Raw genomic sequence first — 63,496 nt, forward strand, 5'->3', positions numbered from 1 at the left:
GCACTTGCCGAGCGCCTGTTGTAGTGTGCCAGGCGCGAGGTCTCGCCTGCGATGCGCTGGAAGACGTCCTTGGTGAAGATGCCTTTGAAGATCGTGTTCATGGGGCCCCGCGCCTCAGAAGGCACACCGACATCGGCCCGGACCCGCTGTGGCACTTCCCCGTTGTTATCGCCACTCTCCGCGGAATCTTTTGCATTTACGCCCCCACCTTGCTTCTTCGGAGTTGGAGAAACACCTTTCTTGAAACCTTTTCTAGAAGAGGTGGCGGTATTGCTTGGAGCGAGCACCGGCATCGTGAGACCTGGAAACGCAAATAGGAAGAGAGCAGGGCAGCTTCAGGAGCCGGTATTTATAGGCAAGGAGCTCAAATGGCGTCTTTTTGCATCCGCCTGTGATTGGATATTGCTGTGTATGTAAATGAGGTGGCACCTTTCAGGTTCTCTGATTGGTTAAACAGCAGGCAGCTGTGAGAGCAGTCACAAGCCACCACCAGACTATAAATAGGCAGGAGTCTCTCTTAACTGAAGTTGTTTTTAAGAGATGGGTTTTGGACCTTTGTGTGATGATTGTGTTGGTCCCCAAGGGGGGTTTACAGGCCCTTGCCAGGGCACCTCTGTTGGTGGCATGGGCATACAGGTGTGTTTTCTTGTTGCTGGATTCTCAGAGTCTGGCTTTGGCAGAGGTGTAGCTGGCAGAGGCCCTAGGACTTGTGACCCTTTCCATCCTAATCCTACTGACCACCCATGAATGATTTCTTAGGGAAACTAACAGCTCACAGAGTAAAACCCTTAACTGATAGGCACATACCTATCTTCTTCCATTAGACTAAAGGAAGTGGGATGGTGTGGAGGGGGAGGAAGGGGGGGAAGGGAAGGGTAGGGTACTAGGGAATTAAGGGAATTAAATTGGTCAAATTATATGTGTGCCTGTAGGAATAAGTGACAATCTCACCAAATTATAATGCCTCAATTAAGATATTCATTAAAAGCAAAACTGAAGGCAAAATCAATGATAACATTTGAAGTACTAAAAGCAATTCCTTAAATTTGGAGAAGAAATAAACAATTGATAAATTCGTTTATAAATAAAAGAGACACATGAACACAATTGCCTTCAAGTGCTTTCCTGAACACCACACAAACATGGCTTGCACAAAGCTACAAGATGCGTGATAATCCCACTGTGAACTAAGCTTTGAGGAAATCAGTGATGCATAATATTGCTAAAAATGGACAAAGAGGAGAATGTCAAGGAAACTAATGAGAGCCATGGAGAGACTTCCTGAGGTACTGATGTGCAATATCTGGTTTTTGATTTTTTTATTTTTGTTTCTTTTACAACAAGTGGACCTTGGGACCTTCACTTTCCCTTGGCTTTGTGGTGGCTCTCGGTCTTCTTGGGCAGCAGCTCGGCCTGGATGTTAGGCAGGACAGCACCCTGCGCGATGGTGAGTTTGCCCAGCAGCTGGTTCAGTTTCTCATCGTCGTTGCTGCGGATGGCGCGGGATGATGTGCGACTTCTTGTCGCGGGCCGCGTTGCCCGCCAGTTCCAGAATCCACAGCTGCCAGATAGACCAGCCCCGTCCGGCTCTGCATAGTTGCCCTCGAGCCTCAGGCCTGGCCACAGCGCGCCCTCTAGTGGGAGAAAAAGAACCTGAGTGTGAAAAGGGATAGGCTGGAGCCTGTTAGCTTTTAATTCAAAAGGCTTGAAAATGCCCCATCCAAGAGAAGTAGACCTGGGGACACTCTCCTGTGTTCTCTCGTGGACCAGACTTTAGTGCTACAGGTGTCAATACGTCATTTGACACGTTTCACCGGACTCCCCTGGTCGGGTACTAATGCTTGCCAAGTTCACCAGCTGCCAGCGAGCCCTGTCATCAGGACTTGAACATCAGACAAAGACGTTCTCAGAGCCGCTTTAGTTTCGAAAGCTCTACTTCTAGTCTCTGTGTCCCGGCGAGTAAGTCCTTGGTGGTGGTGACGATGCAGTGCCTGCCAACCACCTAATCAGCTATTGACACTGAGGGGCGAGAGGTAAACCCCCACCCCCAGCTTTGCCATAGTTGTCTTGTGAATGAAAAGTGTTTTTTTTTTTTTTTGTTTGTTTTTTTTTTTTTCTTTAGTGTTTCAGTTTTAAGGCTGCATAACGCTGTGTTCTTCAAGGTCTCCCTTATGATCCAAGAACCCCCATTTCTTTAATTTTTTACTCATATTTTATACAATGTGTGAAAGTTTCTTTTGTGTTTAAATACTCTCTTCATAATATTCTTAAGCTTTTGGGGTACTTTAACATTACCTAAGTTGTCTCTATTGGGGGAAATTTGAGATGAATCTTCATTCTCTACTTACACCAGTTGGTGAGACTTGAGCTTTTCTGCTGTTTCTGGTAAAGCCTGCTTAAGCCACACGCTTCTGCAGCTGAGAAGCACTTAAGTTTTTAAGGCAAAGCTACGCCTTCTAATCTTGCGACAGGCCTCAGGAGTTTGAATTCTCGTCTCCCAAATTGGATGAATACACTCCACAATCCACAAGTAACGAGTTTAACAAAATATGTTGAAGAAAAGAACAGAGCTCCTCTACTTTAAAAACTAACTGACACCAATTTTTTTCCAGCTGGGCTTGCTGCTCAAGAGGTTTACATAGCACTTGGCTCACTTCCGTTGGTCCAGACTTATGCTAATTAGGGTTTGAAAGAAGTACCAATACTATTGGTCCAAATTTATGTTAATCGCGGTTTGGAAATATATTAACACTATTGGTCAACTTTCAAGTCCCTACTTCCATTCAGTCCTAGCCCACTTCCGTTTTCTCATGGCGGGTAAAGAACCAGGAGGTTGAGGTCCTTGAGGAAGGACCCTGGTGCTGGTTCACAGTGCCTCAGGCCCACAGCGCCTGCATGTTCCACGCGGCCGTGTCCCACCTGGGACCCCACTCCACCGCCCCGTTGCCGCTTCTTGGTAGGGACCAGTTGGCTGGCTGCAGGGATTGGCAACTGGGAGTCATATCACCATCTTCATGTTCTCGACTTCTTGGGGTTCTTTGGTTTAATATTACCTAAGTCCTTTTTTTTTTTTTTTTTTTTTTAATTTTTCCACCTTACTGGGGGTCTCATTGAGTCCAGTAGTCATAGATGACACTATTTTCCAGGATCGCTTTTCTCCCCCAGGTCAAATAATTCCTTCTTCAGTCAGGATTGGCTCCAACAACAGGTGAGCAGAGTGGGTGTGTATATGGCCACGACTTGACCGGAGTCATTAATCAGGGTCTCAGCTTAAGGAGGTCAGTCTGGCAAGCAACTGAAGATGAAATCTAAAACTTTTAAGTGCCACGGGCAGAATCTTTACAAAATGCTCTTGGTACAAGAGGCACTGGGTAGTAGGCTGTCTGGTTGTCTTTTGCTTTCTGAGTGGTTGAACACCATCCAATCAGATTAGAGTTTCACCAACTCGTTTGCATCTATTCTTTCTTCTGGTTTCATCCAATCAGATTGGATTGCCTCATACCTCAAGCGCTGTTAGCAAGTGTAGGTTGATCCCACTTGGTATAATCTCCCCTTCTCTTTATCTTCAAATAGTGGGTGGGTAGATATATGATGCCCAACTTCTTTTTTAAGTAATTTGCTAGCTCCATCAGTAAGAAATTTACCTCAGAAAATTATCTTTTAAAACTCAGGCTAGCAGGAGAGAGGCCCTAGAGATGCCCTAAGCTATATGTCATCAAGGTCTTGTAATAGTGTGCAGAGAACTGTTTTCTCAGGGACATCTATAAATACATGGTAGGAGAACCTTCCCAACTGGCTCCTCTAGGGAGATCCAATTGTCTGCCATCTGCTCCTACTCCAGGGAATTAACTGTCACATATCTGAGGACAAGGGTGCATCATCAAGTTCAATGAGTTTCCAAATATGCTGCTGTGGAAAGGATTCAAACAGTATAAGATAAAGGCTCTTCTCAGAACTCCCAACTTCTTCAGCTAATAGTTACCACTTATTGTGTTCATTTCTCATGAAAATTGCTTTGTGTTACCCTTTTGTGAATTGTCTGAAGTCCTATAAAGTTGTCATGCTCAGTAAAACTTCCACTTTCTAGGGACTGGTGTTGTGGCTCAGTGGTGGAGTGCTTGCCTAGAACATGTGAGGCAATGGGTTCAATTCTCAGCACTGCATATATAAATGAATAAAGTAAAGGTCTATCAACATCTTTAAAAATAATTAAATAATACTTCCACTTTCTACTAACAATTTTAAAATATAGAACTACTTTGTTTCTGGTTACCCTACAGTGTAGCCTCGAGTGGTTTCAGTCCACTACGTGATAAAGTGAAGGCCCTGTTATGTTTAATGTGAACAGTCTAAATTAATTTAGCTATTGAGATTACATACATGTTTTATAATTATTGAATTTAGTTTGTTTCTGGTAAAATGATCATCGTTCTGTGGGTTAGTTTTAATGTATTTTTGGCCATAATAGGTCAAATAGGTCAAATAGGTCAAATAGGAGAACTCTCATTTGAGGCTGACCTCAAACTTGCTGTTGTCCTGTGTCAGCATTCTGAATCTGGGATCACAAGCACGTACCACCACACCCAGCAGAGCAGCTCGACGTTCTGAAGGTCTTGAAATGTCTTTGCTTCTAACTGAACACACATTTTATTCTTAAAGTTCTGAGGAAAGTCCTATCAGAACGGCTTTAAATGTATGGATCAATATAGATGATAACACATTTGAATAAAGATGTGATATTTTTCCATTTAAGAAAACTGGTATTTTTAGGTTTTCAAAGACTTTATGTATTTCTGTACAGGTTCTTCATGGAACTTTGTTTTCATGGAGGTTATTTCATTTATTTTCATGGAGGTTATCTAAAGGCATTTTTTCTTATTTATTAACTTATCTAGGTATAAGTATAAGTCATCTTTTGTTTCCATTTCTTCTGCTTTTCTATGTAGGAACATCACTAATGTTTGTGTCATAATATTGCATCTGACTGCTTTGCTGAATTCTATCATTTCAGTTTTCCTCTAGAATTTTTCAGGTAAACAGCAAGCTATGGAGCAGTTAAACAGTTCCTCAGCAGCAACACAATGGAAGATATGACTGGCTGGGAGTAGTTTCATATAATTGATCTGAAAAGAGACACTGAACCCAAATGGATTTGGATAGTTTGCCTTAGTCAGTATGGGCTGCTAAAACCAACCATCCTAGCTTGAATGGCTTACCTAACAGAAACGTACTCCTCACAGCTCCAGTGAGGAGCTTGGCTGAGAAAGCCAAGAACAAGGTGCCATCAGATCTGGGTCAGGTGACCAGTTCCTGATTTATAGGTTACAGTTTTCTCCGATCTTCACATAAGGGAGAACAGAGAGAAAGCAAGCTCTTCTTTTTACAAGGTCATTATTCCCATTCATGGGGACATTGCTCTTATGTCATAATTACCTATTCGAGACGCCACCTCCTATTCCTGTCACATGGCAGGTTAGATTTAATACATGAACTTGACAAGTCACAAACTGTCCATAGCACAGATTACTGCTTATACAGAGGGCAACACAAGATCAATGTGGTATTACATTCCTGTTTCCCTAGTTACATGGCAAGGCACAGAACTGGAAAAGCTAGATGACATATGACACAGAGGTAGGTTGGCCTGCTACTGAGAAGCCAGCTCTAAACCACAGTCAAGCAATGTCATGGCGCCATCAGATATAGAAAGTCCTTCACCTCACCAGGACCAGACAGGTGGTGAGTAAGAAACTGACTCAGAGGAGCTCCTAGGAGACTGAAAACGTCCGCTTGGATGGGGAGACTGACCATAGAGGGCACTGAGACGGATCTCTGGACTGCCTCCTCCCCTGCTCCAGGGAGGATCACAGGGCACTGCTAGAATGGATCAGAGGGCAGTCACGCCTGGTGTGTGGTCCACGTGCAGACCCGCAGCCTTGCCAGGGTGCCTTGCAGAAGCACTCCCTACACAAACACTAGGGTTGTTTTGCTCTGTTTTTTCCAATGGTAAATCTCTTCTCTACATGCATTATATGACAATCTGAGACAATTTTAAAAATCATAAAGGTAATAGGAGATTTTAATTTCTCAAGTATAGTATACAGTTTTATTTGACGTATATTACCCCTATGTTATTATTGGGATTTCTTTAAAAATCAACAAAAAACAATAGCACCTATCCATTTAGCAACTCCTGAGATTCTCATGATCCTTTCTCCTTTAACTTGTATCATGAATTACATATATGATTTTTTTTCATTAGCAATAACAGAAGTCAGAACAATTGATAGCTGCCTAAAAGTGCTAAGGCAGAACAACACATTTCAGTCTGGAATTCTCTGTAGCAATTTATACCAGTTTAAGGGTTAGAGTGAAAATAAGTCATGTTTAGACAAAGACTAAAATATTTTACAATTCACAAAGATGTTTAACTTAATGTACAGAAGAGAAAATAACAATTTTATTTTTACCACTGAGATATCAGAAATCCAAAATTTTATACTACAATGTTGATAAGAATGTAGTGAAGTAAGCAATGAAATAAATTATTGACCCATGCTCTCTGTGGAGAGCAATGTGGAATTGCTACTGACATTTAGATCACAGATACTTTAGGTCCTGAAATCAACTACTTATATTTTTACCTGCAGTTACACTTGCACAGGCGTGTGCTGAAATATACACCAGCATAGTTATTGCTGCATCATTGATAGCAAAGAATGAAATGAATACCACAGCATTTAATATGGTGGCAGTGTTGTTCGAAGTGCTTTAAATACAAAAGTCATTGGTTAACTCTCCTAATAACCTCATGTGAGGCCAGAGCAACCAGCATCCCACATGATAGATGCAGAAACTGGGGGATAGAGCTGTTAGGTAACCTGCAGGCACTGCTCTGTGTCATCCATAGTGGAAAAGCAGTCTTATAGGTCCACTAACATGCTGTCCTCTTAGATCCTGGTTATTTGTCTCCCAGTCTCCTTTCAAGTCACTTTGTCTCCACTGAACAACCTGCAATGGATGGTGATATCAGGAAGAAAGGAACCTTGACTTCCTTAACCAGTGAGATTTTGTAGCCTATTTGTTAACACCGTATAGTCTACCTTACTCTGTCTAGTTCAGAAATTGACACCAGGAGTGGGTGTTACCATAACAAAAACAAAAATAATTCTGCTCTCATTGCTTTATGGAAAATCAGAGGCCATGAAAGTGCTGTAGTCTGAAATGAACTGTCTGTGGACAGTATAAGTAGGTCAGTTTGCAAGTTCCTCATTTGTATTGGCTCTGCCAAACTATTTTAAAGTCACTACTTCTTCAGTTGCTTTTATTTACTTTTCGCAAAGCCTCTAAGCACTAAAACTCAGTTTTCAAGCCTGCTTTGCAACTAATGGAAACATGATGCATGTTTCTGTCCAAGGACATGTAAGTAAGAGTGGATGTGAGGCCTGAATTTGCATCTGGGGACTATGAGACAAAAGAAAGAAGAGGTGAGATAGGTATGTCAGTCTGGAGGTGCCCATGAAATGAACATCTCGATGGTTTACAAAAATAAAGGCCTATATTTTGTTGCACTGCAAGTCCATTGAGACTGGCCGTAGCCCTGCTCCCTAGGGTACCCCCTCAGGACCACGGCAGGCAGGGTAAACTATGTGGAATGTACATGGTGCCAATGGAGAGAAAATAAATGCAGTGAGCCAGGAGTTCACAAGTTTATTGTGGACGTGACTCGTGGCCTCTACTCATACTTCCTTGGCCAAGGCAGGCCACAGGCACAACCCAATGCCAGGTGGGTAGAAGAGCCAGCATCACAGAGGAAAGGGCAGAGATGTTTCTAAACAAAAGTACAAATTGTCACAGTCCAAACTTCAGATGTTTGGATCGAGCTCTTTTTCATCCACGGAATATATTCAGTGGGTGACTTTCCCTTGCCTCAAGGAAGAAAAACCCAAAGTCCCACCCAGTAACACCACTGGGACTGAGGTGCAGGGTCTCATGATAATCTCGGTATCAGTGTGGATGCGGGTCTTCTTGTTCTGAAAATCTAGTAAATAAAATGAACAGTATGCCCCACTCTCCCCACCTCATTAGCCAACGTCCAACAGTGGAAACCTGAGCAGAACTATGGAACAGAAAGAAGAGAAGAGTCACTTGTCCAAGGAGGTTCTGAAATTACCCTGTGGCAAAGATACCCTTCTCTGGAACATGCCTTGACTGGGCTGTGGTTCTGCGCCCTTTCGACAGTTCTGGAGTTCACGATTTCGGCTCCACTCTCTAGGAAGTCTTTCTTTTCCATTATTGTCGCGAGAGGCAGAGAGGCGAGTGACCAGAATTTGGTTCCAAACAAATTGGCTTTATTTGATACACTCAGGATAACACAAACCTTCATCTTTCTAATATCACACATCAATCAAATCGAATGGCAAATAAACACACCTCAATCAAATAGTCCAAAGTCCTCTCTGCCTTGTTGGTTCAGATGACCCCAAATGCGACGTTATCTTAGCCGGAGAGCAGAGGACGGCTGGCTGCGGAACTCTCTCCAGCCGATGGTCTGGGAATGGAGGACCCGCAGGTCTCCGCTGATCATGAAGCCGTCAGAGTAGCGGAGTCTCGGCAGTCTGGGCGGGTGGATGGTCCATGGGGCTCGCGAACCTGGCTGTCGTGGATTCGTCAGGAGATCTGGGCTGAGCCGAGGAGCTGTCTGAGAAGGGAGTTTATATACCCCTTTTCTTGGCTTGTTTCCAGTTCTGGTCCAGATGGTGTCTTATGTCCTTTATGCAGCGCTCTCGTGACACTTACTTTTTTTTTTTTTTTTCTTTTTTTTCTCTTTTTTAATTTTTTGCCGTCCACTAAGGCTTTATCATTTATTCCTTAGACATCCAAGTCTGCTCCTTTCAGTTATCTTCTTGGTCATGTGTACAAGACACCGTAGAATATACCCCTCTCTGGGAACCCAGCAACTGCCACAGTCCATCTCTCCAAAAGGGATTGTGTCCCAAGGCAGTATTTGAAATCCAACTCACAACCAACCTCACAAGATAACCCCACCTCACCCCTCCCCAGTTCATGTGAAGATTTATTCCTCCCTCTCCATCTTTTTCTCTAAGTGTTTAGGCACTTTGAGTCTATCTGGCTTTGGTGGGAAAGTCACAAATTCTATTTTTATTTTCCTGAACTATTTTGATAAGTCAAAAGTCTTTACTTTTATATATATATATATATATATATATATGTATATATATATATATATATTTTTTTTTTTTTTAGTTGTCAATGGACCTTTATTTTATTTATTTATGTGTTGCTGAGGATTGAACCCAGTGCCTCCCACATGGGAGGCAAGCGCTCTACCACTGAGCCCCATTCCAGATTCTAGACACTATTTTAATTCAGAGGTTTGAACAAGTCCCTCAATGCATTGGTTCTTATCACAAAAATGAGTTTTAATATTTTCATTGTTCCTTAAGTCATTTCTCAGTTTGGGAAGGTGTTTCTTCTCACAATCCTCCAAGCATGAATATTCTGGAACAGGCTGATTACTTTCTGGCCTCAGGTGTTTTTGAAGACCTTTGTTAAATGCAGCCAATAGTAATAGAGACACACTGCTAACATTCAATGTCCCAGCCATGTTACTGACTAGGGGGTCTTTGGTTCCTTGTGTCTGCTCAGCAAAGAATTGAAGAACAAGACACAAACATAGCAAGCAATATGCAGGTTTATTGCAAGAGCAAAAGTGAGTTGGGGGAGTACTGGCTTGTTCTTTCCACAGGTTTTGGGCCTTCCTCCCTTTTCTTCTCCTCCCCTCTCCATACTTTCCTTATTATCACTTATTGTTACCCCCTGTCCATGCATCTATGTTAGTCTTTCTGTGGGATCCCTCACGTCCCAAGCATGTTCATCAGCGAGGAAATCGACCTTATTGGGGGACCCTCTTTGTACTCATACTGCCTGGCCTGCCCCTGACCTCCTCATTTACCTTCTTGCTCTGTCTTCCCATACTTCTAAGTCTCCCTCAGTTGTTTCACTGAAGTCAGGAAGCTCATGAGGGACCTATCTACCTTCCAAGTGCTGTAGGAAAAGGTTTTTCTAAATTTGTCACTAAAGTGTATCAAAAATTATCCTCTAGCTTCTAAAAAGTCTCTCTCTCTCTCTCTCTCTCTCTCTCTCTCTCTCTCTCTCTCTCTGTGTTTGTGTGTGTGTGTGTGTGTGTGCATCTTTCTTTTATGGTAGCACCTGACTTTTGAGTTTAACGTTTGTATTACTAAGAACAGGCTAGGTTATGCTGCAGTAACAAATAACCTCCAGCTTCCAATGGTTTCTAATGACCTGCCTCATTCTACTTGATTTTCATTCTGCTGCTCTGTTCTACCTCATCTTCACACTGGTACAGGAAGAGGGAACAGCTTACAGTCAGGACATAACAAGTCTCATGACAGAGGAAAAGGGAGAGCATGAAAAATATTCCTGACTCAAAATGAAACATGTCATATTGGCTCAAATTTCATTGCTCAAAGTAAGCCATATGAACAGTCTTGATATCAGTGAGGCAGAGAAGTATAGTTCTTCTGAGAGACAGAAAGCAAATGTTTATGTGCACATGACTCATGGAATGGAACAGGGGGAAGGGCCTGGATCCTTGAGGACACCATTGGGTCACTGTTCAGCCTCTGCACGGGTTAAGCCTGTATTTGTGGTTAATGAATTTAGCTCTATGATCTGACACTTAATGCACATACCAGAACCTCTAATTTTCCCCAAGCTCCTCTAATTATCTGGCTTCTATTTGTTTCTTATACAAAACCATCAGGTCTGCTGCTATTTATTTTGTTTCTAGTAGTATATTCATTCCAGTATTTACTCTTAATTTCTTTTCTGAAAAGACTGGGAAGGTTGAAATTGTGCCACCTAAATTCTCACTCCTGGTGGATTGTTTCCACAGAGGCTTTGCAATTAGAGGTGCTGAGAACACCATGGAAGGGAATTCATTTGGGGGAATTGTAAGTGGCCAGGGATTAAGAAACTATCTCTTCTGGAAAGAATTTCTTTTAGCTTCTGCTGACTATTGCCAAACTAAGACCACTCTTCTGTTCATCTTATGGCTTATTAGGCCATATATGAATTGCACCTTTGAATTCTAAACCACAGCAAGTGCAAACTGTCATTTTTTAGTCCTCAACTCATGTCAATGGATGGCTCTGACTAGCTTTCATTATAAGGATGGAATTTTCCAAAGCCTTAATCTTGACTATGAAAAAATTTGGATAGCTATGACCAGTTCTGAAACATGAGATGTAATAAGATAGAGCAGGCCCAGCTCAATAAAATTTAAGATCTCAGTATGTATTGTGGGATAAAGGTAACTGTTTTATGAATACCTTTAAGAGTTGTTTGTTTATGAGTGTACCCTGAGTAGAAATATTTTTGTGTGCTATATTAAAAATGTGTAAAACAATGGTCTCTGCTATACATATTTTATGTTAAGTCTTACATTTAACACAATTTATTCTTTATAGCAGATCATCTTTCTTTTCCTTAGTTTCTCAAAAAGCTGTTTTCAAGCAATTGCTTATGTAATCTCTCTGCTTCTATAATATGCTTGACTAAATGAATAAATATACTAGTTTCTCCACCCACTACAATTTAAACCTCACTTTCCTTTCATTCCGTTTTCAGTTGGTTTGTCTACGTCCACTTCTACTTTCTTTGTTCTACCATCTACCGCAACACTGATAAAATGATATTGATAATAAGTTTTCTAATAGCTCCCATCTGTTCTCTGAGAAACTGCTTGAAGAACTTCAGTTTGCCATGGCTGCCGGCATAGTGTTGAGGCCAAATCCTGTCCAGAGGCCCTGGGGCTGCGGACCAGGTGGCTGGAGCCCCAGCAGCGACGGGGACCTTGGCCAGGCAGGCCCGCTATACCCGCACTGCCTGAGGTGCTGTGAGCCGGGCACAAGGACCCGCGGCGCCTGACAGCCTGTCCAGGCCTGGTTTGGGGCCCGCTCCACCCAGCAGGCACACAGGTCACCTAACCCTCCCTCTGCCCCAGCAGCAGGAGAAAGAAAGGGCGGACGGAAACGGAGACTCAGGACTAACCAGCAGCAGATTCCTTCCAATAGCGTTGGTGATGTTTCAAACCCTATTTAGTGTAAATTTGAACCAATAGCAGTTGGTAGTTTTCCAAAAGCTGATAAGTCTTGCGTAAGTTTTGACCAATAGCGTTGATCTAAGAGTATATAAAGCCCTATATTGGCCAACTCTAGGGATTAATTTTGTGTGTTAACTAAGAACTCTCAAGTTCTCTTTTTAAAGTTTTTTTCCCCCTGTGGGTTTTGTTTGTTTGTTCTTGTGTGTGTGTGTGTGTGTGTATGTTTCCTCTTTGTGAGTTGTGAGGTGAGAATCCATGAAGAAAAGTTGGTAGGTGAGACAGAAGAAACAGGAAGTGAGTTTGGGGGTCTGTAGCAAGACTGGAGAGCATCCCTGCAAAAGCTGAAAGATCTGCATCTTCCCGGGTGGGTGTCCAAGGTATGGGCTCCAAATCTCAGCGGGAGGCAGCAGGCATCACCTTGTGTTGGTAAGCTAACACTTTAATGTGCCTTCTTGGTTGCAGAGGTCTACAGCCTTCCTATAACTTGCTTGCCATCAAAAGCAGACACTCTTTCAAACTCCAGTTTTAGTCGGCTAAGTCACAAAAATGCATGAAATTGTACTTGAGTTAAAAAGCATGCCTTAAAATGCCAGTGTTTAATGAGTTCTAAATTGACTGTAATCCTGTTCTTTTATTTCTGAGTGACACAGGTAGATTTGGCATAGTCCTAATCTGGCCATCTGTTCTTGGCCAGATACCTATAATGCCTGAAAGCAAGTGTCAAGGACAAGGAAATCTCTAGGTTGTAGTGGTGGCATTTGGAACTCAGTAAATGAATGGGAGGTGTGGAGACCAAGGTGTCCATCCAGCAGTACTGCCGGAGAACAGGCTGATCTCTCCAGAGCTGTGAGGCAGGCAGGTCTGTTCTTCATGTATCACCCAGTCTCAGGTTTTCCGCCACATCAGCACAAATGGACGGAGGAAGAATGACTCCTGTCAGTACAATTATATGAGGTTTCTGAATTCCTTTTTCTTGGGAAAAATCCAGTGTGAAATCATTTTCAACTGCCATGTCTTGGTTGTTAATGTATCACACCCTCTAGAACTTTCTCAGTGCAGTCATCTGTATCTCCACACACTTGAGGACTGTGCTTCCCAGTCTCCACCTCTGCACTTGGAGATGTCAGTGCAAGTGGATGAAGGAGAGTTGAAGTGTCTTACCATCTTTTTCACTGTGTGTGTGTGCTGGGGGTAAGTTTTTTGGGTTTTTTTTTTTTTTTTTTTTTTTTGAGACAGGGCCTTGCCAGGTTGCTGAGACTGAATTTGTGATCTTGTCTCAGCCTCTGAAGTTGCTGGGATTACAGGTGTGCACCACCACCTCCAGTGGGAAACTCTTAATCTACAGAGGGGAGGGTCTTAAGGACATAGACTTGGGAGTGCCAAGGGATACAGTGCCACCTGGAAAAGGAGCAGTAGTCTGGGCAAAAACTCCACCTCTAGAGGATGGAGGAAGGAGGAACACAAATACATGCTTACGGTGCACTCCTGAGACAGAGGTGCCAGTGCACTCCAAAGACTGAGACTCAATCAAAATAATAGAGAATGCCCTTTGTTCACCATACCCTACTACCAGCAAGCCTCTGGTGATGGGTAACCATGGAGTATGTGTGAAGAGCTGCCAGAGGCAAGGTATCTCTGAGGAGCAGCACACACTAGAGACACAGAGCCCGTAGGAGAATGAAAACGAGCACCTGGTGCGTTCATCTACATCCAACTCCAAATACAGCTGAACTCCCCACCAGAGAAACATCAATTTCACATTATCAGACTATTTACTTCAGTATCTACTGCTTCATACAACATATCTGACTCAACAAAAAAATTACAAAGTCATGAAAAAAGTCTGAGGAGACAAAATGGTCCTCACAACACATTCAGATACAACATAGATGTTAGAATTATCAGACAGAAAACATATAATGATAATTAATATATTAAAGACTCTAATGGAAACGGTATACTGCATGAAAGATCAGATATTTGACAGGACATCAGCAAGGTGGCAGAGTAGAAAATCCCAATCTTTTTCCTCCCAGAAAAACAATTAAGCAGTTATTTATGAATGAAATAACTCCAGAGAGCTCGGGAGGGCAGATACAAAGCTACAGAAATATAGTGGAGCAAAGGCAAACAAGCAATAGGAAACAACAAAAACTCTCCCAGAACAACTCCACAAACAAGCTGATCGCTTTGTCTACCTGCATAGTACTCTTCCCAAGCATGGCACAGCCAAGAGGGATCTCCTCTGCCCATAATTTCCCAGCACAGAGGGGACCAGAGTGAGTTATCAGCAACCCCAGCCTTTCATGGCCTGCTCATAGGACTCACCTTGGTTTCCCCATCTAGATCTGGGTGCACCTGTGTAATCTAGATATCTAGATGGCTGAGAACAAAACAGGGTGGTGGCTATCTCTGTCAGTCACATGGTGGGGCCCACTATGGTCCCCAGAGTCCTGCTGTGCCAAGAACCCCAAAAGCTATTGCCAGTAAGTACCCCACAGTCATTGCTGCTGGCACAGACCCCACACTCTGCTCACATCCTCCATTGCTGAGGATGCCACAGTGCTCCCAGTCGTAGACCCCAGTGGTTTGTTCCACAGAGGACCCAAGCAGCTCTCGCCTTCATGAAAGTCAACCCACAAATCAAGGGGGATCTAAGTAAACAGTATTCCATGATCATGGATTAGCAGATTCAACATTGTGGAAGAGTCAGTTCTCCCCCACCTGATTGCTATCAACAAAATAATTCCAAGATTTATATAAAGAAATTGGATTAGCCAAAATGATTCTGAAAAAGAACAAGGTTGAAAGACTCATATTATCTGATTTCAGGACTCCAATAGGGTTCTCCAGAGAAACAGAACCACTAGATTTATTATGAGGAATTGGTTCATGTACTTCGGGAGGTTGAAGGGTCCCAAGATCTACCGTCTACGAGCTGGAGACACAGAAACCTGGTGGTGTAATTCAGTCCAATCTGAAGGCTGAAAATCAGAGGAACTAATAGAGTAAATCCCAGTCCAAGGGCAGGAGAAGATCAGATGTCCCGGCTCAAGCAGTAAAGCAGAAAGAAGAAAAAAACTGGGGCAACCCACTTGCTCTGCCTTTCCTTCTGCTTTTATGCAACCCCTCACCACTGAGGGGCTGAATGAAGCCCACTCACATTGAGGACGACAATCTGCTTTATCAAAACCATCTATTCAAATGCTAATCTCATCCACAAACCTCCTCACAGACACAGCTAGAATTAACATTTTACCAGATACCTGGCCATCCTGTCTTGGAGTCAGGTTGACACACAGAGTTAACTACCACAGAGGCTTGCTGTACTCAACACAGTGCATCACTGGCAGGAGGAAGCACACCTGAGTCAATGGCAGCACAGACTAGACATAGACCCACACAGACATTGTCTACTGACTTTGGACAAAGGGCAAAGGTCATTAAGAAAAGAAAGGCAAGTCAATGAGGAAAAGGTATTCTTACCAGTAATCAATGCAGGAACAATTGAGTGTGCACAGACCAGTCAGTGTGTGTGTAGACACCCCTCAGGCTTTACACGAAACAACCCCAAACCAGACATGGAGCTAAATCTAATTGTAAAAATATCATTCTTTTAGAATGAAATATAGGAGAACATTTACGTGACCTGATTATGGTCAATGAAGCTTTGGCTGAAGCACCAAAAACAGAACAGAATAATACTGATAAGTTAAGGCAGACGAGCCTGAGTGTGTCTTCAAAGAATAGAGAAAAGAAAAAAAAAAATAATAAATTGATAATGGAGAAGCCTAGCAGGCATATCTTCTTAACCAGATGATAAAGGTTAATGCCAGTGATGTCACGTGGATATCACATACACCTGATGGGACGTGACAGAAGATCCTTCGCCTTTGTGATTTTACTTCCCCAAATCTGTAACCGCAGTATAGTCATGAGAAAAGCGAACCAGCTCACATGGGAACTCTGAAGGCATCTGGCCAGCACGCTTCAGGACTTAGGGTCATCAAAACCTCAACAGAAGCAGTCACGGAACAGGGAAGACTGGAGACATAGGACAACTACACACAGCCTGGTAAACAAGGTTGGATTCCGGGACCAAAAACAGAAAAGATGGAAAAATCTAAATGAAGTCTGGATTTCAGTTCATTGCCCATTTCTTATTTCTGACAAGTGAACATAATGATGTAAAATGCTAAAAATGGGAGAGACATTTATGGGAATTCTTATACTACCTGCATAATTTTCCTGGAAGTTAAAATTATTCAAATAAAAATGTTTATGCTACTAGAATTCAGGATAGAGGTTACATTGGGGCACTGAAGAAATGGAAAGGACTATGAAGGGGCTTATTAAATGATAATAGTGGTGACCTGTTAATGCTGGGAGCTAATTATATGCCTGTATTACTTTGTAAAAAATTGGCTTGCTGACATATGTAATTTTCTGTGTATGTTTTATAATTCAATGAAAATCAAATAACTATTAAATAAATATCATTAATAGTTAATGATAATGTCACTAACTTTCCAGTAAGTCCTTTTCAGCTCTACAGTTCAAAATTCTTTGGTAGCAAATATTACCTATTTTGAAACAGAAGTTCTGTTTTGAACATATGATGCATCGGTGTGATTTCAACCTATGAAAGCAATGGTAGAAAGCAAATAGACAAACAGAAACAGAGCAGAGCCCCCCAGCCATGCTCTCCTGACCCTCTTTCCCTCCTAAAGAAACCAGAGAAATTTTTCCCAGGCATCCTCATAGAAACAATTTAAATTTAATTTTTTTTCTTTTTAACAGAAGGGATTTCAAAAAATTAATATGCATATGCTTTTTTGGTATTACTATTTAAAATGAATGTTGGGAAACAAAATCTGTCCATCGTCCACCCTTCTAGCACACCAAAAAATTTCAATTACATGTATTTCCCATGTCAGTGTTTTAACCTCACTTTTTAAAATTTGAAATCACAGTGCAAATAAAATTTAAGGCAAATCTTTAAGGTTTTTTTTTTTTTTTCTATCACATCCTGAAGCTTTGAGAGTACCAGAAAACCTTGAGATATTCATTTAGTCATTCACTGTTAAGAATATTGTGATCACATGCCCTTTTCTTGTCAAGCTACTTTTAAAGAATCAAACTAAAGGAAAAGATGGTGACTTCTCTTTAGAAGATTTCCTTCAAGGTGAACACATGAAGGTGCAGAACTTTACTTAAAATAAGACAGGACACTGCAGGGCCCCCGATTCTGCCTGGAATGTGCCAAAGGCCATTTAGAGGACAGAGTTTGCATATATTTCCCTCGGGACTGAGGGTATGTGCCATGGAACATGGATGTGCAAGACTAGCAGCTTGGGAACTGGGATTATCTACAGCAGCTGGAGGAGAGAACCCTAGGGATCAATGCCTGCAGAAAATTAGGATTTGCAGTTGCCTCTGGACGCAGGCAGTAATGACAATAAGGAAGAAGCAAGTCCACAGGAAGGAGGAGGAGTGGGGAGGAGAGAAAGCTGCCAGGTCCCAGGGGAGAAGCGGCGATGGTGACATCAGAGTAGAAAGCAAGGCAGGATGGGAAATGCCATGACTACCCGTCCCTGGGGCCACAGGGCAGTGACCGTGCGGCTGCTGAGTCAGCAGCAGTGCCAGGTGCAGTGCCAAAACGCGCAGCCAAGGGAGCCAGATGGAGGTGGAGAACAGGTCCCGTGAAGAGCTGGGAGCCATAAAGCAGCCAGCAGAACCCACTCAGCTTCCCAAGGCGTGCAGGCTGCCCTTCCAGGTACCAGGCACACGGCCCCAAAACCAAGGATAACGGACCAGGTAGGGAGCCTGTTCACCCCACGGTGTCAGGCAATGCGGGTGGAGAGTGACCCTTCCAGTGCTGCAGCTGTGTTTAGTCAGGACTCGTGATAAGAGGGCCAGCTGGCTTCTGATTTCAGGACAGAAATGGGGCAGCCTGCAAGGGAAGCAGGAGTTAACTCATGCCGCCAACTCCGCACGCCTCTCCTGCACAGCCAGAACGCCCAGCAACTCTGCTGGAGAAAAACTCAGTGCAAACACCCCCGCTACGCAGCTCTGAAGGAATGTGTGAACAATGACGCTCTCTGCTTGAGAGGAAAGAGTCCCTCAACCTTCCTGGCCCTCATGGTAAATAATATTCCGGGCCACACTCTGAGCCTGCTGATGCGTTCTGGTTCCTCCCCGTATCTACCTGTATGAGGACAAGGACACATTTACATCCAGCTGCTGCATGCCAACAGTCATCTGTGCCACTCTCTGCATGGCAGGCCTTCCCAGGAGTGGTCTTGAGAACAGCAACGGAAAGTAGAGCTCCAGTGCCAGACTGGCCTGAATTTTCAAGCAAAGTTGTGAAGGATTCTGTCCAGGATCTCCAAGCGTTTGGCCTCTCTGTGTCAGGTTCTCAGCTTGCGTGGTACTTGGGGCAGCCAGGGGGAGCCCCTGGAAGAAAGCGTCTTCCCTCTACTTTGGCAAATATCTGGCTTAGGTGGAACTGGTCCTATTCCACACTTTCAAAGGGAAAAAAATGGACTTTACATACTCCTATCCCTAACATTTCATCATGGAAAGCTCTCTTGCCCACTGGGTGTGACCTGTCACAGCACTGAATCCTGTGTCCTGACCACCTCTGGAAGCTGAAAGGTCCACTGGAGCTCTGCCCAGCAGCACTCCACGCCCGGCTTGTGAAAACCAGGGAGCGAGCTTCATCTAAGTATCACTCACACATTCCCCCTGGAGGCCCTAAGTACTGAGCAGAGACAGGAGAGCAGAGACCGCTGGTTCAGCAAGGAGCCACTGTGGCTAAGACGTGGCAGCATCTGTCCGGTTCCCACTCAGTGCCTTTGAGTAGTCTCCCCAGGATCACCCATGCCAGGCTGGATTTTATAACTAAACACAAAAATCCTCAATGATACAAATAAAAACAAAACAAAACAAAACAAAACAAAAACACTTTTTTTCAGTGCTGGGATTGAAACAAGGCAAGCACGCTACCAACTGAGCTATATCACCAGCCCAAAAAACATTTTTTCTCAGTGTGAAAAAAGGAAATCTGCATCATTGGTTATGAATGATTGTCATATTTTTTAGAAATATTTTTTCAAGTGAGTGAATTTCTAAAATTTTGTTAAAGAATTCAAACATAATTCTACAAATCAAGTTAAAAAAAAATCAAAATATGGCCATGGGCAAAGAAAGGGAAATGGATGGTAGTGGAGAAAGATAAAAGTGCCAGCGGCCAGCTGGGCTGTGCAGAACGGGGAGTGCCGGTGCAGGCGCTTGCTCCTGCTTGTGCGTGAGCCCGGGAGAGTGCACCTCAGGCTCTGCTCTCTGGGCCCCTCCTCTGCTTCGCTCTGGTTCCAGCCTTTGAATGACACCACATATCAGCAGAGGGTAAATGCGAGGATTCTTCGTGGTGAGCACTCAGCTGCAAAAGGCTAGCGCAGAATTTCCAGAAAACAGTAGTGAACCCCTGGGCTGTGCCAGGGTGCACAGGAGGAGGCACCGGTGGCTGCTTTACTCTTGACAAAGTATCGAGGAGACAGTGAACAGAGCACTCACAGTGAAACGTGATCTGCCCACAAGTGTGAGTGGAGGAGAACTGCCCCCTGAGCCTTAAGCTCTTTCATAATGAAGTAGAAGTGAATGAAAATAAACTAAGTACTCAAACGAAACTTGTAAATAAAATAAAGGGAAATAGGAAATAAGATTGGTAAAAGATAAAGTTAATAAACTGTAAAATAAAAAGACAAGCTATCTTTAAAGTAAGTAAATTAGTTGGGCATGGTGGCACACACCTATAATCTCAGTTGCTCGGGAGGCTGAGGCAGGAGGATTGTGAATTCAAAGCCTCAGCCTCAGCAACTTAGCGAGGCCCTAAGCAACTTAGTGAGATCCTGTCTCTTAATAATATTAGAAAGGGCTAGTGATGTGGCTCAGTGATTATGCACCCCTGAGTTCAGTCCCCCATACCAAAAATATAAAATATAAAATAAAAATAAAATAAGTAAATTACTAAGTGGCCCAAAGAAGCAGAAAGAAGGATATACACATCATGTCAAAAGTAAAAAAGAAGCTAAAACTTCAGATATGGATAAAATGAATATATTATGAATTGGTAATTTGACAAAACATTTGAATATTTTGCAAATGGATTTTATATTATGTATAAAATGGATCATAACAAAAATAGTCAATATCAACTAAGGAAAATGTAGAAGCCCTTAAAAGAACAATACAATGAAGGAAAATGAGAAAGTTATCAAAGAACTCTCCTCAAAATGGCTTTAAGCCTACATAGATTTTTAAACCAACATCTTCAAGTCTTTATATAAAAAATAGCCATTTTAAAAATTGTAGTTCATCATTTTCAGGGTGGAGTCGAGTAAGGAGAGTTTCTCTTTCTTTTTGTGAAATGGGCAAAGCCTCATATCCAAACATGATAAACACACAAACCACATGCATACAGAGCCAATCCACATACTAATACAGGAGAACAAGTCCTGAAGAAACTCTTTAGAAATCAAAGCCAAGGGAAACATTGCTCGACATAAGAAATGTTAATGTAATTCATAATATTTTAACAACTGAAAAGATCATCTCCTGATTAAGTAGAGGACAATAAGATATTTGAGAAAAGTGGATTAATTGTGTGAATACTCATGTTAGAACAATTCATAGGGACAGAGGGAGGTGACAGATCTTTCTGCAGCTCACAGTTGCATCTGTTCTGAAGCCATTAGGAAACGTGAGTGGTGATTCTTCCTCAAACTGTCAGGGAACCATGCCCTGAGAGTCTCTGACGCGGATGCCATCTGTCAGGCGTCAACCAGAAAACCCAGACAACTGAGATGCGCTGGCCGCCGTGGCTCTTACCTCTCATGGCAAATGGTGCTTCCAGGCTCATGGCTTCTTAGAGGCCTGAGCTCATTCATTTTGCTGTTGGGAGTTTGGCCTTTGGTCCAAGAGCTGACAGCTTGGATTGCCCGCTGCTTCCCTCCTGCTCTGATGCTGGAGGATCCAGCAGGGGTGGAGAGAGGGGACCAGGAGGAACATGAAAGGAGAGGACCAAGACCCTTCCCAAGTGCTCCACGGGTCACACCTAAGCCAAAGAGAGAAGAGAAACTTTGAAATGGGTGAAATATTGGATATATTTCAAGTAAATGTTTTACCTTTCACCTTCGTGAAAGTGCACACACCACAGATGAACACTTGTCACAAAGCACAACACACAAGTGTCAAGAGCTAAGATGGTACCAGCCTGTCCAGGCAGGACTACCACCCCACTGGAGGGGAGCCACTAATTTGATTTCTAACAGGATATGTTCATTTGGTCTGTTTTGAAAAATGTACTTTTTGTTTTCTTCGCTCACTGGAGTTTGTGAGGAGCATTGGTGGTGGTGTCATCAGCTCTGTTCACTCTTGTAGCTGCGGGAGTGGCCCGGGGTTTACGCACTCATCCTTCCCTTCGCAGGCACGTGGTTCTTTCCTCTTTGGCCCACTCTAGGTAGTGCTCCTATGAACACAGTTGTCATGTTTTCGCATGTATCTGAAATCCTAAGTGAAATGTCTGAGTGGTGTAAACTGCCCACTTAGCTTTTGGAGACCTTGCTAAGTGTCTGTCCAAAGTTCTAACTCACACTCACATTCCTAGTGTACAATGTTCCAGCTGCCCCATACCTGTGCCAGCATCTGCTGTTTTATTTTATCTATCCTGCTAAGTGTGTCAGACTATCTCATTTGGGCTTTGATCTTCATTTTTCCAGTGACTAATGAAGTTGACTGCATTTTTATATGCACAGGCATCTTAGAATTTCTTCTTTTTGAAGTCCCTGTTTGAGTCATTTGCCCATTTTTCTATTTGGTTGCTTCCCCCGACCTGTTTAAAACTTGTCCTGTATATAATTTTCCTGTTCATTTTACTATCTCTCCCTTGTTTTTCTTTTTCAGTTTTTAAGAAAGCCCCTTCTCAGTATACTGTAAATATCCAGATGTATTCCCATGTTAGCGTCACCTCCGGGCCTCACACTCCATTTTCCTTAAAACATCTACACAGAATTGCCTGTCGATTTGCACTGGGAGATGCTCTTCACCTGCTGGATCAGTCCAAGCTCCCAGTGCTGGTGGTTCTAACAGGGTTCAACAGATGGTGGGAACTTCTCTAAAAACGTTGAGGCAAACCAGACTATGCTATGTGTGGAGATGACCTAGAGGACGTGCTTCACATGTCGGGAGCCAGGATCAGTTCCTGTTGGGAGAGTCTTGGGAGACTGAGGAAAACTTGGAGAAGGTAGAATGATTTCTCTAGGTTCCCAGGAGCCTGCCTTGAAGCCGCTGCCTCTCTGGGCCTCGCTGCAGCCTCTTACACCTTTAGCAGTTCCCTCCCCCATGTAAATGGCCATTTCCCTTGAAAACGCCTCTCTGGTCCTCCTCTGATTTTCACTACCTGGTCTAAATGTCTCACTGTGCCCAGCACATCATGGAACAAGCTTTCCAATTCTGTCATCTCTCCCAGAATTCTAGCTAACCTTAATCACTTAATATTTTCCTGATCATTTTCTGGTTTTAATCTCCTGGAGTTTAGCTAGGCTAAACAAATATCTGCTTTGCCTGATGGAAATAATCCTAATCTAAATAGATTTAAAATGCCCTACTTAACTTTAGCATGTGAATTTTAGTAGAATTAAACCACATAAATAAGCATCCATGTTTCACAGCATATAAAAACAATAAATGTTAATTCTCTGGATTACAGTTTTAAAATTAGGTTCTGCGCTGAGTTGTGTAGCATATGGCTATCATTCCCAGCAGATCTCTGTGCTCAAAACCATGCCCATGAAGGTATTTATCAGTGATTATTTTCACACAGATTTTTATTTATCTAGTACTTTCCAAAGAGGAAAATTCAAAAGCAACAGGAAAGAACTTCTCAGACTTGTTCAACAATTGTCAACATGGCTACGACTTGTAGAAATTCCTGGGAATCTAAAAATTGGTGGCATCTGGGCTCCACCCCAGGCCGATTCACTGGGAATCTCTGGAGGGGGCCCAGGCACCTGCGTGTGATTGAGGCTCCCTAGGAGGGCGGAACCCACAGCCAGAGTTGAGAACCTCCGTGTCTGTGGTCAGGAATATGAAGGAAGCATGGCGACAAGAAAAGAACGTCAAGAAGCCAAGAGTCAGTACTACAGTTAAGTGTGCAGCTCCACTTCCTCAGAGGCGGGTGAGAGTTCTCTCTTTGGCCCAGTCCTGGATTTCAGCTCGTCCAAATGTGAGGTAAAAGACCAGACCAAACATGTTGACCGCAGCAGACAAGAAAAATACATTCCTCCATCCAGACTCAGAATCCTGGACACAAGAACACAGCAATTATCAACCTCACAAGTTCCTCCTCCTGCAGCTACAGAAATCCTCCCTATTGTGCACTTTGGTACTGACCACCAAGAATATACAGGACAATGTGCAAGAGTCACATAATGTCCTCAGTCACCAGAGGGTTCATGAAACAAAGTCACTCTAAATGCACACAGCTTCTGAGTTGGGATGGCCATTTCTTTAACAAAAATAAATGACACTAACATTTCCCTAGAAATTTGGATTTTGACATTCATGGTATTACAATTGTGCCTAAAATGGCATCATAAAGACCTCATTTTTATGTCCTTGCTTTGGGCTGTTGACATCAAGCACAACCATCCCTCAGGTGGACGTCTCAGTGAGACACTTTTGGTCTGCCTAAGTGACCCACCTTGCCCAGTCCTAGAATATCACAAGTCATTTCCAGCATTGTGGTCCCAGCAGGTTCCCAGACATTTGGTCAAAATTTAACCTGATGTACTAAAAGCAAAACTTTGCTTTGCAGGTTGGTCCTCCTCAGCCTCCATCCCAGCCTGGCTCCGCCTTCTCCCTTCCTCACCTGCCCACCCTTCCCAGCATGGAGTGAGCCTCATGGGGCTCCTCACCATGCTCACAGTGCGCTCTCTCCTAGAGCTGAGTCTCTTCAACCTGTCCTTGGACGCTTTGCTTTTCCTTTGGCGGTTTTAGCCAGGAGAGATTCTTGGTGACACTCCTCCTTTTCCCCTGCCTTCCTGTCTGACTGCTCTTGGACACCTGGCATTCAGTGTGCTCAGAACTCAGAACTTCCTGCTTCTCAGCACAGGAAGTCATACCCACTGTCTGCTTCACCCAAAGGGCTCATTCCTATGAAATGAACAACTGTTCACTTCGAGAAATCCAGCTTTTGTTTCCTTGCCCCTGGAAACCTGACTCTGCGTCTGATGACAGGTGCATGATCAGGAAATCACATGTCATACGTGCCTGCTCCCCCATCTGACTGCACCATCTTTGAGAGCACGGTGTGGGTGTCCAATGCCTCAAACGATACCTGCCACTTGCAGATGTTCAATAACAATCCCAACCTGACTGATAAGGAATCCGGTGGCCGTGGAGGAGATGATTCCTGCAATAAGCCCGAATCCCCTTGAAATTCCCATGAGGAAGCTTGCATATCTGTGGAGAAGATGATTTTAGGGGTGGATTTATGTAGAAAGCCACCTGTGCTTTCTGCAGCAACTCATCTTCAGTGAACTCATGTCTAAAGGCAAATCATTGTACCTAGTGTGGCTTTTCACTTGCCTAAGGATAATCAGGGTGAGATGTATTTGCCAACCGTGAAATCACCTGTCCTCTGAGTCAAAATCCACAATACCAGAGCTCTATTCTCTGTGGGGCTGAGTGTCTCCACCCCACCACTCAGTTTAGCAGGCAGTTCACACAATGGGCAGGACACAGACCCGGAAACCAAGCTGAATGAGTCCCAGTCCAGGCTCTTCCGTTTTGCAACTTCAGTCAGGCTATGTGACCCCCTCTTGCCCCAGTCTTCTCCCCGCCTTGGGGACCACAGCAGGATCTCCCTAGCATGGCTATAAGAATTAGGTGTGCTGATTAATAAGAAGCACAGGAGTTGGTGCTCATAAGTATATCCATGTATAGTAGCTAATATGATCAGCACCCCAGAAACTTCCAAAATACATGTCTGGGCCCTTTCCCAAAGCACACAGTCTAATCTCTGGTCGGGAGCTTGAGAAGCTATTTATCTAAATGATTACTGGGAGTTTGTTCAAAAATGCCACATTAGGTCATGGCCATGAACTGCATTTCCAGTTATTTCCTTTCTGTCTTCATCTAGTCTGTGTCAGTAGCACGAAGGTTTTGCAGGGAGATGGCTGAGGTCTAACATCTGGAGTGACCCGAGCGGGGAAGGCAGACAGGCAGAGCTTGTACCTGGGAGCAACATCCAGGGTGTTGATGATGAACCCCGAGTCACACAGGTTGCTGGTCCCAGGAATGAGAATCAGCAAAGCGATGGTCGTGGTGTAACTGGAGGCCACGAAGGGCAGGGCCACAGCACACAGTGATGGAAGGAGGAGCCCTGGGCAGCGAGGACACATGTCAGCCCTCTCAGACCTGCCGAAAAGGGCCTGGTGACCCAAACACCCTCCTGCCTATGCTCACCTAGGGATGAGAAGAGCTTTCGCACGGCGATTAGGCTGAGGAGTTTCTTGGACAGAAGGAAATCTGCCAACTGACCTCCTAAAATCGTACAGCTTGAGGCTGCAATGAAGGGCAGGGAGGACAGAACCCCACTCTGCAGGAAGGAAATTCATACAGAGTCTTACACACATGCATTTAGCCTCACGTGTTGTCACACAGACCAGCCACTAGCCTGCCCTGTCCTTGGGAGTCATTTGAGGAAAGCAGGCATCCTGTGCAACACAGGAAGGACATGTCTCTGATGAGAGAAACAGCACCCCATCCAGCTGGTCTCCAGGAAGAGCGTTACTAATTTGCAAGAGAAGCTTTAGATGCAGATGGCATGGCCATGAAGCAGAGTGGTTAGGGCAAAGAGGCTGCAGAGCTCTGATAGCCCTGAGACCTCAGGCAAGTCACCCCGCCTGTGTGCCATCTCCACATCTGTGACATGGGGATCACTGAAGTGCCTCTTTAGAAGGTTAAGTGAATGGTTAGAAGCAAAGTCAGAATGCAACAGGTGGCACCAGACTCCCCTCATTGTCATGAATTCTATACACTTAAAGGAAGTATACTCACATCTCTGATGTTAACATGGAGCACGGTGCTGATGTACGTCGGTAGGTATGTTAGGATTATGGTGCACAACCAGAAATGGCTGAAGAACCCCGTGAAAATGGCCCAGAGCGGTAGGCATCTGACCATAGCCTTTATGGGCACAGATCGTCTGGGAGAACTGGGCTGAAAGGAAATACCTAATCAGCATGGGGATCAGACAGGCTAGAGGGCACCTCCATCTGGAGGCCCACATCTGCCTGGGACCTCCGCATGGCCCACAGGTAGATGAGGGTGCGCACGTACCTGCTGGGCCAGTGAGGACACGATGTGCTCCTTTTCCCTGGCACTTATGCACGGGTGATGCATGGGGTCATCATAAATGACCGTGAACCACAGAAGACAGCAGACACAGCCAATGCTACCTGGGAAGGAGGGACACATGAGCTTCCAGGTAGGTGTGTGTACCTGTGAAGCATCCCGCCTTTCCCCACCACACCATGGCAGTTTTTAGCATGCTACCGCGAGGGCTTAAGTTTCCTCATTTCTTCCTGCCCATCCTACCAAGCTCCTTCTTCCACAGAAGCTTTTCCACCCACCAAGTGCAGAGCTGCCTTTTGTCACTTCATTGTTAGAGCCCTCTACAGACGACGGGGCATGAGCCAACCACTGCACAGCCGACTGTTACTCTTAGACTCTCACATTTATAGCACCACGTGTTTTGGCAGCAACTTTGCAACACACACATTACTGTCTGGTTTTAGAAGATCAGAATAGTCAGGACCAAAGACAGAAAGTACTTATACATACATGAATCAACCTGCCAGGAGGTCAGTGTGGCCAGAAAAATTTCCAGCACATTTGCAAGAGTGTTATTTGTATTCAAACCACATCCATTATGGATTCCCAGAGGAAATACTTCTTGACAATACCTGGTTAATGTGTGACACAAAACATCTGGGGTTAGCCTCGCTAATTGGAAAGTGAACCAAGCTAGAGCCATATTTAGTGACACCATGTGGCTATGATAAAGAGAACAGTGATAGAAACCCATCTCAGTACTGGGCTTTGTCACTGGAATAATATTCTATGGTAAAACATTTTGGGAACTAATGCTCTTGATTTGTTCTATTAGTATTCACATCCATTTTTTACTTTGAAGATAAAATTCAGATACTCTGATGCCACCAAAGTGAAAAACAAAATATATTACATAATGATTCCTTGTCTCAGGCATTACCCAGTCTAGAGGGGAGGTGAGAAGGGGAGAGAACTTCACATCCTCACAACCTGGAGAGGAAACACCAGTCAGGATCATAAAGGAGAGAATGACTGAATCTGGTGGCATACGTCCTGGTAGTTCCCATGGAGAAAGAGAGGTTCGAATTGAGCTTTGCAATATTCAGCAGGTAGAGAATAGGTTAAAGGCATCATGGGCAGAATAATTACATCTAAATTGAAGACATATGGAAGATGTCCTCAACCAGCCGTGACATCTCCATCGCACAGCTCAGGTGTTTCAGATGTGCGGATTCTGAGCAGATGCTGGGGCAGAGGGGAGGGCTTCATACTGACTGATAAGAAGCTGGCACCTGCCAGGTGGAGTGGCTGGGGAGGCTGAGGCAGGAGGATTTTGAGTTCAAAGCCAGCCTCAGCAAAAGCGAGGCACTGAGCAACTCAGTAAGACCCTGTTTCTAAATAAAATACAAAATAGGGCTGGCAATGTGGCTCAGTGGCCCAGTGCCCCTGAGTTTAATCTCCAGTACCTACCCCTAAAATAGAAGTTGGCATCCGTGAAGAGTTATCTCCTCCGTCCTGTGCATGTGCTTTCCCCAGACCACCACCAGGGCATTAGGTCAAGATTTAAAAAGTTACCAAACCCCAAAGTTCTTCTTCATTTTCGACTTAACGAGGACAGTTTCTCTTAACATGGGAAGAATGTGGGTGGTGTTAGAAGGTGTTAGATTTCAGAGATAAAGACTCACCAAAGATGTAGAAGATAAAAGGCCAGCCCAGTGCCTGGGAGATTAGTCCCCCGACACAGAGGATGAAGAAGGACCCAAACGCTGCCCCTGAAGAGAACAGGAGAAAACAGTAGAGGTGAGACTGTGGCGCCCTCTGAACCTTGTCCCTGCGGTGAGGCGACAGACCAGCATTACCAAGTGGCGGGAGTATCGTCCCTGCTCACAATCTCCCTCATCAGCACTGTGAGGCACCTGGCACCAATAAATAATAGTGATATGTCCCTGGTCTTCACTGGCTCCCCAACACCTAGGTGACCAGTGCGAAGCCCCCTAGTTTGTCTTAGAAACTCTTCGATCACAGCTCACCCGTATGTCCCATGGCACCATATGAGGTTGGGCACAGAAACTGATAAGCCACAGTCCCTGCCCTCAAGGATCTTGTGGTCCAGTTGGAGAGGAAAAAAGCAAAAACAAAATCAAAAAAACAACCCACTATCACAAGAATCATACAGTGTAGACATTAAAGCAACAACAACAACACATCCCACAGACTCACAGCAGGAAAACACTTCACAAAGCAACACAACACGTGCCAAACAGGCACAGACACTTGTCACACAATTACACACACACACACTCTTCCAATCAGTTTCATGAGCCAATACTCACCTCTGCCATTGCTGAGCACCCAGCAGCATCTATTCTATTCGTTTTCATTTTTAAGTGATTTTTTTTACCCACTAACTTGACTTTATGACCCCATTACTGGTCATAATCCATTAATGGGTCATAAAATTCAATCTCCAAACTCAAAAAATTGTATAGGATAGAAATATGAAAATAAAGCTATAATGTGATATGGAAGTACCCATGAGGATAGGTTACTAGTGATTATAAGATTAAAGAATTGTTTATACAAGCTAAGCAGGAAGATGGGTGGAATTTGGGGCAAGAAGAGGGGCAGGGGACTCTTCAGGGACTTGAGCCCATGGAGGAGAGTGGAGGGAAGCAGAGGCAGTGTGGGAATTGTGGGGACTGAAGTAGGCAGAGCCCTGCTGCAGAGGGAGCAGGCCCGGGCCAGAGGGCAGCGCATCCTTATGACCTTAGGAAGAGGCTGTTCTTCACTCCATGACCCTAGAGGAACACGCTGAAGATTCTCAGGAAAGTGAGCAAAGATGCTCATCTGAACTTTAAGAATATAACTTGACTGATGGGAAGAGAAGCCTGGAAGAAACCCATCTAGAGGACAGGACCTGCTGGGAGCATTTGGAAATGGAGGAAGTGGGGACAGCAGTGACTGACAGGAGAGTGGCAGTGAGAGACTCCCTCAGACTCGGTGCGTGTGGGAGCTCGGGATGAGGAGCTGGAAGGGACTGTGGGGCCAGGCTCTAGGCTGGGGACAAAGCAATGAGGAAGCCACAGAGGGCTCAGCAGGACCAGGCGCCCTGGAGGGCGGTCCCCCACCAGGACCCAGAGTGTGTGCTGGGACCACACTGCCAGGCCCAAGTCTCGGCTCCACCTCCTACTGGCTATGTGCATTGATTGGGCTCTTCATTTCATCTCTTCCTCCCTTCCCTGCCCTGTGGACAAGGAGACTTCCTCACACCAGAGGGCAGCGGTCAGGGCTCCTAGGCAGGACCACAGTAAAGCGCTCCGAACTCTGCTTTCCTGCCCGGTGGCTCTCCTCACCACCCTGAACTCTGGTGGCCTTAGTTCTCACTTCAGCGTCTTTGCTAAAATGGTGTTCAGATGGTTCACTTGACCTTCTTCCATTATGAATCCCTAAAGGTCTTTCTCCTACAAGGCTGCTGGACTCTGGCTCCCAGGGGCTTTTCTGCCTCTCAGCCTTGGTGTCTCTGCAGCAGAGTATCCTCCTCCTGCTATGTAAATGGCTTAGGTTCTTGAATTTTTCAGTAGCACTTCACCCTCTCCCCCCAGTCCTCTGATTCCCAGAGGGAAGGCCGGGGAAGGCTGGCACAAGTGACCTGCCGGAGGCGCATGCGCAACCTTACCTGACCCCGCAATGCTGGTAAGCTTGCTTCGTTCCAGTGGAGGAGCCCATTTTGCCCAGATTGTAAACTGACCTGTCCACGCCATTCCCTGCAATAAAAAGCATGAAGACTTTTGCTGTTTCTCAGAACTGGGAATCTGTATCCCACTCAGAATGAGCAAGGATTTGGATACCTGGGCCATGCCCTGGACTGTCCGGATCACGATGACCAGGATCACTCCGACGTCAGCCGCCAGTGGAGTGAAGAGAGTGAGAAGGGAAGAGATGAGCAACCCAGCGCCAAGCATCTGCTTCGCTCCAAAGATCCCCGCTAAGTATCCACTTGGGATCAGAGTCAGTATTATCCCGTAGCTGATGGAGCTGAAGATGATGCCCTGCGTCTCTGGGCTCCACTGATACACAGAAGCCTAGAGAAAAAGATGGAAGAAAAAAAAAAAAGGAAAAACTCTTTACTATGGAACCCTTCCCTGAAAGTCTATTTACAGCTAGAGCTTCCTGGGATAGGTAGATCCTACAATAAAATATCTGTGTTTTTCTCTGTTTTTAAAAATCTAATTCATGTGTCTTACCTTTTCCAAACAAACCCAGATTACACTTCTAGTCATTTTCTCTTAGAAAGGGAGAAAATCAGAGGAAATGAAAAAAGAGACCATGGTCAATGGTCACCCAGACGGAAGGTAGGAAGAAGTAAATGGAAAGAGCTCCTGAGAGCTAATTCATCTAACTTAGAGCTTCCCTTAACTAGTCTGTAAAAGCTGGGTGACACTGACTCTCATTGAAAGAATATTAGAAACACAACTCTAATAAACTCTTACAAAACATCAATCTTCTATTTAAAAAGAATTATCAAGTTCTGCCCTAGAAGAACCAAACTCCCAAAACACATATTAGGAATGTATAAGATCACATTTTTCTTCTGATAAAACTCAATGAACAATTTTTGGTAGTATACATGGATAGCATCATAAGTTAAATAGGCAAAGAATATAAAATAGGAAACATTGACCAGACATGGTGGTGTACTCCTGGAATCCCAGCTGCTTGGGAGACTGAGGAGGATCGCAAGTTTAAACCTGACCTCAGCAACTTAGCAAGACCCTGTCTTGAAGAAAAAAACAAAAGAAAAAGAATTGGCAATGTGGCTCCGTGGTTAAGTGCCCCTAGGTTCAATCCCTGGCATCAAAAAAAAAAAAAAAAAAAAAAAAAAAAAAGAAAAGAAAAAAAAGAAATATTAGAAATATTGTATTTATTTAAAATAATCATAAATAGCACAAAGTATATGATTCATGTTAGAATTAATATTTGAGAATGAAAATAAATAAAACAGGATCTTTGAGAAAAGGGAAGAATTATTTTGGAAGGTCCCAGGAAGGAAGCAGTCTTTGAACTATTCTGATTAAAGACAATATTTTGTATGAAAAGAAAAAGGGAAGTTGATTCTTATTGGATAAAACAGCAAAAATGGACTTGCAGGAATGTTGCCAGGAGATCCGAAACTGAGGGTCTGTGGCAGACTCAGCAGACTTTCCCTGGGCCCCTGGTAGCAGAACGGGGTGCCCTGAGGAGGAGGACCAGGTTCTGGAGAGGCCTGGTGGGTCCAGAGGACACAGGTGTTTGTTCTCTTGAAAGTCCAGGGCCCCGAGCACAGGAACGGGCAGAATGGAAGAAGGAAGGACTGGGGCTGGGAAGTAATTACAGGCAAGCTGGGTCCAGTGTGATAAAATCACAAGTTATGAATTGCAGGGATGACATTAGGAAATGTACAGAAAACGAGAGCTTGAAGAATAGTTTTTAAAATAGGGCATAATGGTGATTCTCACACAAATATAAAATGTGCTTGTGACGCAGATTATATTTAACTCATTGATAAATGGGGATTTCAGTGAGATGTTACAGCTAGTTCAAAGAGAGAGTCAAAGAACCACACGTTAAACTAGACAGCAGTTCTGAAATGGATCTTAAATAGATGGTAACACTGGTTTATCCAACTGGGATGGGGGAATTGCAGAGAGGAAGAGTGTACAAGTTGTCCCTCGACAGGACAGAATTCATTTGCAAAACTATAGTGGAGAAGCATTTGCATTTTTATTCACTATATATAACTACAGAGTTGCAAAATAGCTTAAAAATAGCAAAAGGTGCAGACATCAAAATCCAATTGGGTAGCCCAGAAGAATGCATGTAGACAGTCACTTGTAGTCTATTTGTCCCATTTTTTACATATCTTCCTACGTTTCCTCCACCTTATCATAAAAATAATCTTAATGAAAAATCATTATTATCACAGAAGCAATCAATGTCTCAAAAATAATTTCAGTTCTTTTTAGTTTGTCATTGAAAATTCATATTTCCATACTCTGCAGCATCAAGACCCAAGTCTTCCTTTCAAATATTTCCCCTCAACAAAGAGTCTTGTTCTCCATCACACTTACCCTGGTATTAAGTTCCCTGGTGGATCTGCTTGGGTTGGTGAGGGTATCTGTCAGGGGCCCCTGGGTGGAGGCATTGGATGGACCGTGCTGCTGGGTGCTGTTCACCATGGCAATGATGGCGATGCTCAGACTCACACGCTGGGTTATCATGGTGAAGTTTGAGAAATGCATGATGAGAGCCAGTCCGTAGCGCAGCGAACAGAAATCTGGCCCTAGATGGTAGAGGTATGCAATTAGCATCCCGACCAAGACCCCTCTCCCCTGGCTAAGTCAGAGGGAACTTCAGGTGATATCAGACAATCCCACTGTTCTTTCCACAAAGACAGCAGTTTCTGCAGTCTTCCTTTGTCATATCCTTTGACTGGCTTCATGACAATGAATCCGGGAACTTGTGATGAGGTAGAACAAATGCGGCCTTCTTTCAGAGGTGTGGGAAGCAGATGACAAACACACAAACCCTCAGTGCAGGCATTCGCAGTGCTCCAGAATAAAGCGAATGGGGAAGAGGGAGGCAGAGCCAAGCATGAAACCCAGGTTCCTGGGTCGCAAGCCCGTGGTCGGTCTCATCTGTTGTGCGCATTTATGTCTCATGGACCTTGCAGGTTCACATATGGAGAGCCACCTTTGAATTAAGCTAGTTGCCCATTCAAGGATTCTCTTTTCACATATGCGAGAGAGGACTGGAGATGGTCCTTCCACTAGCTCCATTCGCTGTACATTTTTGCTGTGTATCATTAGGCCCTGACTTCACAAGCGTTAGCTTTTTAAAAAAATAATTAATGTGTAGAATCATTTTTATGATGCAGAAGCAACATTAAAAATATTCCCATGGAGTGGATCAATGGTCCAATATTGGGAGGATTCCCATGTGAATGTAGATTAGATTTTATATAATATATATATATATATTTTTTTTTTTTGAAGAACTGGGAGTAAGGAAAACAGAATCTATAAAGAAACAATAAAAAAATAAGGGAAGAAATAAATTTTAATGGCCAAATAGGCTTAGGGGTAGGATTAATTGCCTGCAAATGAATCATTCCCATATTAGTGTAGGCTGGCTCTGGGAAACAGTCACTCGGCAAGGCTATTCTAGGGGGGATGCCTACAGAGGTTGGGAATCAGCTTAAAAATGAGTTTTCCAAGATGCATTCCATCCTTGAGCTCCTGTAACGTATCCATTGTGTAATGCAGTTTCTGGCAACTAATCAGAGGGGCTCCCTAAGGAAGAGCAACAGGAACCAGATCAGGGCTGCAGCTGGGTCTATGCAGGGAGTCCTGACCAGGGCGACAGGAAAGGAGGGAAGAGGAGGGAGAGTAGGGAGTGAGGAGCACTCTGGAAAGCTTCCTGCCTCCTGCAACGCTGAGAGGCTGAGAGCAGGAGCCTGGCTCACCCTTCCTGGTGGTAGACTTCTGGTCCATTTAGCTCCTCTGGGCAATAGTGCCTCACGCAGTGGTGGGGTTTCCCTCTTCCCTGAATCTCCGTGACCACGACCAGCTTCTCTCTGTGGGGAGAACAGGAGCCAAGACATGACACACAAATAATTTCCCCTTAGCATCATCAGAAGTGCTCTCCCCATCCAGCTCTGTGATTCCAGTTTGAGGACTAAAGTCTTCATTTGGTCACTCAAATCCTCTACCCATCCATTTCCTCATCTGCTCAGTAATGATGAGACTCCTCTCTGAGTGGTACTGCAGGAAAAAAAGGAGAAAATTGCAAAGGATTTCCCGAACCCCAGAGAACCAGGCAAAGGTGGGAGGTACAGCTTGCAGTAGCTCACAAGTCAGGAAAGTTAAATCAAACCAGGGAGCTGAGGAGGAAGCTCCAGAGCAGGCTTTTCTTCCATGCAGACTGTGCTTCTGTTCTCTCTGGATGACAGAATGGCATTCTGTGGTCTTCTCTTTGAACATGAGCACAGAGCTGCATGGCACTTCCATGTCATGCAAACTAAAGGTTCAAAATGCTGTATACCACACAATTTGGACACTTTACTGGGCCAACAAGGTCCTCAATCACTCATATGACTATACTGAAGGGTAGTTTTCTACTACATTATTAAAAAAATCCAGTCATTTTGACAGGCAAAGAAAATTCACGAGTTCAAATATGGACCTGTTTAATTTGATGTTTGTGTACCAAACTCTCTTTGGGGATACACACACTTTCTTCTTCTAGGAAAAACCCGCATCCTGAGGGTATTGTCAGTTTTGCATTCTTTCTAGAACGACCTTTGCCATGACTTTTTAAACGCCAGTATCATATTTATGTTTCATGAGTTGAGGTTTGCTCTCTTCTTGCTTTAAAAGATTTATCCACATCCTTACAGATGTTCATAACCTATGACCTTAGGATGCAGAAAATTAAGAAAAGATGCAGGTTAAGAATTGTGTACAAAAATATCCTTTGCAGTGTTAGTTGTGACAGCAGAATATTGGAGACAAATTAACCTAAAAATAAGGATTGGCAGGTCACATATACAGAAACAGGTTCACACAGCCCCAGCAGGCTGTTATTGAGGAACAGAACAAGATGGTCACTTTATTGCTTCTGATGTTTCCTATGTACCAAGTTTTCTAATAATTAGTAGATATTCAATACCCAGAAGAAACTAAATGTATTTTTAAAACGATTTAGTCTTCATGGGCCTGAACAGGAGAGTATTCTGCTAGAGAAATCTCTCTGTAAGTCTGAGAAGCATGACTCCTCCTCTAAGTTTTAAGATTTTCTTGTTTGCTTAGAATGGAGGTTCAACTGCTGGCAGGAGATCAGCCCTGGACAGGTGGTCACTGCTCTGACCTGAAAGGCTTCCAGTGTTTGCTAAAGTGTGGGTGATATCAGCACTACAGCCCACTGCCTGCACAGAGATGCTGCCTGGAGCTGTCTGGGTACAAAGTTGGAATTTGGACATTTTCTCCTGGACTTGTCTTGTTATGTAAGATTCCAGGACCTGCTGAAGGCAGATTTAATTGCATACACAGGTACAGGTGCTTAGAGTCCAGTCGACTTCCCCAGTCTCCTCAGTGAGCTTATAAACTCAGAGCTGTGGAGCCAAAAGGGACTCAGAGATTTTCTGTCACTAGCGTTCATTTTATTGATGAGAAAACAGTACATGAAAATTCCTGGAGCCACAGAGTTCAGAGCCTGTTGGGTTGGGTCTTTAAACGTCCAGCTGCTGATTCTACCTGTGAATACTATTTCTCCTTATTGTCTTAATATTTTAAGCTTAAGCTTAAAACACAGTAGGATGACTTCATCTTGAGGTACCCTAAATGGAAATCTATAAACTTTAAATCAACTTTCAATTATTTATTTCAGAAGGAAATTTGATGATGAAAAATCCCTTAGGAGACGCTTATGGCTTTCAGTTGTCAAACTTTGTTTCCTTTGCATGAGAAAAGTACTGAAATCAGGCAAACAGCCCAAGTCATCCTCGAATAGAATCTTTTTGTGAATTGCAACAAAAACCATCTTTCTAAAGTAACCCCAGCAGCTTGTGAAATTGTGGGGTCTGAGCACCAGACTGACTGATAGGCCCTGAAAGACAGTGAAATAATGCTTTGTCTAACCACAAATGAGTGAGAACAGGTGATCTGGTCGGGGACCTTCCCATTCAGGAGTGATACTTTTGAAAAAAGAATGAATTCTAGTGTCAAAGTTGTGAGTACCAAGAGAAAAACTGAAGGGAAATTAAAGGAAAATTTTATATATAAAAAGCAATACCATGACACAGCCCAGGTTGGATACAGAGATAAAACTGGTAGCGTAGACCTTACAGTTTTGCATAAGCTAAAGGATACTTTTTCCTATTCTTGTTAGCCTCGAGGGCGTTATTTGTTCTACTGCCATCTCTCCCACTCTTAGATGTCCCCTGACATCCAGCCTGTGTTGCTTCATCTCTGTTGGTTGAGTCTCCTGGTTTACTCAGAGTAAATGCAACTTGTAGTTCAAAGAGCATCAACCTGCAGTTCAGGGTATCCAGGACTGCCTCCTGCTCCGCATTCCCAGTCTGCAAAACCGGCGAATTTCAAAGCTCTGAGAGCTCTGACAGCTTCATAGGAAAAATAGGGAGGAATATGACCTCACAGGGCTGCTCAGCGTTAAAACCAAGCTAGGGGATGTGCCCCGTACGCGCGCAGCCTCACGCCCTGTGGGGGCTCCTGATGTTGATCTCAGCGGCCACAAACAGCCACATCAGCACCGGTCAGCCTCATGGACAATAACACACTCATAAAAAAGCATGTTTGATTGGTTGCTGAATTGGTTTTAAACTTGTTCTTTTAAAAGTGGGTTCCCCTGGCCTGGAGTCCAGAAGACGGGTGAGGAGGGGGTCATCAGAGGACCCGGGAAGAGTCAAATCCTTCCCTATCACCTGCCAATCCTGCTGAGGGACTGGCAGTTCTGAAAAACACGTTTCAGTTCCAGCGTGTCATTGTCACACTCTTGTTCATTTATGAATTTTATCAAAAGAAAAGAAAAAGTGTGCTGAGCACCCACCGGGAGCCACTCTAGAGGTGACTTGGGCCCCTGGCAGGGGCGCTGGAGGAGCTCTCTGCTCAGGGGCTCAGGAGCCAGGGGCCTGCTTTAGAGTCAGCATTTTCTCGGGTAGGTCGGGAGAGGGCACCGCACTGCCTTTCCCCGCGTCCCACTGCTGACAGGCGCTAACCACCACCTCTCTGGGCACCTTTCCTCAGCTGCATGGGGGCAACACACCAGTGACTTCCAGAAGCATCCACCTGTTCTCTTGCCTTCAAGTCTGTTCATAACTTCACTCATTTCCTCCTTCTCCTGAGAGGCAATTTCAAATAGAAATCTGACAAAACTCGTTAGCCACAGTCCCAAACCCAAACCTCGCTGGTTCAGATTCACCATTTCTCTTACCTTCAACTCCGCACGACTCATCAGGGTGCCGAGGTCAAGACTCATGTAGTCCTCAGGGAAGTGACCACTGTCCGCTGTCCATCGGCACCAGTGTTCCCTCAAGCCTTGCTCTGGGGTCTTGACCGACTCATTACCCCTCTCAGAAGGTCCCTTCCTCATTTTGGAACCAGACACTATTCTCACAGGCAGATTCTTAGGCTGCTATGGATGTGTTTCCTCTGATGGAAATGGTCCCCTCAAATGGTCCCCTCTCCCTAATGGATCTCTGATAGATTAGAAAGCAGCATCCTACCCAAATAGAAGACAGGCACTTACCTTCACCATTAACCCAGTATTTTAAGCCCCGGACTTTAAGGCTCTCTTGAAAAACAAGGGTGTTCCCATGCCCTCTTCCCTTTGAGACACTCGTGTGCTTCACAGGGATAAATAGTGAGTCATGTGGCAGACAGCACCAGGTTTGACCCTGGGATCTTGGGACGGAGAGGCTGGATTTGGCTTTGCCTCTTAATCTTTAACTTTGTTTTCAGGTTGTCACTCAAAAGACGTCACCATGTTGTTCAGGTCTGGACTGAGCATACAACCATGCAGTCATCAGGCCTGTTCCTGGAAGGCCGAAGGCTGCTGTGGAAGCCAGACCTGGGTTCTGAGACTGGGCAGAGGAGCCAGCTCCACCTTCCCTTCTAGTGTTTCCTGGGACTCTGCACAACTCGTGTGACCTTGAATGCGTGCTTGAATTAGTAAGGCCAGGGTTGAAATATGCAGTACCAGGGTTTCCTGGACAAATGAGCCGCTAACTGGTGAAGACCCTCCACAATCCCATTGTGGTTCAGTCAGCTAGACTTTCCTGAAGGTTTTGGTGCCCGTGGGCTGGCAGCTGTGAACTAGGCCGCTCTGAAAACTCCCCATGGAGCTGCCCCTTGCTGCCTTTCCAGCTTCTTGCCTGTCCCTCCTCAGGCAGTGTCCGCTGGACTCCTGATGCTTGGGTCTGTGTCTTTTTTGTGCTTCTTAATTTTTGGATTGTGTTTGCTACTGGATCTTCCTGGTTGGACTCCTGACCTTTACAAAATGGGGTGGGGACCTGTCCTCTGTGCCTTTATTGGTTTCAAACTCATGTAGAAATCTGGAAAAGCTCATTAGCCACAGGTATCAGAAGTTAGGTCCTCGGTCACGAGCAGAACCCTCAGGGATTCCCCTTCCACAGCGAGTCTCTCCACACTCCCCCAAAGAGCCCACCAGTCCACATTAGCTGCGCTACTTGGTCCCTGTAGAAATTTTAAATTTTTTTCTATCACCCCTTTAATAAATTACTACAAACTTGATGGTTTAAAGCAACACCTACTTATTCTTGCAATTCCAGAGTCAGAAGTCCAAACTGGGTTTCAAACAAACCAAACTCAAGGTGTCTGTAGGACCATGCTTCTCCTAGAGGCTCGAAGGGAAAAGCCATCTCCATCTTTTCCAGATCATTGTCATCACCCACATCCCTTGACTCTTAGCCCCTGCCTCCATCTTCAAAGCTAGCAGCAAAACATCTTCAAATCTTTCTGACTCTGTCTCTCCTGCCTCTCTCTTATAAGGATACTGGTAATTACATGGAGTCATTTATAAAATCCAATGTAATCTCCCCAACTCAAAATTCTTAATAAATCATACACATAAAGCTCCTTTTGTCACACAGGTAATACTTTGACAGTTTCCAGGGATTAACACGTGGACATCTTTGGGAGCATTATTTAGCCTGCCACAGATAGAGTGGTTTACAGTGTCCAGTGCCATGAGGAAGATTCTTTAAGCTGTATGTTTTGTTTAGGTGGTGTAATCCTGCTGCTGAATTCTGCAAGCTGTCTGAAGGCGTGCTGTGTGTTCTTAGAATTACTATCCACAGCTCCTGGCACAGCATCTGGCCTACAGTATGTCCTATGGCTGTTTGTGTCCCGCAAAGCTCATATGCTGAAGTCCTGATGCACAAGGTAAAGGTATCAGAAGGTAAGTCCTCAGTAATGAGCAGAACCTTCAGAATGGGATTAGTGTCCTGAAACAGAGCGTCCAGGGAACTCCTTCCACCTTTCTGCCAGGTGGGGAGAGACCTAAGCAGGCCTCACCAGATGCTGATCTGCAAGGACCTTCCTTCTTAGAGAACTTACGTCATATGTGTTACAATATAAACCTTGAAAATAACAGAGAAGAGCTCTGTGTGGTGGGCACATGCCAGTAATCCTAGTGACTTGGGGGGCTGAGACAGGAGGATCACAAATTCAAAACCAGCCTTAGCAACTTAGTGAGGGAGGCTGTAAGCAACTTTGCAAGACCCTGCCTCTAAACAAAAAATAAAAAGGGCTGGGGTTGCATCTCCATGGTTAAGCACCCCTGGGTTCAATCCCTGGTACAAAAAAAAAAAAGTAACAAAGCAGTAAACTTCAGAGATCCTTAAAAATTTAGGTTTTTCTCAACTGACATTCATGGCTATATCTCATCAGGATGGGTCAAACCCACACTTTTTTTTTTTTTTTTAAATTTGCTCTGTTCCAGACATGGCACTTTCTTTGGAAAATATCAATGTCAATTTGTTTAATACCTGGCCCACGGCTCCAGAGAGTCCAAAGGCTGCAGGGTGAGACTATACCCCAGACACAACCAGGGTAGAGGGGAATCAACAGGGGCGGCAGTGGTGCTAGGAAGAGGAGGAAGGACCCAGGCCCCTGGGTTCTGGTTCCTGGGAGGTGAATGAGTCGGTGAGGTAGGGAAGGACTTTCCAGAAAGAGCAAAGCCCGTCAAGGCTTGGCGTGGGGAATTAGAGTTGTTCAACACAACTGGGGATTAAAGTGCAAAGGTACAAGTGGAATTTGGTGAACTGACTGGAAACATGATAAATATTTTTTTAAAAAATCAATTGCCTTAACCTGTAGAAATAACATCCAGAATAAAAATAGAAAGAAATTATAATGTCCCTTGAGAACAGAAACTATATTTTTTTTGGCATTATTTGAACAAGAAAAATGTGACTTACATAAAAAAAGGAACAATAAAATTTTATTATAGGACACAAAGCAATATTTGGAATTACATATTATATTCTGAGACAGAAAATATCATTAAAAAATCAATAAACAGCATTCAGAGGAAATTGAAAGGGAAGAAGGAAAAAATGGAAGAACAAACTGGAAATAGCCAGGAGGCAGAGAGAGAGAGAGAGAGAGAGAGAGAGAGAGAGAGAGAGAGAGCGCGAGGAAGGGGCCAGGGCTAGATATAATGTCCAGCACTTGCTACTGACCTACTTCCTCCAACCATGCCTCATTTGCCTCCAGTTTCTACCACCTCAAAATAGTTCACTCAAATTATTAATCCAAGATCTCAGATTCAAAGTTGTCAGAACTGCTCTAAAGGAATTGATGAAGATCTCAGAAAGAGGACTGATACTCGAGGGACTTCTGGAACATCAGGCAGAAAGAACCACTTGAATAATAAATACCTCGATAAACAGGAGATTCATCTTGTCTTTAGTTCCCTAAATTACATTTCCATTGAAGGCAAAACATACAGCATTATCTTCTTAATGTGTTTTTGAATGAGGTTTGCCAAAACTTTGGGAAGAATTTTTGCATCTATATTCATCAAGGATGTTGGTTTGTATATTTCTTTGATAGGCAGAATTAATATTGTCAAAACGGGAGCTGGGCATGGTGGCTCACACCTATAAGTAATCCCAGCTGCTTGGGAGGCTGAGGCAGGAGGATCACAAGTTCAAAGTCAGCCTCAGCAAAAGTGAGATGCTAAGCAACTCAGTGAGCCCCTGCCTCTAAATAAAATACAAAATAGGGTGGGGATGTGGTTCAGTGTTTGAGTGCCCTTGAGTTCAATCTCTGGTAGCCACCAAATAAATAAAAATAAATGGATAAAAAACTAAACAGACATTTCTCATAAAAAGAAATACAAATGACCAACAAATACATGAAAAAATTCAACATCCCCAACAAGCAGGGAAAGAGAAATCAAAACTACAATAAGATTTCATCTCACTCCAGTTAGAATGGCAATCATCAGGAATACAAATAATAATAAAGGTTGGTGAAGATGTGGGGACAAAGGTGCACTCATATATTATTGGTGGAACTGCAAATTAGTGCAACCACTCTGGAAAGCAATATGGGGATTCTTCAAAAAAGTAGGAATGGAACCACCATATGACCCAGCTACTCCACTCCTCCATATTTATCCAAAAGAAAATCAGCATACTGTAGTGATGTACCTGCTACAATGTTTGTAGCAACACAATTCACAATAGCCAAGATATGGAACCATCCCATATGCCCTTCAACAGATGAATAGATAAGGAAATGTGGCATATATACACAATGGAGTTTTACTCAACCATAAATAAGAATGAATTATGGCACTTTTTGGTAAATAGATGGAGATGGAGAACATCCCGCTCAATGGAATAACCCAGACTCAGAAAGGCAAGGGTTGAATATTGTCTTTCATATGTGGAAGTAAAAGGTAGGGGTTCCCATGAAGTTAGAAGGGAGGTCAGTGGAGTGGAAGAAGGGGACTGAGGGGGAGGGAGGAGGACAGGGAAAGGGAGGAAGAGTGGGATGGAACTGACCAGATTATGCTAGGTACGCATATGAATAAACCACGGAGAATTCCCCTCTTCTGTATGTCTATACAGCACCAGTTTTTAAAACTATAAATAAATGGAAAATCAGCAGAGAAGAGGAAGGGGAGCTGGGGAGGGAGGAGGGTATGAAAAGAGGAAGCACCGGAGACTGAAATGGAGCAAATTATACTGCATGTGTGCATGATCATGTCAAAATAAACTCCGCTGTTATGTACAACTATCATGAACTAATAAAACACAATAAAGAAAAATACGAGAGCGCCATCTATTGGCAAATGTGTTAGCAGACAGAAGGCAATCAAATGTAACCTGACACCCTTTGGATAGGGTGGCCCTGAGAAAGGCTATGTGAAATGTGGAAGAAGCATGGGAAAAAATTGAGAAATACACTTACGGTATTTTCTAGGAGTATTGGAAAATATGTTTTCCTAATAAACCATGTGAAGTGTAATGATATTTTTTAAATACATAAAAAATGGTAAAATAAGAAACAATAAATAATTGAAAGCTTTTCCCATCCCTGTCCCTTCTCTCCAGAGTAGGAACGAAGCAAGGATGCCAATTATTGCCCTTTATGTTCAGTGTAGTAGGAGAGATGCTAGCCAGTGGACGATGGGAAGAAAGATAAATGCTGATGTTAAACGTTAGTAAGGTAAATATTCTTTAAAAAGGCAAAGATTGTTAGAATGAATTTTAAAATGCAAGAATTGAATATCTGTTCTCTAAAAGACAAATACTAAATAAAAGACACAAATAAGTTAAAAATAAACATACAGAAATCTACACTATTCAAATAGCAGGAAAACACGGAAGTGACTACAATAATAACAACAAAAAAGTTGAGTTTAAGACACAGAGTTTTACCAGAGATAGTGACATCACAGTCACATTAATGTTTATAGCAGCACCACTGGCAATAGTCAGATTGTGGAACCAGCCCAGATGCCCATCAATGGATGAATGGATTAAGAAACTGTGGTACATGTACATAATGAATTCTTACTCAGCCAGAAAGAAGAATGAAATTGTGGCATTTGCTGGTAAATGGATGGAAATGGAGAACCTCAAGCTAAGTGAAATAAGTCAGACCCATAAAGTCAAGGGTCGACTATTTTCTCTCAGCTGTATAAGCTAGAACAAAATAAGGGGGTAGATAAGATGGGATATCACAGAAATAAAGGGAAGATCAATGGAATAGAAGAAGGCGGTAAAGAGGGAGCGAGGGGGCTGGGAAAGGGGAGGAAACGTGGGAAGGAGTGGAACCACACCACACTGTATGCACGCCACATTCATACACCACATATGTGAATACACCACGGTGACTGTCACCTTTCCATGCAGGTAGAAAGCACTGATTAAAAACCAATAAGCAAGCTAAAGGAAGAGCAGTGGAGTGGAGAGAGGAGAATGGAGGAGGAGGGAGTAGACTACGGGAAAGAGGAGTAACAGGGATTGAAATCAAATTCCATGCATGCATGGTTTTGTCAGAAAGGACCCCAACTACTACATGGAACTATGACCACCATGAATTCTGGCCCTTTCTGATCCCGTCTGCCCTGCTTACACTGACATGCGCACACACACAGAGCACATTGCCACTCAGCCCACACGCACCACGTGGCACACAGTAGTCACAGCTGTGCACGCCTTCCTAACTGAAACTTCAGGGGCCATTTTGCCTTAGATGCCATGTGTCCTCCAAATGCTCCTGTGCTGAAGGATTAGTGCCCTGACAGCAGTGTCCAGAGGTGGGGCTTTGGGAAGCACCTGGATCATGAGGCCTCTCACCTCATCAGTGCGTCAATTCATCAGAAGCTGAATTTACTACTGGGAGTGGTTGGAAACTGTAGGTTATGTGGTCTTATTGAAGAAACTTGGTCCCTGGGGTGTGCCCTTGGGATCTGCATCTTGTCCCTGGCCCATTCCTCTCTCCCTGCCTCCTTGGCCAACAGGAGCTGAACAGCCTTCCTGGGCCCCATCCAGCCACCACGGTGTTCTGTCTCATCTCAGGCCCAGAGCAATGGAGTCAGGCCCTGGACCGAAACCTCTGAAACCACACAACAAAACCAACCTTTCCCCCCCAGGTTGCTCGTGTCAGGTATTTTGGTCATAGCAATGCAAAGTTGACTAACATAGTGCAAGTCAGAAAGCTGCTCATTCATTTAGCACACATCACTGTGCCTGAAGTTTCTAGTTCAGGATTCATCTGTGAACAATAAGGATAACAATCCCTGCTCTTCTGGAAATGTGTTTTCACACGGAGGCAAGCAATGAGCAAGATCCATAAGTAAAATATTCAGTGAAAACTGCCTTGGGGAAAAAAAAAAAAAAACAGAGTGAGAGGGTCGGGGAGTGAAGGAGGCACAGTGATTGGCAGGTGATGGCAGCAGTGTGCGGTGAGTCACTTGATTTGGAAGACAGTCATTCCTGGATCTTCTGGTGCCATCCCTGAAGTCTGAATTACTTGCTTCCTGTGGTGGGTGTGTGCTCAAAGACAGAGAATTCTACCCAGGATGGGAAAAGGTAATTCTGTCCCCGCTCCCAGGTTAGAGAGGGGGAGAGGTAGGAGAGGAAAATAAAAACAGGTCATTTTAAAATAAGCCTCAGCGGCAGAGCAGCAGGGCTACCTTCAAAACATGAGGCAGACCATTGTTACGGGATGACTCCTCCTGTCGGCAGAAACTCAGTTCAGGGTCTTAAAGGAGCCTCTGGGTCCCCTCCCCAGGCTGGGTCTCTGTCCTGCATCTCAGGCTGTCAGGATCAAGCCCAGCCTCACTTACCCCAGACAGATGACGTGCCACCTCGTTGGTGTCTTCCTAGGCCTGCCTTCGGGGACATGCATCCCTGCAGGCCCATCGGCACCCTGTGCCCTGAGTCCATCCTCCTTCGTGCCACAGAATACAGGTGCAAGGGGGGACAGCTGTCACAAGACAGACTCTGCCTTGCTGCTGTTGGTGGCAGTATTTTCTTTTTGTCATTCACAGCATTTTTTTTTTTTTCTTTTGAGAGGACAAATTTGGGATGTAGAGTAACTGAATCCAGAGTCAGATCAACAATGGTAAAAGTCACAGGTATCTGCAAGGAGCCATCCAGGACCCAGGGACTCAGGACGCATTCTCTCATCTCTCTGTGTGCCAGTGGCCTGGGAGTTGATACTCCCTGTGATGTGCCTGGGTTCTGCTCCACAGGACGCACAGGGGCAGGATGAATCATGGCATGGCAAAACCCAGACAGGCTTAGAGTCAAAACAATTCTCCTGTCTGGGGTGAAAGAGAAGAACCTATTTCACTCTTGCGTCTAGCCTGAGTTGCTAGACCAGGGCTGTGACCACACTGAATTCCTTACTTCCTCTGCAGTTTGTTGTCCCAGCACTGACCTCTGGGTGGCCATCAGGGTTGGCCCGGAGGAGCCAGGCTAAGGGCCCAGAGTTGGCCCCCAGTGGCTCCCTGAATCCCAGTTTAATTCCTCCCTCCAGTGTCCTCAGTCCCTCACCAGCACCTGTGATCCACTGCATGCATTTTTTTCTTAAGCAAGCATTTATTGAGCACTTATAAATGCCTCGTACACCTGAGGCCATAAATGCAACAAGGTCTTATTTCAATGTAGTAACCCTCCTTATTTCAGTGTTTATTGTATCTTGGGTGACTACAGTACTTCTACTCTGATTTTGAAGTGGAAAGGCTGGAGTCGAATGGCTCAGGACTTGACCCCCACACGCAGCCTCTACTCCACAGTGCGCAGAGCAGAGTCACAGGACAGGCAGATGACAAGAACACGCACTGCGGGGCCTTTTCCCTAAGTGGCTCCTGCTGCCCCTCCTGGTGGCTGGCTGTGGCTATTGGAAAGCATCTGAGTCCAGCAGAGGGGCTGTTGAGTATGAAAAGGAGACACAACCAAGGGCAGAAGGGGATGGAGGCGCACTTGGGAGAATATGGCATGCTCACGGGGCCCCATGGCTGCTGCCAGCCCTTTCTCACGACCCCCCGGGGAGGGCCGTTGTAAAACAGTAGGTGACCCAGAGTTAACAAAGCGGCACACCGAGGGGCTGGCAGCGAGCGTGGAAAGACCTGTCCAGTCTGCGAGCTAACCCTCCGCGGGCTTCTCGCTGCCCAGCACTGTGTGCCGGGTCACGAGGGACTTTACTGGGTCATCAGTTTGTCCTTTACTGCTTTAACAGAAGCAATTTTTTTTCATTTCCTCCCCGCCCTTGCGGGACCAGCAGAAGGTAGGCCGACCCCGTTAGCCCCGCCCCACTTCAGTTTCGCTTCTGCAGTGACTCCGGCGGGGCGTCGAGGCCGGAGCTCCGGGAAGCGCGCTCCCAGGGACGAGCCGCGGTCCCCGACGGTCTCTGCGCAAGGTCTGGGCCAGCGTCCTCTGGATGGGGGACATGTCCGTGCGGGGGTTATGTGGGCGAGTGGCAGGGCGGGGGAGTGTGTTTCCTGACAGCGGAGCCCCCTCGAAAAGCTCAGGACTTTGCTCTACAGCTCGCACCCTGTGTCTTGCTCTTTCTCTTTCTTTCCCTCTTTTCTCCCTCCCTCCCTCACTCCCTTCTTTGCTTCCTTCTTCCCTCCCTCCCTTTCTTCCTTCTTTCCTCTTCACACCAAAGCTCAGAAGATTCCGAATTTAAGGGGAAGTGAGGCCCAGGGTACTTAACCCGGGTAACCTGGGCCTTGGAAGCGGGGGTCCCTTCTCCGCCGAGCACAGCGCCTCTAGCGGAGGGGGATGTAACTTGCCAAAGGATGGCGACCCTGGGAAGAAATCCTGCAGCTCCTGCAGACAGGTCCTGGTTCTGCGGAGGACCGCCGAGCTGGCACTCCGGTTGACTTCCCGTTCTTCATTCTAGCTACTGCAATTGCAGGGGAAAGTCACTATCCAAACTTCCTGCCTGCAGCCATCCAGGGACACTCCCTGGGAGGTGGGGTGCAGAGGACAAGGAGGGTCCCCAGGGGGCTGAGCTGCTTCTGGTCCCTCCCCCTCCTCTGGTCATAAGATGCTCAACACCCCAGGTCCCACTGCGGCCTGGCCTTGCCCACCTCCTTCCCTGTATCCTGGACTCTGCTTTTCCTGGAGTCAGGCCTTGGCCTGGAAGAGAGTCTTCTCCTGTGTTCTTGGGGAGTTCTGCCCCCGGGAGTTCCTGGGCATAGGACCAAACCTCCCCTGCTTGGCCCTCATTCCAGCTCTTGCCCTCAGTGTGAGGTGGGGGTGGGGCAACAAGAGGAACCCATTCTTCGCGTGGCCTTGCTTCCTTTGTCACCTGGGGACTTATTCACCTGCTGGCCAGGGGTCTCTGTGGGGTGGGAGCCAGGCTCACAGTGCAGTCAGATTTGATGATCTCAGTGAAACAAATCCTTGCAGACCCCCCAGTTACCTGAGTGTCACTACCAGTTAAAAGGTGATTCTGAGCTGATTCTTGGCGCCCATTAGCATAGGAGTGTCCCCACAGCCTCTCTGAGTTCCTGTTCTTCCTGCAGATCCTGTGAGGGAGCCTGCCTGTGTCTCCACCTGGCTCAGTCCTTGGTCCAGGAGAACTGTGTTCCGTGATGAAGTGTTCTATGTGTGGTTTGTCAGGCAGCCACCCGCTTCATGCAGCCGTTAGGGGATCGAAATGTGGCCAGGAAGACTGAGAAATGGGGTTTAAATTGGATTAAATTTCCAAGAAGTTAAATTTAAATGGCCACACGTAATCGTGGCTACTGTATTAGGCAACACCGCTAGGTCTTTATGCGCCTTCTAGTTCCCAGTCTGTTTCTTCTTTTTAGAGAGAAGCCTGTGAAGACCAGTAGCAGCCAGTGCATTGCACCTGGGCTCAGGTGTGGGGTGTTTCCATCACTGGAAAATTCTGGCTGCTTCATATCTACCACTGGAGCTTCTGGACAAAAGCCATGGCCCTCTCCTCATTCACAAAGAAGATGAAAGAAATCGCCACCTGCTCCATCTGCATGAGCCTGATGACGCATCCCGTGACCATCAGCTGTGGGCACAGCTACTGCAACTCGTGCCTGCAGTACTCCTACAACGGCCAGGCCCCATCAGGGCGGCGGAGGTTCTGCTGCCCTCTCTGCCGGTCCTCATTTCCTCTGACGAACCACGGGTACAACAAGGTTCTGGAAAACCTCATCGAGGTCATCGGGGAGATGGACCTGGAGTTGCTGTGCGGGGAACACGGGGAGCAGCTGCACCTCTTCTGCGAGGACGAGGGCCAGCTCATCTGCTGGCGCTGTGAGCGGTCACCGCGGCATGCAGGGCACACCACGGCTCTTGTGGAAGACGCCTGCCAGGGCTACAAGGTGAGAGGTGCTGGGTCCCTCGGCGAGAGCCGGCTCCACGCTGCTCCCAGGCCCAGCCAGCCGTTAGCGCCGGAGTGGCGCCTCCACCTGGATTTTCTCCATCACTCTGGCACCCCTAAAATAAAAGGCATACCCAGGAGTGGAATTCAAATGATCCCTGCAAGAAAGGGAGCGAATGGGCAGATTCCAGCTGGGTTGTAGAAGAATCCTGGGCTGTGGGTTGACTGTGGGAAAAGGCTTTGGGTGACCCCCAGTGTTCTTGCTCAGAGTGGAGGGAGGCAGCCCTGGCTGTGGCCCCCGGCTGCTGCCTTACCCCCTCCGTCCTGCCAGACTGGAGGAAGGCTTGTGCTGGGTGTGGGGATCCTATTCTCTCCTCCAGTGAAGACGGTGGGTCTTGTGCAAAGGTTCCAGGCCCTTCCACAGCACATGTTGATCCTGACCATACAGAACACCCATGGCCCTTCCTTTGACACCACTCAGCAGGCAGAAACTAATGGGGACGTTCATGTTTGAATCATTTCCCCACCAAGTGAGAAGAAAAGCAGCAGCACGTAGTGACAGTCAATGGCCCCAGAGCCAGACTCCTTAGGTTGAAGTCCTAGCTCCGGCACTCACTAGATGGGCAATTTAGGGTAAAGATATTGAATGTCTTCATGCCTTCGTTTTCCCATCTGAAATCAGATAATAGCAGACCCCTCCCTCCATAACACACAGGTGTTAGGGGCTTTACGTTAGAGGAGCTTACCTTTGGCATACGGCAAGGGCAATCAGTTACACAGAGGCCTTTCCCGAGAACACTTGAGGATGAATGATCGTCCTTGTTGGACAGGACGGGAGCCAATTCTTTTAGTGTCAACACACTGAGCAATTTGGGTCAGCTTCAAACTGCTTTCAATGGAAATATGAGAAACCATTTTGAAAAATAACCTAAAAGTTGGACACAGACACGAAGTACTTGTAAGTTGGTTTCCTGATGTTGTTCTTCAGGCATCAGAATTTCCCTTCTGCTTTAGCCATTTCTAGTACCTTCAACTGGCATCCGATCAGTCTGTCCTTTCTGACTCACTCATAATGCCTGCAAAGTTCCCCATGTGCCAGGCACCCTGGTCCTACCTGTGTTTGTTCAGCTTATTGTTTATGAAGGCTCTTAGATGGTCCATGTCCTGTGTGCAACTTTTCCTGGTAAGACTAGTGGATATAGTGCAGGCCTGGGTCACCACAGGAGGCTGGACTCCCAGCTCCACTGTCCATCAGTTATACTTGGGCTAGTTACTTAACCCCTTCCTAACCAGTTGTTCAGGGAGGCTAAGTGGATCAGTCCATTGCCACACATCCAGCCCTGGCATGCTCTCTAGCAAAGTATAACATTCAATAAGTAGCACTGTGACTCTCACTCATCTTAGAGTGAGAAGCTGTGATTCTGAGTAAGTGTCTAATGAGGAATCAAACTGAATAGATTTCACTCACCCGATTTTCCCCTCAGGAACAACTCCAGAATGTTATAACAAAATTGAGTCAACTCCATGAGGAATGTACAAATCAGAAGGCATTCGTGACAAAGCAAATAACTGAATGGAAGGTAAGAACCAATCTCAAGTTGTTTTCCATTCTAGAGTTTAGGCAGGCATGGAGGATGACTAGGGCAAAGCACAGTGATGGTTTATTCTCACTAAACCACACCAGTAGATGAAACCCAAAAAAGAAATCATTGTTTTCCTGTCCTACTTGTTTATTCCCATGAGATTTTACCACCAAACCCTTTGGTCGTCCAGTGGTAACTGGAAGAAACCAAACTTGTGCCTGTGTTGCCTGCAGCTGGTCTTGACTGGTTTTCACACTTGGACACTTTCCAGACATGCCGGCATCAGTACTATCCTATTTATTACCTTGTTGTATTCACCACAGCACAGGGTCTGGCTCCCAGACTACAGATACAGAAACCAGCTTTCAAGAGCACTCAGACTGTGGGATCCTCCACATTGAGATTGATGAGGCCAGTGAAGGATACCTGCTTGCTTTACTTGCTGCACTGTGTCCACTGCAGGGTCCTACACACTCCAGTTTCAGACTATAGGGTTTCAGACTGCCTGGCTCACTGGCTTCCACATTCTCAGACACACATTCCTTTGTGTGAATACCTGTGTAATCTATTCGCTTGCAGCCAGATTCCACTGGCCAGCCAGCCGTTCTGTCTCTTTCAGGGGTTGATTTTAACCTTTGCGCTTTTGTGTGTGGATGCTGAATTTGAGCTTCTAGAGGATGCTCTGACTTCCCTTATTTCTGGGATCTTGGGCAGTGGGGAAGACCTTGATTGTAACTAACATGTGTAGAAAGCTCATCAATCAAGGGCTAAATCTATACTTATCTCCACAAAAATTCCACCTCATTCTAAACCAATGACCCTCCCAAGACCACGTCACAGTTATTGGAACACTGAAAGAATTTGGGACACACCCATGGAAATTGCCGTTTTCTGTCTCCTCAAATGAAGACTGAGTTCAGTGAGACTTATATTTGGTTCTGGTTATCTTATACAGAGGGTGATTAAATGACCCTGGAGCTGGTCGTGGTGGTACACCAGCGTCTTGGGAGACTAAGCAGGAGGATGGCAAGTTCAAAGCCAGCATCAGCAACTTAGTGAGGCCCTAAGCAACTCAGCAAGACCCTTTCTCAAAATAAAATATTCAAAAAGGGTTGGAGATGTGGCTTAGTGCTTAAGAGGCCCTGGGTTCAATCCCCCATACCAAAAAAAAAAAAAAAAACAAAAAAAACAAAAAACAAAAAACCCTGGGCCAGTGGATGAATATTTTTCTGTTAACCATAACAGACTGCTGTCATATCCAGAACCCGTCTGCCAAGAAAAAAGGCCCCTTCTACCAGCATGGTGGTCTTAAAATCTACTCTTGGTGATGGTTTTTACTTGACTTTGCTTTAAGAAATTTCCTCAGACTCAGAAGTACCTTCTCACAGTCCAGATAAAAATTCCATGTTATCCTTGTGACTGATAAAGCATTGGAATCCTGCCCTAGTTCCCTGCTTATCTAGTGCCCCTGTCCCTCCTTCCCCCGTATCTTGGCTGAAAAAGGACATTAATCAGGTGACTAGAATATCAGGGTCTGTCTCTCCCACATTCTCTCAAATGACTCCCAAGAAAATTATGTCCCAGTAGCTGCTCCAGTTGTGTGTGTGTGTGTGTGTGTGTGTGTGTGTGTAAAATACTGACACCACAGGGTTTGCCACCTCGACCACTCACAGGCGTGCAGCTCACGACCTGGGTGCTATCGTGATGTGCAGCTGTCTCTGCCTCCATCCCCAGAACACCCTTTGTCTTCCAGTTTGAAACTTGGTCCCCAATGAACACCAGGTCCCCGTATTCCCCCTATCCCAGTGCCCAGTGGCCACTGTTCTGCTTTCCCTCTGCATTTAACCATTGCAAGACCTTCGTCACCTTGCTTCTGGATCGTTTCACCCAGCAGAGCGTCTTCAAGGCTCATCCTGGTAGCACGGTCAGGCTCTCTTCCTTTTTCCCATTATCTCTTTAGGTCACATTTTGTCATTCATCCATGGACCTTTGCTTTGGTTTGTCACCTGCCCTCCTACCTTTTTTTTTTTTTTTTTTTTGGTACTAGGGATTGAACCCAGGTGCACTTAACCATGGAACCACATCCCCAGCCCTTTTAAAAATATTTTATTTTGAGACAGGGTCTCACTAAGTGGCTGAGTCTGGCTTTGAACTTGTCATCCTCCTGCCTCAGCCTCCTGAGCCACGGGATTACAGGCATACACATGCCCAGATTCTCACCCCCTTTTGACCATTCTTTCTTGATTCTAGGAGAAGATAGAGATTCAGAGACAAAACATCAAGTCTGACTTTAAGAATCTCCAGATTTTCCTGTGTCTGGAGGAGAAGTCATATCTTTGGAGGCTGGAGAGGGAAGAGGAGGAGATGCTGTGGAGGCTGAGGGCGAGCGAGGCCAGACTGAAGCAGAAGAGCGATGAACTCAGGAGCCATATTCTGGAGTTGGAGGCAAAATGTCAGAGCTCATCCCAGAAGTTGCTGCAGGTGAGGCTGCGGACTTGAAGCAGGGAGGGGAGGTGTCTGAAGAGGGGAGTGGGAAGGAGGCTGGAAGGTGGGAAGGCCTGCTTTCACCTGACAGTGGTGCCTTAGTGTGTGGGGAATTTAAGGTCACGCCTCTTTGGGATAGTAATTCAGTGTCCTCCAGGTCGCTCCCAGTGGTTCATGGGCACCTGTATGATAAATAGAAAAACACCTCTGGGTGGACACGGTGTGGCCCAGTGGCACCATGGGTCACTTCTGCCATCATCTCCCCATGGCCCATGTCCACAGATCCCCAACTGTCAAACTCTGTCCTGAGACACTCTTCCCAATGACAGATGGTGACAGGGAGGCAGCCGAGTGCCAGGCTTTTCCTGGATCTGCCCGCGGAGTCCCTGCTGCTGCAGAACTTGTATGGGGCCTTCTTACAGCCGCATGGAGGGTGTGTCCCTGAGCGACAGCAGGACTTGTTACTTCTGGCTCCTGCTCACAGGGAGGTGGTCATGCTGTAGGGTTGAGTGTGGCACATCTGCCCCCCAGCACATGACACCACTGCCGACTCCTCTGTGGCCCAGTCTCCTGACAGGTGCACAGATTCCCCACTAAGCACCTTTGTGACGAGGGACCACCAACATGGGCTTACTCTAAAGGAAATTAGGACTGAAAACGAGTCTAACCAGAGCGAGCGTGAGCAAAGCCCCTGGCTGCTCCCCAGGCAGCCCAGAGGCAATGCCACTGCAACCGGGGCAGTTCCCACAGCCTGCCGCAAGAGTGACGGGCTCAGGCCAAGTCTGCCAGAGGTGGGGGCGCTGTTCCCTCCCAGTGTCCATCAGTTCTGACGCTGGGGTCACTCTCTGTCCTCCTTTGGGAGGAATGTTTGTAGGGAACTGCTCCACATGCCAAATCCCAGGGAATACTCACCTCTGTCCCTGTTTCTTTGTAGGATGTGAAAGACACCTTGAGCAGGTAGGTCCTGTGAGTACAGGGGGGGAGGGGGGAGGGCACGGGCTGAGTGCAGCAGGGCACTGAGGAGCCGCTGCCTCTGCTTCTTCCAGGAGCCGGGTGGAGAGGCTGGAGACACCAGAGGCCTTTTCCATGGAGATTCATACCACCTGCAATGTTTCTGAGCTCTACTTTGATGTGAAGAAAATACTAAGACGTTGTCAAGGTGTGTGAACTCAAGAATTCCTAAGTGCAGTGGCTGAGTTCCCCGGTCCCCTGAGCAGCCACCAGAGGCTGGACAGTCACTTGCAGTGGAGCACACACTCTCCTTCGGTGCACTGTGAGGGTTGGCATGCCATCCGGGCTGGTCGTCTGTGGGGACCCTCCAAGTTCCTGCTCCCCACGGATGACCCGCACCACTCCAGGCACCTCCAGGCACTCAGATTTCCCACCTGAAATGAATACTCCAGCAGCTCCCACTTCCGTGAGCTGTCATAAAAATCAACTTCATTAATACGTGTGAACTCCAGCAGAGTGTCTGACATGACGAGGCCCCCTCATGGTATCAGGTCTGATTAGGGTGTTTATCGTGAGCACTTTCAAGTCTTAGAGCAAGGCAAGAAAGGTAAATGAGCATCAGAGATGATGGTTCAGATCATGCAGGTAAATCCTAGAACCCTGTCAAGAAAACAAGTTCTGCCGATTCCAAAGCCTAAGCTTCCTGCTCTTTATTCTCTTAAAAGTGCTTACTGTAGTTGCTCAATTTCTTGTCCACAATTATGAATTTCAAAAAACTGAAAATGGAAAGTCTTATGATGCATTTGGTGGCAAAGTTAGACCTAACCTGGAATGATTTGGTGTATGCTAATTATATGTTGCTACCAACAATTGCCAAAATACTTAGTGTCTGAAAATGACACAAATATATCATGCTGTAATTTTTGTGAGTCAGGAACCTGGGCACAGTGAGGATGGACGCCCACTTGGGCTTTTCACACCTTTCAGTTAGGGTGTGGTCCCGAGTTCTGGTCTGGAGGCTAGGCGGGGAAGAATCCACGTCCTAGATCACTCAGGTTGCTGGCAGAACGTGTGCCCTGCAGGTGACAGGCGGAGGCCGGGTTTCTTCTTGGCTGTTGGGTGGAAGTTGCCCTCCACTGCTAGGCCTCCACTCATATCTTGGCACATGAGCGCCTCCATTTTTTCTTCCAAGTGTGTGTGTGTGTGTGGGAGACAGAGAGAGAGAGAGAGAGAGAGAGAGAGAGAGAGAGAGAGAGAGAGAGAGAGAGAGGAGAGAGACTGAGACTGACTGCCTCTAGTAAATCTGCTAGTAAGATGGAGTCTTAATGAATGCTGTCATGTAAGTTCCATTCTGTCACCTTGGCCATATTCTGTCAGCCAGAAACAATTCTAGGGTGCTGCCCACATTTGAAGGGCAGGATGTGATACTAAGAGCCAGGGGCCACAGAAGGTCACCCTTGAGTATTCCTGCCCTCATGGCCACATCTGAACTACATTGATACAAGACTATTAAAAGTCTGTTTATTCCACTTATTCTGAATATATGCTTTCCTGCATGCACATCCTAATTTTATTAGAGTCTACAGATCTTGAAATAGCAAAGACTTATATATCCCACCAGCCACAGAAGTCCCCCTATTCTACATCTCGAGTCTTTGTTTTAAAAAAAAAATTAAAATGTCTGATAGAGTTGAAATGTACTTAATTGTGGATTTATTTGTTTCTCCAGTTCACTAGTGAGCTTGAGAATTTTTTAAAAATATCCATTAGCCTAATTTACCCATGATTTACTGTAGTTTAAGAATTTTTTACTGGGTTCTTTACTTATTGATATCTGGGAATTTTTTTTATAGCCAGTATCATCTCCTGGTATTTGAATGGCACTTTACACTTACATTCTGTTTTCCATTAAATACTTTAGATTTAGAGTATATAAATTTTCCTGTTTTGTTCAGTGACTTTTGTTTCAAAAGAACTGTCATAATGAAGCATTGGAATTACTCAGTCAGTGAGTTGTATTCCTTGATAGCATCTTGCGGTTTCTTTCCCATAACTTGGTATTGTGGTGGTAGTTGTAATAATTTAGTTTCTAATGTTAAACTGCAGTTTGCTTTCAGAATAAACTGCATTCTCTCTCTCTCTCTCTCTCTCTCTCTCTCTCTCTCTCTCACACATACAGACTTATATATATGTTATATATAATGTACAGATTTGACACCCAAGCTTCAAGTTACCCTGCAAGTCATCATGGTGCTGCAATCCTGTTCCTGGTCAGGCTGGCTGCATAGCGTGGTCAGCATGTAATAACCCAATGGGCAAGCGGGGAACCTGACATTACAAGAACAGGGAAGGAAGAGCCAGCTGCCACCTGTAGGCCGAGAGCCTTAGGGTCATCGTCGTAGTGGTGGTGGAGATGGCTGCTGGTGGGGGCTTGCGTGTGAAGTGAGTTCAGACACTCTCCTGCTGTTCAGAAGAGATGCTTCTCCCCTGAGGATACCACCCCCCCAGCCTTCCATCTGCTCTGTGGGTCACCTCGTGCCCTTGCTCCACACCTGAACTCTGTGCAGTGGTAAAACTTCCCTCTGGTCTGTTCACATGCATAAATGAGAGAGAGAATAGGATACCTCTAATAATACGGAACTAATGGATATCCACGGAATGCTAGAGATTGCATGCTTCTAATGTAATATGCCATATGCTATGTGTGTATATGTGTATGTGTATGACTATGGGAAACTTTAATATATAAAAGTACTATTTACAAGATTGACTATACAAGATATAGACATATATAATATGTATAACGTATTATAAACATGCATGTTAAACATATATGAAGTTATAAATATATATTATATACATATAACACTATTATATATGCATTTATTATATGTGTTCTACATATATAATATATAGTCAATATATAACATAACATGGATATATATTTGATTTATTACTCTATTTATACCATCTAGTACAGATATTTGCTATTGTACAGTGCTCATGAAAGGGAGGTGGGAGGGCTTCTTTTGTCTGCACTATTTCATGGTTCATAGAAGCCCCACATGGGAGAGGGGCCTTGGATAGGGCGGGAGCCACTCTACACCCTTGGCGTCTCTGAAGGATAAGACGAAGGAGGTGAGGGCGATGGTGTGGATGTTCCATGATTGTAATCACTAATTTTGCATTCACCATGTCCAGGGTGTCCTCTAAATGCAGGCAGACTGTCCCCATTCCATTCTCCCCACCAGTGTCGGCAACAGATATGGCTTCCAGTGCTCTGCTCATAGAGCTCCTAAGAATTCTGCCTGTACTTGAACACAGACTGACTTTATTTAAATCAATTTGCTGGCACAAGAAAACTCATCGTCCCCTGGTGCTGTCTGCTGTTGTCTTTTTGCAGTTGGTGTGACCCTGGATCCGGACACAGCTCACCCGAACCTAACTCTGTCAGAGGACGGAAGACAGGTGACTCACGGGGGTTGCCAGGAGGATCTCGACTTTTCTCCCAGGAGATTCAGTGCCTTCCCCTGTGTCCTGGGCTGTGAGGGCTTCACCTCAGGGAGACACTACTTTGAAGTGGATGTTGGAGAAGGGACTGGTTGGGATTTGGGGGTCTGTATGGAAAATGTGCCTAGGGATGCTGATGTGAAGCAGGAGCCTGAGTTTGGCTTCTGGACCATCAGGCTGTGCAAAGGGGACTACCTAGCACTTACCAATCCCCCAACTCCTCTGAGTCTGCGTGAGCAGCCCCTGGTTGTGGGAATTTTTCTGGACTATGAGATTGGAATTGTGTCCTTCTACAACACGACTGCTGGCTCCCACATCTTCACGTTCCCCAACGCCTCCTTCTTGTACACTCTCAAGCCCTACTTCCGTGTTTATCAGCATTCTCCTTTGTTCCTGCCTCCCCCAGAGTAGTGAAGAAAGGAGAGCCTCCTTAGTTTAACCAGCATAGACGGTTGTAAATCCCCTCAAGGCAGAACATGGGCAGTTCCTCCAGGTCCTAGAACAGTGCTGGGCTTCCAGTGGCTATTTAGTAAATCCTCATGGAAATAACAGATGTAAAGACAGTAAGCATGCCACCCACCATCAGCTGAGCATGGAAAGCAGGTGATAGGTCCCCCTCATCAGAAGTTCCCCCAGGCAGGCTGACAGAGCTGGCTTGTCACTAACTGGCCAAGGGTAGCATATTCTGCTACCCTAAAATATAGCACTTTAGCATATGGATTATTTTGAGTTGAAGACAATTGAGAAAAAACAGATTTGAGAAAAACTCTTTGCCTAAATGAAGGACACACATTTGTAAAGGTGTCCCCCTTCCTGTCCAGGGAGGACAGGAGTTAGTCACAAGAGACAGCATGGAGAGAATACCAAAGGGAACTTCTTTAACTTTATTAAAAATCCTTGTAAAACTCGCCTTTGTCCACAACTTCATGTGTGCCTTCCCACAGTTTGCAACCCTAGAAAGCCAAAGTCCTTTTCCTTTGCCTTTCATTTCTCTAAAAATATACTGTTCTTTTGTTAAAATGCTCTCTAAGCCCACGTTCTAACCACTTCCTGGCATTACTTATCTTGCGTATTCCCACGTGTATGTGTGATGCATATGTTAATAAATTTCTCTATAATAAATTTTCTCTTGTTAATGTCTTTTTTTTGCTGTATAATTCTTTTATTAAACAGGTTTATGGAAAAAAACCCACATTTCTGTATGAGTTACATCATATAATTTTCAGGCATTTCAGAGTCTAGTGACAAATTACATTTGGAGAAAAGCTTTAAAATTTATACTTGTATTCCACTCCTTTGTGAAATATTGAAAAGTAGTCTCCTTACCTCAGCACTAAATGTTACAAAAAGCACCACTTAGAGGATCTCACATATTTTATTCCCTTCAAATCATAGTCTTTATTAACCCCTTTATGTCAGACACAGAGCTACTGTCCTTCCAAATTAGTGTAATACCAGTCAACATTCTCCAATTCACCAAAATTCAAACAAGTCTCATACAGGGGACCCAGTGCAGGGCTTAGGACTAATCAACAGTGAGCTTTGGCTGTCCTAAAACCACAAACTGGGTAAGGTAATTTGTAAAGGGGAATAAAAAATAAGATGATCAATGTCTTAACAATGTAAGTATCCCTTGACCATCTAACCTGATGTCTATAAAATCCACTGTTTAGTATTTCACATCAATCTTACTAAAAAAGTACTGTGCTAAATACAATTCAAGTCAACACCAACTAATGTTGAAACAAATAAAAAAATATTTTTTAATGAAGCTTACTCATCCAAAGCACAAGTATGAGAAACAAATCATACAAGGCCCAAATGAGAATCCTGGAAGGATTCCATTGCTCATAATTGGATTATACAAGTAACAGACTTGTTTTTTTTTTTTTTTTCTCTTCCTTATTTCTGTTATAATTTTTTAAAAGATTTGACTTTTTACTCCAAAAGTTTAGGTTCATTGTAGAAATCAGTCTTTCAATCTCCAGTTGTAATTGGCACTTAAGGAGATTGGCAGTTTTGAAAAACCCTTACCCCTACCAGGTCCTTTATCCCATGGGTAATTGGAGTCAGCAACTCTTGGTAGAAGACAGCAAGAACGTGGTTTTAAGGATGAATCAGAATAATGTGTGAACAAATTATATATCTGCTCATAAGCCCAGGCCCCAAATCACTAGAATGTTAAGATGTAGAAATCTCTGAGAATAGAATATATTTCAAATACACACACATTTAGTTTACAGGGACCTAAGTGTAAAACCAAAGACGGGTAGAGGAAGACAAGAAACCTGTGTTTAGACACTTTTTTGTTGCTTGTGACCAAACTACCCAACAATAACAACTTAGAAGAGGAACAACTAAGGAGCTCCATGACTGACCCACTCCATTGCTCTGGGCCTAAGGTGAGGCAGAGCATCCCGGTGGAAGGACACAGTGGAGGAAAGCAGCTCAGAACACGACATCCAGGAAGCAGAGAGCGAGGAGGTACCAGGGAAATATAAACCCCACAGGCATGCTCCCTACCCACTTGACCTACCTCCTCCAGTCATGACCTACCTGCCTACAGTTACTACTCAGTCGATCCATTCAAATTATTAATCCATCAAATGAATTAATCCACTGATTAGGTACGACCCTTGTAATGTAGTCACCACCCCTCTGGACATTCCTCATTGTCTCACACATGAGTTTATTGGGGGAACCTCGCATCTGAACCAAAACAGAGCCCGGGCCTATCTGTCCTCTGACCAATAGCTGTGGCACCCTGGCACCCCCAGGGTAGCTGAGGAGCTCCACCTTTGTACAGGGTGTGCAAAGGTACAATCTGGTTATTGTTGCGTTCTTCTCCACCCCTTGATTTTGTGGAAATAAAAGGGGAATCACGAGGAAAGCATCAATAACAGAGCTCTCCCGGAGCAGAGCCCTGCAGGCCTCCAGCTGCTGCCTGTGGTGTGTGCTCTGCTCACCTCTGCCCCTCACCTGCAGGCACCTGGAGCAACAGAACAAGTACGTGTGCCGAAAGACTCATGTCGTATGTCCAGAGGTGATGGGCTTTCGTTCACGGACAGTCCCATTCTCTTCTTCATCTTCCCAACACTCAGTGGTCCATGCCAGTTGCCCCTTTTCCTGTCAGCCCCAGAACATCGACTCAGAGCTTTGTGAACCTGTCTTCCAAACGGCAGTTTGGACTCACAACTCATTTCTAAGACTAAGTAACTGCAAAGGCACTGAGCATACTTGGGAGATAAAGGACTGGGAAGAGATTCATTACTTGCAACAAGTCAGGACAACACGGGGGATATTTTCAAAGCAGTGTTCTTTTCAAACAATGAAAGCAAAGGGCTTTGTTTGGGACGCTCATACATCCTCACAGGAAAGGTTCACCACACATTCGTGGGGCACATTACTGAGTGTGCTCAGTTTAAGGTCATATGTTACCTGTTATGGCAGATGGTAAATGAATGATAAAATAAATGAACAAATAATGGCAGACCCCAATGCCTCAGGACAGAGAATCTGGCATAATAATGAGCAAAAATTATTGTAGATCACCTAAAAAGGAGTCAGAGGGACCTGGTGATTTCCACTGGTTCTGCAAAAGACCTTAGCCAAAACCAAACAAATAAAACCAACTTTGAAAGTTGAAAGCATGGTAACAGTCCTTTATAGATCGCAACCCCCACCCCATAAGTGTAGGGGCTTGCAAACTAAATATGCCTGCCTAGCAGCTAACAAAACCCCAAATAAAGTCCTTTTAATTTTGCAGTTTGTGAATTTTAATTGATTTACAGTGTCCATTATAACAGGGCCTTAGAAAAGCTGCTTTTGCAAAAATCACTGACGCTCAGCCTGCATGTGCCCAATGGACACTAAAAGCAGGATAAAGCTCAGCATCTCTGCCTTCCCTCTGCATCTGTCTCTGTTATTACCCTAAACTTTGTGATCTGCTCTGTTAATCATTTAAGGAGGGCTTATTTAAAACCTGGCAATACAAGGTTTATTAACCCTAAATTTACCTAGCTCTCTCAATCCCTTCAAGAGAGCGTTTGCGGCATTCTATTTCAGACCCAAAGTGGCACCTCGAGGTCCTCCTTCAGTCTTGCCCTGCACCCTCAGGAAGAGCAGGAGCAGTCACCCCAGGGAAACTGAAGTCCTCCCTCCCAGGATTGCAGGTCTGATAAATAAACACCCCGCATCCTGTGCAGTGCCCCTCAAGTGATCAGGTGTCTCTGGAGCCACCTGCAGAACCTGAATTGAGCAATGATCACCGAGACCACAGCTGGACCAAGGCCGCTTGATCATGTAGACCTCTCAACCTACCCCGATTCTTCCTGTTTAGACTTACAGCTCCCATCAGCGCCCCAAGACAGGGTTCAAAGGAGGGGTCTCATTTTAACTTACAAATAAGTCTTAAAGGTTAGAGGTCTTCTTCTGTATTCCTCCATGACCTCTTCTGTTTGGTTTTGGGGGCAAGTGGCTGGAACTGGCTTGCTGGAACCCTGGAGTCAGGCCCCAGGCCCAGTGTTCCAGTAGACAAAGGTCCTACCTTTTCCATGTGTGACGTTGCCCATAAAAAGGATGCCCCCTGGCAGTGGCAAAGCCTGGAGGCCTGGAGTGCTTTGCTCAGGAGGAATTCTATCCCTAAACAACTAGAGTCCAGAAGAAGAGAGAAGGATAATAAAATTAGCATCCAACCAAAGACAATGCTTTAAAAAAAAAAAAATCAATACAATAAATCTTTGAGACCAAAGTGAAGGATGTAACAGAGATAAAATTAGAGACTGATTGGGGTACAGGTAAGTTATTAGAAGAAAAATAAGTCCTGCTAGTCTTCAGGGGAAATATTACTAAATTAGATAAACTACTGGCTACTCTAATAAAGATTTAAAAGAGAGAGAGAGAGAGAGAGAGAGAGAGAGAGAGAGAGAGAGAGAGAATATAGAAAAAAACAAAAAACCTTAGGCTAGATATAATTTTGAAATTAATTTGGAGAATTACATGCAAATACACTTTAAAATATTCATTAAAGACTTTTTAAAAAGAAATGTAAATTATCTAGTTGACCCAGGAAGAGAAAGAAAATCTAAACAGACTAATAGAAGTGAGATTCAAAAAGTTACAGGTCTCCATTATTAAATAAGACAGAAAAAGGAAAAGGAGCAGATGGTTTCATGGCTGCATGCCTTTTGAAGGAATGCCAGTTCACTGCACCCTTGGAGATCAGACTCCTTTCTGTAGCACAGAAAGCCCACAGTGATGGCAGTGATCATGTCTGAAGCAAGGTGACCTCTTTCCTGAGCAAAGCAGGTCTGGGTGCAGGAGTCACAGGAATCCAGAAGAGTCACAGCTTGGAAGGCAGCTCTGCACACACTTTAGGTTCTTCCAGTGGCCTTCCTATCCTTTTGGGGCAGCAGAGGCATCCGGGATCACTGGTCTTCAATCCTCAGACAGAATCAGGTCAGGACGCGTCATATGGATCCAGAGTCACACTGACTGTGAAGCAACAGCAAACAAACAACAAAAATTGTGTTTTGTTTTGTTTTGATTTTGAGCTGGAAAATAATTTGTTTAAAACAAACCAGCCTGTGTTAAAATACAAGCCCTGTTTTTTTACTACAGGAGGACAGACAGGTCTGTAGAGTTAGCCAGGCTGTGCTAGCCAGGGAGGTGCCACACTTCAGGTTTCCCGAACTGAGTTTCCTGGCTCCAGGTCAGGGGTCAGCACCTCAGATGCCATTCTCAGCTTGAGGCCATGGCTTGTAGGAGGCTGAGATGAAAAATAGCCAGCAGGTTAGTAGGAAATGGAGAAGAAAATACACCTGGGGGCTGGGCCCCATCACAGTTAGGACTTTTGGGGAAGTTGGGTGAGCTCCTGCTGATTGTCAGCTGAGCAGACAGAAAGTGAGGGGCAGTTAACTTCCCAGGAGGCCTGGGTGGACAAGGACTCCAGCTTACTGGCCTTTAGAGAAACAGTCCTGTGAGATGCTGCCCTGGTTGCTCCTGGTGTCAGGCAGCTCAAGAGCACGCCCGTCTCTGGCCTCCACCTTCTGTCTCTTTCTTTCTGTTCCGGCACCCCTGAATCTTGGGGTCACATCCCAATCTGTTCCACCCACTCCTGGGTCTGACCTAGACTTCTCAGAGACAGCAGTTCCTGCTACCTTCCCATCTTGTCCCCTTTCAAAGTAGAAAAACAGAAACAGACAGCTAGTGATTAAACCAGCACACATCTGTTGTAGAATACCGTGAAGCACAGCAAATCACTCTCCTGGCACTGAGAAGAACCAACCGCTGCCTACACGCCTTAGATTCTGCACTTTTCCTCTGCATGCCTCTTCCCCACATTTTGAAGCCCTTTAATACGTGGTTTTGTTAGGGAACACACAGATAAGGATGACAGGGGAGGGAAGAGAATAACTATAAAATGGGCTCCTTGTGCTGACCCCGTCTGCTTTCTTTGCCAAAAAGCAATTCACCTGCAACCCTGCCTGGCCTAAGGGGATGGGATGTGTCACATTCCTCAGCAAACTACATGC

General features: G+C 45.1%; 4 protein-coding genes across 8 annotated transcripts in view; 1 reads left to right on the forward strand and 3 right to left on the reverse strand.

The window, feature by feature from the left end:
* Positions 1 to 293, reverse strand: part of LOC124989476 (histone H2B 1.2-like) — a 408-nt gene extending 115 nt beyond the window's left edge. The window contains exon 1 of the mRNA XM_047559296.1: positions 1 to 293. This exon is cut by the window's left edge and continues 115 nt beyond it. Coding sequence (XP_047415252.1) covers positions 1 to 293 — 293 coding nt within the window.
* A 1,066-nt stretch (positions 294 to 1,359) lies between these two features.
* Positions 1,360 to 3,127, reverse strand: LOC124989477 (histone H2A type 1-like). Its single transcript, XM_047559297.1, has 2 exons — positions 3,100 to 3,127; positions 1,360 to 1,634 (listed from the first exon to the last, which is right to left on the reverse strand). Exons 1-2 carry the CDS (start codon positions 3,125 to 3,127, stop codon positions 1,360 to 1,362), a joined length of 303 nt encoding a protein of 100 aa, XP_047415253.1.
* A 17,579-nt stretch (positions 3,128 to 20,706) lies between these two features.
* On the reverse strand, positions 20,707 to 37,984 carry Slc17a2 (solute carrier family 17 member 2). 5 transcript variants are annotated; one of them, XM_047559460.1, is made up of 13 exons: positions 37,847 to 37,984; positions 34,047 to 34,157; positions 32,653 to 32,864; positions 30,394 to 30,627; positions 30,222 to 30,309; positions 28,231 to 28,317; positions 26,552 to 26,670; positions 26,270 to 26,431; positions 25,676 to 25,808; positions 25,445 to 25,592; positions 24,580 to 24,670; positions 23,348 to 23,509; positions 21,127 to 21,263 (listed from the first exon to the last, which is right to left on the reverse strand). In XM_047559460.1, exons 2-12 carry the CDS (start codon positions 34,072 to 34,074, stop codon positions 23,375 to 23,377), a joined length of 1,437 nt encoding a protein of 478 aa, XP_047415416.1. In that variant the 5' UTR covers positions 34,075 to 34,157; positions 37,847 to 37,984; the 3' UTR covers positions 21,127 to 21,263; positions 23,348 to 23,374. The 5 variants fall into 5 exon arrangements, 4 of the variants coding, with proteins under 4 accessions (XP_047415414.1, XP_047415417.1, XP_047415415.1 ...); XM_047559458.1 differs by lacking the exon at positions 23,348 to 23,509 and having other exon boundaries at positions 20,707 to 21,263; positions 24,546 to 24,670; XM_047559459.1 differs by having other exon boundaries at positions 21,120 to 23,509.
* Positions 37,985 to 46,379: 8,395 nt separating this feature from the next.
* On the forward strand, positions 46,380 to 58,079 carry Trim38 (tripartite motif containing 38). The gene is made up of 7 exons (XM_047558282.1): positions 46,380 to 46,506; positions 47,909 to 48,436; positions 49,920 to 50,015; positions 52,269 to 52,499; positions 53,437 to 53,459; positions 53,549 to 53,661; positions 56,857 to 58,079. Exons 2-7 carry the CDS (start codon positions 48,032 to 48,034, stop codon positions 57,372 to 57,374), a joined length of 1,386 nt encoding a protein of 461 aa, XP_047414238.1. The 5' UTR covers positions 46,380 to 46,506; positions 47,909 to 48,031; the 3' UTR covers positions 57,375 to 58,079.
* Positions 58,080 to 63,496: the final 5,417 nt, after the last annotated feature.

The sequence above is a fragment of the Sciurus carolinensis genome, chromosome 7 (genome assembly GCF_902686445.1).
Source record: "Sciurus carolinensis chromosome 7, mSciCar1.2, whole genome shotgun sequence".
Lineage (NCBI taxonomy): Eukaryota > Metazoa > Chordata > Mammalia > Rodentia > Sciuridae > Sciurus > Sciurus carolinensis.

What these genes read in the sequence shown, in the direction of transcription:
- LOC124989477 (XM_047559297.1), bottom strand. Translation starts at nt 3,127, where the DNA reads ATGACTACTGGACTCAATGAGACCCCCA. An exon ending in TGGACTCAATGAGACCCCCA is followed by an intron (nt 1,635 to 3,099) that starts GTAAGGTGGAAA and finishes TTCTCCCACTAG; the next exon opens with AGGGCGCGCTGTGGCCAGGC.
- Slc17a2 (XM_047559458.1), bottom strand. Translation starts at nt 34,074, where the DNA reads ATGGACCAGAAGTCTACCACCAGGAAGG. An exon ending in CAGTCCAGGGCATGGCCCAG is followed by an intron (nt 30,310 to 30,393) that starts GTATCCAAATCC and finishes TTTTTATTGCAG; the next exon opens with GGAATGGCGTGGACAGGTCA. An exon ending in TGAACATCTGCAAGTGGCAG is followed by an intron (nt 21,264 to 24,545) that starts GTATCGTTTGAG and finishes TCTTTGGCTTAG; the next exon opens with GTGTGACCCGTGGAGCACTT.
- Trim38 (XM_047558282.1), top strand. Translation starts at nt 48,032, where the DNA reads ATGGCCCTCTCCTCATTCACAAAGAAGATGAAAGAAATCGCCACCTGC. An exon ending in AGCAAATAACTGAATGGAAG is followed by an intron (nt 50,016 to 52,268) that starts GTAAGAACCAAT and finishes TCTTGATTCTAG; the next exon opens with GAGAAGATAGAGATTCAGAG. An exon ending in CATCCCAGAAGTTGCTGCAG is followed by an intron (nt 52,500 to 53,436) that starts GTGAGGCTGCGG and finishes GTTTCTTTGTAG; the next exon opens with GATGTGAAAGACACCTTGAG.